General features: G+C 48.4%; 1 protein-coding gene across 1 annotated transcript; it reads right to left on the bottom strand.

Annotated features, from left to right (window-relative positions):
• Positions 1-45,896: 45,896 nt before the first annotated feature.
• LOC147913177 (major allergen Can f 1-like) lies at positions 45,897-50,104 on the bottom strand. Its single transcript, XM_087419617.1, has 7 exons — positions 50,015-50,104; positions 49,540-49,670; positions 48,944-49,014; positions 48,299-48,409; positions 47,350-47,448; positions 46,151-46,514; positions 45,897-45,984 (listed from the first exon to the last, which is right to left on the bottom strand). Exons 1-7 carry the CDS (start codon positions 50,102-50,104, stop codon positions 45,897-45,899), a joined length of 954 nt encoding a protein of 317 aa, XP_087275743.1.
• Between the last annotated feature and the right edge of the window lie 21,014 nt (positions 50,105-71,118).

The raw sequence follows: 71,118 nt of genomic DNA, 5'->3' as shown, positions 1-71,118 counted from the left end.
GGGAAAACTGGACATACACATGCAAAAGAATGAAGTTGGAACTTTATATTACACCATTTACAAACATTAACACAAAATGCCATAAAGACCTAAATGAAAGTCCTAAAACTGTGAAACTCCCAGAATAAAAGACAGGAGAAAAGCTTCATGACATTGGACATGACAATGATTTCTTAGATATGACACAAAAATCACAGACAACAGCAACATAATAGTCAAATGGGACTACCTCAGAGTTAAAAATGATTGTACGTCAAAGGACACAACAGGTGAAAAGACAACCTACAGAATGGGAGAAAATATTTGCAAATCATGTATCTGAGAATGAGTTAATATCCAGAATAAATAAAGAACTCCCACAATGCAGTAACAAACCATCAAGTAACCTGATTAAAAAATGGGCAAAGGACTTGAACTGACATTTCTCCAAAGATGATATACAAATGGCCAACAAGGATTTGAAAATAAGCTCAATATCACTAATCATCAGAGAAATGTAAACCCAAACCACAAAGAGATATAATCTCACACTCATTAGGATGGCTACTTAAAAACAAACAAACAAACAAACAAACCATGAAAATACCAACTGTTGGCAAAGATATGGAGAAATTGGAACTTTTGTGCACTGTTGGTGTGATTGTGAAATGGTGTAAACGTTACGGAAAACAGTTATGGAGGAGTCTCAAAAAATTAAAAATACAACTACTATATGATCCAGCAGTCCCACCACTAGGTATATCTGCAACAGAATTGAAAGTAAGGTGTGGAGGTGATATGCATACCCAGGTTCACAGCAGTCCTGCTCACAATAGCCAAGAGTTGGAAAAAACCCAAATGTCCACCCATGGATGAATGGATAAACAAAATTTATCCATTCTATTCTATCCATACAATGGAATATTATTCAACCTTAAAAAGAAAGGAAATCCTGACATATGCTACATCATAGATAAGCCTTGAGGACATTATGCTAGGTGAAATAAGCCAGTCACAAAAAGACAAATACCGTGTGGATCTGCTTCTACGAGGTATCTAAAGTAGTCTTATTCATGGAAATAGAAACTAGAATGGTGGTTACCAGGAGACTGGGGGTAGGGGATAGGGGAGCTGCTGTTTAATGGGTATAGAATTTTAGATTTGCAAAACGAAATGTTCTGGAGGTTTGTTTCACAATAGTGTAAATACACTTAATACTGCTGAACTGTAGACTTAAAATGGTTAAGATGGTAAATTAAATTTTACGATTTTTTTTACCACAATAAAAAAAGAGTACATTCTGTGTGATTCCATTTAAATAAAGACTAACACAGATTCACCCATAGAGACATTTGGTTAATGGCAAAGAGGTTCTGCAGAGCAGTGGGAGAGGCCCTGGGTCAACAGGTTATCCATATGGAAAAAAATTCATCTTTACTCTGACCTCACATCATAAACAAACATCAGTACCAGGTATATTTTAGATAGAATATGCAAGTTTCAAACAATAATCTTTCTGGGAGATACCTTAGGGAATATTTTCAAGATCTTGGAATAGGCAAAGATAAATTAGAGCACAAAGTGTACTAACCATAAATAAAAAATGGGTAAACTGGAAAGTATTAAAATCAATAACTTCTTTTTATCAAAAGGCACCTTTAAGAGAGTAAAAAAGGCAGGCACTAAGGGGATAAACATTTGCCATTTATTTATCTGACAGCAGACTCTTCTCTAGGATGCGTAACTAACTCCCATAAATTTATAAAAATACAGAAAACCCACCAGAAAAAAATGGGCAAAAGATTTGATTAGGCACTTCACAGAAAAGGTAACCAAATGGGAATAAGTATATGAAAAGGTGCTCTGCATCATTACTTATTAGGAAAATGCAAATGAAAACCACCAAATGTGCAAATGAGATACCACTGCACATACACCACAATGGTTAAAATAAAAAACTCTGACAACACCAAGTGTTGGTGAGGATGTGGAGCAAATGGAGCTCTCAGACACGGCTGTGAGGGGGAACTTTGAAAACTCTTTGGTGGTGTCTCTTAAAGATAGACATACACAGACTCTACGACCCAACAATTCCACTCTTAGGGAGACATCCACAGAGATGCGTACACGTGTTCGGACAAGAATGTCTAGAGCGGTGTTATTTGGCCTGTCACCAAGTTGGAAACAACCCAACGTGCATCAGTAATGGAATGGATAAATAAAATGGGTCATATTTTTTATAATGGAACACTATACAGAAATAAAAATCAACTACATACATTCAAGAATATGCATGACTTACAAGCATAATTAAAGAAGCCAGACATAAAAGAAGACACTGTATGATTCCATTTAAATAGAGTTCAAAAACAAGAAAAGCTAATTTAGAAGTCAGAATATTGGTTCCCCTTGGGAGAGAGAGGGCAGTGACCCTGGATGGGCGCATCAGAGGAGTTGGTAGTGTTCTATTTCTTGTGGGTCCTGGTTACCAGCTGTGTTTCCTTTGGATAATTTATTGAGCGATACACATATGATTTCCATGTATGCTATGCTCCAAGTTGCAAATCCAATCACATGATTATAAACTTTTTTTTCATTAGTCCCAAGGCCAGATCGCATAGGGGTTGGTACAAGACTCTGGAATCCCAGGGTCTAGATTCACATCCTGGATCTAGTCTCTTCCTCTCTCAGAGACCCTTGCCAAGCGATTAACTCTCTGGGCTGCAGTTTCTTTATCTGTAAAATGGGTCGATGATGTAACCTCTCTCTTAGTGAGAGGATTAGCTCCTTGCTGGCACACAGCAAGAACTCCATAAATAACGGCTCCTGTGGCTGTTCCTGCCATTCTTCCCTCTACTAGGGGCTAGGGAGCTGGTGGACGATGGCAGCAGAGGGTGGAGCAGGATGGGGATGCGTCCAGACGCGTTCTCCAGTTGTGGGTGAGGGGACAGAGCAGAGCTGATGCTGAGGTGCAGGGGGGAGTCCAGGCCTGGGGCTCCTCTTTCCTTCCCCGTCTCAGCTCCCGCCCATCTGTACACACGGGAGGTGAACTAACCAGGTGATCTCTAGCTGATTAGTTCTTCCAGCTACAACATTGGAGAGTCGGGAAGGCAATGGAGACGCCATGCAAAAGCCACACACACAATTCGCAGTTTGATCCCCCCTCAGACACAAAGGACCAGACCTGGAAGTTTGGGGAGGTGGATGTCAGTGGTGGGATTATGGGTCGTTTCTATATCCTTCATTGTACTTTCTTCTATTTTCTAATATCCTGCAGTAAATACGCTGGTAAATACCCTGGTTAATCAGAACAAAATACCACACATGAGCTCATCATAACAACATGTTCATAAATTTTTCTAAAACAATTAAGAAACCTGAAAATTAAAATTAAAATGAGAGATGTGCCAGGAAATAGAGCTGGAAAGCACGCTGGCAGGAAACCACTGTTTCTGATGTGTGGGGACCGGGCAGCAGGCCCTCTTGGGGGCGGGCAAGGACATCGTGATGGCAAACAAGTCCTGGACCCTTGCTAGTTTTATTGTTTCTCTCTCCTCATTATCCACATTTTCGTTTTTCCATCTGAAACTGGTGCGATGTTCTGTCCAAGCGTTTCACGTTGCTAATAACACTTGAAACAGAAGGATGAGACTGAAAGGTGTTCCTCCTCGCTGGTTCTATGTTTCTGAAACTGGACCAGACAGATGGTCCCTTGTCAAGGAGTCTGGCCTTGGAAGTGCTGTTGGGAGCTCAGCTAACAGGCTGGGACGGGGTCTCCCATCTTGCTGCTTTTCCCAGGGGCAGGAAGGCAAAGTACATATTCCCACCGGAAGTTGTGAGGGACTCCAGGTCCCCACGGGGACTCCCTCAGACTCTCTTCCCTGGATTCACCTGAGAGGGTAACAAGCCTACAGACTTGATATCGACACGAGGACATGGGGATCCCAAACACAGGACCCCGGACATCAGAGGTTGTAAATCTGTGGGTCGAATTACCTACAAAGTTTTTCTTACTCATTACTTTTAAAATTGGAAGATTACACATAAAAATCTGGAATTCTGCTTTCTCTTTTAAAATCGACCCTGGCCATTTCGAGCCGGCATGCCCATGGGGCACCATTGGCTGGAGCCGAGTAAGGAGTACATCTCCCTCCTCCTCACCACTTTCGCTTGGTCTCCAGCCTCTTTTTTAGTACACACTGTGGGCGTTGGAATTTGGGGTCCCGCTCAGAAAGAATTCTCCTGTGCCAGTGCCCCCCAAACAATATGGGGACTGTGTCTCTGCCATTCCTTAACCATGGAATTGCAGCCATGGTTCTGTGCGCTTGAACGTGTGATGAGGGGAGTGCTTATTAACATGAGGGTCACTGCCCTGCTCTCTAAGAAGACTTCTGTCTGGAGCTTGGCTCTGGGTCCTGTGTTACGCCAGAGAACGGGGAGACAGAAGGAGTGGAGAGGCTGGGGAAGCAGGTGCCCTCACCCAGGGAGACTCCGTTGGTCTGTACAGTAAAGTGCCATCAGCTCTCCTGGGCCCCGGGGGCAAAGGAGCAGGACCTGCATGCTCCAGGGGTGATGCAAGGGACCTCCCAAGAGTAGCTGGTCATCAGTGGAGAACCTGACTCAACACACTCTTCTCTGAGCTGTGCAAGACTTGGGGTCACCCACTCAAAGCACCCCAATTTATGGAGAAGAAACCAAGGCCTTCTCCTTGGGCTGCCCACACACTGTGGGGGGCTCATCCTAGTTTTAGATGTCCAGAGTGATGGACGCAGGACCCCAGACTCTTGTCCTCAGCAGGGGGCCCTAGGGATGGCCCCAACCCAGGCAGCCAGGGACCCCCTGCCCATCAGCCTGACAACTCTCCCCCTCCCCATGCTATGGGCCTGGGCGTGTGGCTAGGGGACTGGATAACCCTGCCCCATGGCAGAGCTGTCTCCAATCTCTTTCTTCTTTCCGCTGTCACCTCCCCAGTGTGCACTCCCCTTCTGACCCCTGGCTGAGTAGTCAGAGTGTGTGTGAGTGTGCCCACATGGCGATGCCTGTGAAAAGGGCCCCACATGGGAGGGGTGGACAGGGCTCCCCCAGGATCTTAGGGGCTCTCATTCTCAAAGCAAACCCTATGAGAAGGTTGAGGCTGGCCTAGGTGGCTGGAACCCTCCCTTCTCCTTGACTCTGCCCACCTCGAGGGCCCTGAGGCCAGTCTCTGCCTCTCTCCTGGCCTCAGTTTCCCAGTTGTCCCCTGAGTGGCTGGAAAGGAAACTGCACAAGCCCTGCTCAGTGTGGATGCGGCCTGGGTTCCATCCCCCGATGGTGTGTGCTGTGGACGGACTTGGGGTTGCTCACAGGCCTGCCTTCCTCAAGTGGATGCCAGCAGACCCTGCCCAGGGCAGCCGAGCCTCATGTACACAGCCTGGCACTCACATGGGGCCCACATACCCCGCACGCATGTGACCCTGCCCCATGGTGCCCACGTGCAACACATCAAAGGGTCGTCGTGTGGCCAATCCCACGTGTCCCCTGTACCCTGCAGCCAGGAAGTGGTGTCAGCCCCACTTGACCAGGTGGACTGAGGGTTGGGGAGGAGTAGTTCCCCAAACAGAAACCGAGGCCCTGTTAGCAGTAGAGCAGAACATGGACGTGTGTCAGAAAAAGCCCTGATGTTCAGAATCATACAAACTCATACAGGTTCACTTCTTTAAGAGAACTCTGGATATGGGCAGTCCATGCTGACCCCGGATGACCCACCATGGCAGTTAGCCATCATCTGTCTTTTTGCTGCAGCATCTTAGTAGGTGTTTCCATCCTCAAGGCCGTCTCATGGCCCAGAATGGCTACAGGAGCGCCAGCTTGGACCTGCCACTCTGGCTGCATTTCAGAGGGCAGGAAGGAAAAAAGCAGGAAAGGCAAAAGGCCCGCACTGCTGCATCTGCTCCATCTGAGCGGCCTCCCCAAAGTCCCACACGACACTTTTGCTCATGTCTAATTGGCCTGAACTGGGTCTGCTCACTCCTAACCGTGAGGCAGATCAGGAACTATAGCCTTTTGGGTGGTGAATTGCTCCCCTGAGTAAAATGGAGACTCTGTTCTTAAGAAAAAGGGAAGAAGGAAAATTGTGTGGCCATGGCCAGTGCTCTTTCCCTGCAGGAGACTCCAGATGAAGGGGAGGAGAGGGAGGTATTCCCGGGTCAGGTGGGCACTGGTTTATGGACCAGCACTTCTCTTTCTCTTGCTTATTCATTCCTGCAGGAGAAGAAAGTTTTGGTTCTGCAAAGACTCCTCCCTTGAGCAAATTTTAAGTCAGGCTCCTCCTAGCCCTCTGTGCGACTGGGCCTTGACCTTGGCTGCTGCCCTGCCCTTGACCTCCTGAAACCTGTTTCACAAAGAATCCTGCTGAGCTCCTGTATGGAGAGCAGCCCCGCTTGGTGTCTGACCCAGTTCCTCATCCCCACCCTGATGTCTGAGTCTTTGGCTGGCCTTTAGGGAGAATCCTGCGGCCAGGTTAGCAGAATCCCCCACTGATACCTCCTCAAGCTCCTCTTAGTGATTTCTGTCCACTGACACCTCCTGCTGCCCGTGGCTGTGAGCCCCCGCCACCCTTGTTGTGCTCGGAGTGGAGTTCAGCCTCCCACCCACCTCAGCAGCACTGGCCGGTCTTCCCTGTCATCTCTAGCAGGTGTCAGGATGACGTCTTGTTCTATCCAGCTCCACTCCAGGTTGTGCAAGGGGCACACCTGCGTCCAGTGCCTATGGAGATCGGAACCACCGCTTAGCCTCCGTCTGCCTGTCCCTTATAAGTAGCTCTGAGGAGACCCTCTTCTGTTTCATAAATGGATAAGTGGGGTGGTGGTTACAGAGCCTTTCACATAGGCCGGGTGTCCCTAAAGCTGGGTCAAAATGGGACCTCTGTCCATCAAATGAGTAGAGGGCTTTGACCCCACCATTTTGACCCCAAGGACACTTCAACCCCCACGATGAAAATTATGAGTAAAAATATTCCACACAAAATAGACTCATAATAGTTAAATTTGCACAGTTTATCATAGACTAAAAGTTGATGGAAAAAAAGTATGTTTGAAAACGTTTTGATATCCATAAACTGACCCAGGAATGGTCTCTAGGTGGAAGTTTTTTGTTAGTGCTGTCGAGTTGATTCTGACTCCTAGTGACCCTGTGTACAGCAGAGCGGAACCCTGCCCGGTCTTTTTGCACCATCCTCTCACCTTCCGGCGCTGTATCAATGCTGACAATGTAGACAATGTTCCACTGCTATCCATAGCGTTTTCATGGCCCACTTTTCCGGAAGTGGGTGGCCAGGTCCTTCTTCCTAGTCTGTCTTAGTCTGGAAGCCCCGGTGAAACCTGTCCACCACAGGTGACCCCGCTGGTGGCATAGCTTTCAGCATCACAGCAACACGCAGCTGCCAGTGTGTGACAATCGACAGACAGTGGTGTGGTTCCCTGACTGGAACGGAACCCAGGCCGTGGCAGGGAGGGCACCGCATCATAACCACTAGACCACCAGGACTGGTTAGGTATAAATGATGGTCCCTAAGCAAAACTTACACTAGCAGACTCTGTAGTCAGAAAACTATGATTTGGACAAAAAAAAAATCAAAGAAATCCTTGCAAATATCTTTTTGTTGGGTGTCAGCCAGGACAACCAGTGAATTCCCCCAACGTGTTGAATCTTTCGTTTTCTCCCAAGGGTCTCCAAAGGTACACCTATTGTGTGCTCTCCAAAGGTGACTCAAAACCAGTCAGCCTTCCTATCGATCAGCCACGAATAAAAAGATGTCACTAAAGAGGGTGCAAAAGGTGCAGCCCTGTGACCCAGAGTCACCCCCAAACCGAGCCAAAGGAAATAAGACTTAGACGAACCCCAAGACTGGCAGCCCCAGTAGGGAGGACTTCTGCCTCCAGTGGGGTGCAGTTCATATTTCTCACCAGCCAAGCACAAGTTCTCAGGGCCCCGACCTGCCAGTGGGCTGTGCGCAGACACAGGCCCCACACCTGGTGCCCCCGGCGGGCGGAAAGCCAGAGAGAGAGAACACTCCCACGGGATCCAAGCCAAGCTCCCAGTACACCGCATGGGACAGAGAAAAAAGCACGGCTGTACCTGGAGGAAGAGGACACTGAGAGCGCTCAGAGCAGAGAGTCACACAAGACACAGTGCCCAAAGACGTTCCCTGCGGTGTTTCCTCCCGACAATCTAAATCTGGAAAGGAAAAGAGGAGAGACCATGACTGCCCTCATTTGACCAGACTCAGAGCAAAAGTCTGGGAGGCTGGGTGGTCAGAATTTTTACTTTTTGTGGGTTCTTTCAGATGTCCTGAGATCCCATGCATAACCTCCTGAGCGAGTGGGGCGTCCCAGCCTTCCCTTTGTGGTTGTGAAACTGTAGGGGAGGAAACTTTTTCCTCTACCCTCATAGGATTAGTGGCTGGGGCCTGCAAATTTAACTGACAAAAGTCAGATTTACAGGAGAAAAAGGTTTACAGGGGAAAGGGAGTGGGGAGAAATGGCTTCAATGGGAAGAACAGAGAGGTTTCTTTAGGAAAGACAAATGGGTTCTGAGGAAACAACGGAATATAAAATGTTTGTGATCATGTTTGTCTATACAGGTAGGAGGGGTCTTTCCACCTTCTTCAGGGCCATAAAACAGCCCGCAGACGGTTATGGTAGGTTTACGCTGGGTCTCTCTCCCGGGATAGAAGCCGCCCTGAAGAGGGAATTTACAGCAGTTGTCACTTCTCAGAAGTTTCTGCTTTTATAAGCTCCAATAAGGCTTTTTTTTGCTTCTGTTGAATCTCAAATGTCCTCAGCTTAAAATACCCTAATACCAACTCTGGGGTTCTACATGGATCCCCAAACCTCCAACTTTTGTTCTTATTTTTGAGATTCCTTTGTCTATTCTGAGTCCCTAGTGTTTTGCACAGGAATTTTAGGATTGGGTGTCAATTTCTGCAAAATACCAGCTAAGACTTTGGGAGGATTGCATTAACTCTTTAGATCTATTTGTGGAGCATTGCCATCTTAACAGAATCTTTTGATCCATGAATATGAGATTATTTTCCATGAATTTAGGTCTTCCTTAATTTCGTTCAACAATTTATTGTAGTTTTCAGTGTACAAGGCTTGTGCTTCTTCCTCACCCCACACTAGATGCTGATTCAGAACACACACAACTGCCTGGAGAGCCTTGCCCCAACCGTGCAAGGTATTGCCACCTAGCTGGCCCTATAACTGAGTCATCAAAAGGCCATTCCACCTTTCTAATAGCCCCACTTCAGGATAGTAGAGAACATGGTAAAACCTTTGAATTCCATGAGCATGCACCCACTGCCACACTTATTTGCTGTGAAGTGAAGTTCTTGTTCAGAAGCAATGCTGGGGCACACCATGGTGTCGATAAGGCATCCTGTAAGTCTGTGGATGGAAGTTTTGGCAGAAGCATGGCCTATAGGGAAGGCAAATCCACATCCGGAGTGTCTGTTCCTGTGAGAGCTAAACGCTATACCACCCGTGATGGAAGCAGTCCAATGTAATCACCTGTCAGCAGGTGACTGGCTGATCACCCCCGGGACAGGTGCTCTGTCAGGGCCTCAATGTGGTTCTTGCTGTTGGTAGCTCAGACTCGCAGCAGTGGCTGTGGCTGGGTCAGCCTTGGAGAGTGGAAGTCCACGTTGCTGAGCCTCCACATCACCTCCCTCCCTGCCACCATGGCCATTTGGTTCATGAGCCCATGGGGTGAGACAGGGGTGGCTGGGAAAGAGGCTGACGGGTATCCACACACATGGAGAGGGGACGTAGGGCTGCCCAGGTGGAATCAGAGTGGTGGCCTGGCCTGGATTGGCCTGCCCTGGGTCCCTATGTATTACCTTGGGGTCCCTCTGGGCAAATGCCCAGAGGCGTCCGGGGTGAGAGACCAGACCTAACTTCTGGGCTGTCGGAAGATGCTCTCACTGCGGGCTTTCCTGAGACTATGGCCTCGGGACATGGGCGTGCGGCACAGAAACATGTAGGTCATTCAACCATCTCTAGCTAAGTGAGCTGGGTAGGGGGCTGTCTCTGGGATGTGGGTGCCTGGTTACCAGGGTTCCATGTTCTGTTGGGCTCTGTGACGTCACTGCTGGGGGTCCCCCTACCGATGCTTCCTCCTCACACAAGACCTGCCCACAGCCCCCTGAGCTGCTGACTGCTCACCTTCCACCCCACGCCCTGTCCATTCACAGTCACCCCAACACAGCCCACACCACAGCCCCCAGGGAGGCCCAGGTGCAGCAAGGCCCAGCTTTGAGGACACAGAGCCGGGTTCAGACCAGGCTCCTCCTTCTTACCAGTGGTGTCACCCTGGGCAAGCCAGTGCCTCTCAGGGCCTCTCCAGTCTCCCCAGCTGCACAGTGGGGGTCATTCTAGTATTCTCTTCCTAAGGATGTCATCAGGTCTGTCAACACCTATAGTGCCTGTCAACCCCAGGGTCTGGTGTCATGTGTGGCTCGTGCACAGACTCAGCAGTGGAAGGATGACATGAGGGCTGGGTGTGCAGAGAACACAGCTCACACAGGCCTGGGTCTGCTCTGGGGTCTGTCACTTCCCCTCCTGCCTGTTCCTGGGCCCCTGGGGAGGGTTGAAATGCAATGACACTCAGACGTCGTCCCCCTCTGGCATACAACCTTCCAGGTCATCATACTCTGTTTAGACTCAGGTCCAAGTGCCTCATCTCGGCCTAGGTGGTGGGCAGCCCCACAGTGGCGCCCAGCATTCCCACCTCCTGGTCACGCATCCTATGTCACCCCTCCCCTTGAGGGGAGTGGACTTTGTGCCAGGGTTCTAACCAATAGAAGAGGGCAAGTGAGGGGATGTCACGTCCAAGACTGAGTGAATGAGAAGTCTGCGACTTCTGCCTAGTTCCCTCCCTCTGTTCATTCTCTGTCTCTCTGTCTGTCTGTCTGTCTTGCTGTGTCTCTCTCTTTCTGACTCTCTCTCTCTCTCTGTCCCTTTGTCTCTGTTTCTCTCTCTCTCTCTCTGTGTCTCTGTTCCTCCTCTCTGTTATGTTTGTCTGTATGTCTTTCTGTCTTTCTCTCCCTGTTTCTCTGTCTCTCTTTCTCTCCTCTCTGTCTCTGTCTCTCCTCTCATCTGTCTCTCTAGTCTCTCTGTCTCTGTCTGATTCTTTGTGTCTCTCTCTTTCTGAAACTCTCTCTGTCTCTCTCTCTCTCTGTTCCTCCTCTCTGGTCTGTCTGTCTGTCTCTCTGTCTCTGTATCTCTCTGTCTGTCGTTCTCTGTATCTCCTCTCTTTCTCTGTCTCTCTGTCTCTCTCTGTCTCTGTGATCCATTGTTCTGGAGAAGCAAGATCAGATATTATGAGCTGCCCTATGAGGCCCCAGCACAAAGAACTGACAGAGTGTCGCCATCCACAGACAAAAACACCTGTCTGTGGTCTTTTCTGAGACACCCCTTCCCCAATCAAACTGAATCCTGCCAATACCCTGTGAATGATCTCAGAGACAGACCCTGCCCCAGTCGAGCCTCAGATGAGACCGCAGCCCCAGCCTCCTGGGAGACCTTGAGCAGAGGCTCCCAGCTGAGCTAAGCCTGGATCCTGGTACAGAAGCTGTGAGATGGTCAAGGTCTGTTCTTGTCAGTGCTAGGTTAGGGTAATGCTGTCACACAGTGTTGACAACCAGGACCTCCTTCCAGGCCAGGGTCTGGCCCTGCCCCCTCCTCCCTCCCTCCTCTCCTCCCCAGCTCTCTCCAGCCACACTGGCTCAGTGCTCACCTCCCCTCTGGCCAAGTTCTCTCCTGCCCCTGAGTCTGCGCACCTTTGAGTTCCCCCTCCCCGGCACACTGCTCGCAGACGTACGGGGCTGGGGCCTCTTGTCCTTCTGGTCACAGCACAAGTGTCCCCATGGGGGCCTTTTAGACCCACCTGGGAGCTCCCGGCCCCCACTCCAGCACCTGCTCCATTCCCCATAGCCCCTGCTCTTCTCTTTCACGTGGATTTGCTTTCGTGCTTTTGTCCCTCCCCCTCCAGGCTGTGAGCTCCTGGAGCGCGGGAACCATGTGGGTGCTGTCAGCACCGCCCCCAGGTCAACAGGGCCCTGCTCGGGGTGAGTGCTGGGGGCACAGAGGCTGAAAGAATAATGAGAGGGTCTCAGAGCCCCTCCCGCCTCTGAGCAGCTCACGCTGTGGACACGGATGCCCACGATAAAAGGTGCCTGTTGGGTCAGAGGCAGGGGGAGGCCACATTGACCCCTGGGTGTCCCTTCCCTGCTCCAGCTGCTCCATGAGCACAGTGGGCACAGCCCGCCCCCTGGTGGTTAGCCCCAGCACTGCAGCCCCAGACTGCAAACCAGAAAACACAACACACTTTTGTTTGGGGTCCTCAAGGCAGTGGTTCCACCATGGCCCAGGGGGCAAAGAATCAGGACCTATAGGCTCCAGGGACAACATGAGGGACCACAGATACCTCCCTTGTCCCCTCCTTCCCGCCATTGGCCCTGGTATGTCCAGTTCACTCATGAGGCCTCCTCACCCCAGCCAGGGCAATGACTCTGTCCTACAAATGAGGACCCCGAGGCTCCAACAAGGATGGCCTTGTTTCTGGTCCCTGGACTAGTGGCCCAGTGCTCTGTCACGTTCTGCATGACCGAGGGCCCAAGACCTCCAGGCCGCCCCCTGCTCAGAAGAACCTCAAGGGAGTAGAAAGCATTTTCCAAGGACTCGGAGCACAGTGGGTCATGGACGGAGGACTAAGGTCAACAGAGTCTTCTAGGAGCCTGTTGGACCCCTGGGGTCACCCCATCTGTGCACCCCAATTTACAGAGGAGTAGCTGAGGCCTTCTCTCCTGTAGGCCCTTCCACACTAAAGGCTCATATCCTGGTTCCAGGTGCCCAGAGTGGTGGACACAGGACCCCAGACCTTGTCCTCTGCAGGCTGCTCTAGGGATGGCCCAGCCTAGGCAGCATCCTGGGCACCTTGGGAACCCCCTGCCCATCAGCCTGGCATCTCTCCCCCTCCCCGTGCTGTGGGCCCCGGGCATGTGGTTAGGGGACTGGATGCCCCTGCCCCAGGGCAGAGCTGCCTCCAACCTCTTTTGTCTTCGCCCTGTCACCTCCCCAGTGTGAACTCCCCTCTGACTCCTGCTGGTAAGTCAGTGTGTGTGTGTGCGTGTGTGTGCCTGCGTGGGGTGCCCAGAGGAAAGGACCCCACGCGGACGGGATGGGCAGGGCTCCTCCAGGATCTTACAGGCTCTCATTCTCAAAGCAAACCCCATGGGAAGGTGGAGGCTGGCCTAGGAGGCTGGAACCCTCTCTTCTCCTCTGGACTCTGCCCACCTCGTGGACCCTGGGCCAGTTCCAGCCTCTCCTGGCCTCAGTTTCCCAACTGTCCCCAGACGGGCTGGTCTAGGAACTGCATCAGCCCCGTTCCGCATGGGCACGACCAGTTCTCTGTCCCCGCGTGGGTGTGGCGGGGACGCACTCGGGGCGCACGGTCCTCCCTCCAAGGGGCGGACGCGGGTGGACGCCGCCCGCGGGGCAGCCGGGCGCACGCGGAGCCCACCGACAGCGCGTGCACGTGACCCTGCCCCGCCACGCGCACGCGCTGCACCTACGGCTCCCCCTGGGACTGGTCCCAAGTCCCTGTCCCCATCCAAGTGCTCTGTGACCCCATGGTCGGGTGGAAGAGCTCCTGGATCCCTGTGGGGTCTGGTCGTGCGGGCTGTGGGGTGGAGAACCGAGCTGGCGGGACTCCTGTCTCCAGAGCGCTCACAGCCCCGCATCTCGGTGCAGCCGGCGCCCAGAGGCAGTTCCAGAAGTTTCCAGTGCCAGGAAGGACTGGCCTCTGAGCCCGAGAGAGACCCACCTTTGCTTCACCCTCTGGCTGGACTCGGGACACTGTGACCTCTTTGCTCTGTGTCCCGGTCCCTTGTCAGGAGTTCTGCTTGTTCGTGCATGGAGGGGCGAGCTGGAGACCTCCGTCGCCTGGTGAAGGAGACGGGCCTGCCCCCAGTCAGCCTGCAGGTGAGAGGGCTGACCCCTGTCCCCAAAGGCAGGACTTTCCCACCGCCACTGTGCCCGCCGCTGCCCGGGCACCTGGAGGGACGTGAACCTGGTGGCAGGAGCACACCTGGCGCTGAGGGTGATGCTGCCTGGCCGAGGAGACGGATGGGTTTCGGCTCCTTCATGCCTCGTTTGTTATGAGCTGATGCGCTTATTGCGGGTGGACTACAGGGAGGAAGCGCTCAGGACTCTAGTCATTTTGTTCAGATCTATGTGGGGCTGCAGTGAAAATGGCAACTTGCCCTGGAGTCTTCTCTTGTTCGGTAGCCTGTTTTGTTTCTGTGTCTGGGAAAGAATGAAAATGATCCTGTGTTTTACCCTTTGGAAAAAATGAAACACCCAACCTTGGATTTTCTTTAAGATACGTGAAAAGTTATCGATAGCGTTCAGGTTTTGCTTGAGGGTCACTTCATGGTAAAAAGGCAGCTTTCTTTGAAAATGTCATATTCTAATGATCAGCCCATTTCTAGCAGAGGGAAGAGAGGTTTCCGTGGGTCCTCCATGAGAAAGGGCCCTGGGCCAGATGTCAGAGACACTCGCAGTGTGTCCTTGGACCGGTCGGGTTCCCTGTCGGGGCCTCAGTTTCCTCATCTGTAAAATGGGGCTAGGAGGGTGGGGCTAAGTGTTTTCAAGAAGTTCTTGCAGCTCTGACAGCTGATGCCTTAAGTTACCGGATGTTCCTGAAGCCATGAAACAGGTGATGCAAGTAGTTTTTTTCCCCTTAAGAGTCATAAGCCAGTAAATATAAAACCCAGAGGGGACCCGCTCTAAGATGAATGATTCGAGTGCAGCTCTTTCATGCCTCGTGTGTCATGGAAAGCTCCCTTTAGGTGCTCACTGTGCGGGTCCTGCTCCATCGGTGTCACCAGAGTTCATCATTGATCTTGGGCACTGTCACTGGTCCTTCGGGAGGATTTGTGTTCAACCAGATGAGTCCCTGAATGTGGTCCCCAGGAGTCACTCTCACTAATGCTCGCTAATTCCAAGTCCGATTTTTGAAAATTCCATTTCCAGCCCTGTTCTGGCAGGTTTCTAAGCCAACCTCAGTGTCCTGGTCTGATTGAATTGTAGTGAAAATATCCCCATATACACTCAGGTTTTCTCCCCTTGACGTATTTCCCACATGGAATGGCTGCTTTGAAAATCAAAAGATAAAATTTCCACTCTGTTCTCTGCCAGCTTCCCTCTTGCCAAGAGAGACACTTTCAGCTGCACGTTTACCTTGGGAAGATCAAGGCATTAAATTAAAGGTAAAATTCAATTAGTGTGAAGGTTAGGGTTAGGGCTGCTTGAGCCCATGCTGCTGGCTGGGGCAAGTCCGCACCCCCTCTTCTGGGCCAGTGTCCCCCACCTTTCCTTCCCAGGACATCTCCGCCGTTTCCCTGGGGTGATTTGTGGGGCTGTGACCCACATCTTTGGGTTGGTCGGGATTTGTGTCTACAGCGAGTGCCTAGTCCTGCTTCTCCTGGGACAAAGACACATCTCAAGATTGAAAGGAAAGAAAACTACCTTTCTTTTTATTTATTTATTTTTTTTTTATTTTTTGAGGAAGATTGGCCCTGAGCTAACATCTCTTGCCAATCTTCCTCCTTTTTTCCTTTTCTCTCCCCAAAGCCCCACTAGATAGTTGCGTGTCATAGTTGTACATCATTCTAGTTGCTCTATGTGGGATGCGCCTCTGCATGGCTTGATGGGTGGTGTGTAGGTCCGTGCCCAGGATCCGAACCGGAGAACCCAGGGCCGCGGAAGCAGAGCGCATGAACTTAACCGCTACACCACTGGGCCGGCCCCTCTTTTTATTTTTTAAACAGCTTTATTGAGATATAACTCACGTGCCATGTAATCCACCTGTTTAAAGTGTCCAATTCAATGCTCTATAGTGTCTTCACAGAGCTTTGCAACCATCACAATAGTAGAACATTTTCATCACCTGAACAGGAACCTCTTTACCCCACAGCAGTCACTCCCCGTGTCCCCTGTCCCCACAGCCCCGGACAACCACTCATCTACTTTATTTATTTTTTTAATTGATGTCATAATAGTTTATAACACTGTGAAATTTCAGTTGTACATTATTGTTTGTCAGTCACCATATAAATGTGTCCCTTCACCCCTTGTGCCCACCCCTTGAACCCCTTCCCCTTGGTAACCACCAAACTGTTCTGTCTGTCCACGTGTTAGTTTATCTTCCACGTATGAGTGAAATCATGCGGTGTTTGTCTTTCTCTGTCTGGCTTATTTTGCTTAACATAATACCCTCCAGTCCATCCATGTTGTGGCAAATGGGACGATTTTGTCTTTCTTTATGGCTGAGCAGTATTCCATGGTGTATATATATACCACATCTTCTTTATCCAATCATCAGTCGAGGGACACTTGGGTTGCTTCCATGTCTTGACTATAGTGAATAATGCTGCAATGAACATAGGGGTGCATAAGCCTCTTTGGATTGTTGATTTCAGGTTTGTTGGGTAGATACCCAGTAGTGGGATAGCTGGATCATAAGGTGTTTCTATTTTTAATTTTTTGAGGAATCTCCATACTGTTTTCCATAGAGGCTGCACCAGTTTGCATTCCCACCAGCAGTGGATTAGGGTTCCCCTTTCTCCACAGCCTCTCCAGCATTTGTCGCTTTTTGTCTTGGTGATTATAGCCATTCTAACGGGTGTAAGGTGATATCTTAGTGTGGTTTTGATTTGCATTTCCCTGATGATTAATGATGTTGAGCATCTTTTCATGTGCCTATTGGCCATCTGTATACCTTCTTTGGAGAAGTGTCTGTTCATTTCCTCTGCCCATTTTTTGATTGGATTGTTTGTTTTTTTTTGTTATTCAGTTGTGTGAGTTCTTTATATGTTATGGAGATTAATCCCTTGTGAGATATATGGTTTGCACATATTTTTTCCCAGCTGGTGGGTTCCCTATTCATTTTGATCCTGGTTTCATTTGCCTTGTAGAAGCTCTTTAATCTGGTGAAGTCCCACTTGTTTATTTTTTCTTTTGTTTCCTTTGTCCAAGTAGATATGGAATTCGAAAAGATCTCTTTATGATCGATGACGAACAGTGTACTGCCTATATTTTCTTCCAGAAGTTTTATAATTTCAGGTCTTACCTTCAAGTCTTTGATCCATTTTGAGTTAATTTTTACGTATGGTGAAAGAAAATCGTCTACTTTCATGCTTTTGCATGTGGTTGTCCTGTTTTCCCAGAACCATTTATTGAAGAGACTTCTCTTTCTCCATTGTATGTTCTTAGCTCCTTTGTCGAAGATTAGCTGTCCCTAGATGTGTGGTTTTATATCTGGGCTTTCAATTCTGTTCCATTGATCTGTGTGTCTGTATTTGTACCAGTACCATGCTGTTTTAATTATTATAGCTTTGTAGTATATTTTGAAGTCAGGGATTGCGATGCCTCCAGCTTTGTTAGTTTTTCTCAGGATTGCTTTAGCTATTCAGGGTCTTTTGTTGCCCTGTATGAATTTTAGTATTCTTTGTTCTGTTTCCATGAAGAATGTCATTAGGATTCTGATTGGGATTGGAATCTGTAGATCGCTTTAGGTGGTATGGACATTTTAACTATGTTTATTTTTCCAATCCATGTGCATGGGATATCTTTCCATTTCTTTATGTCATAATTGATTTCTTTCAATAATGTCTTATAGTTTTCAGTGTATAGGTCTTTCATCTCCTTGGTTAAATTTATTCCTAGATATGTTTGTTCTGATTGTAAATGGGATTGTCTTCTTGAGTTCTCTTTCTGTTAGTTCATTATTAGAGTATAGAAATGCAACTGATTTTTGTAAGTCGATTTTGTACCCTGAAACTTTGCTGTAGTTGTTGATTATTTCTAATAGTTTTCCAATGGACTCTTTAGGATTTTCTCTTTATATAATTATGTCATCTGCGAACAGCGAGAGTTTCACTTCTTCATTGCCTATTTGGATTCCCTTTTCTTGCCTAATTGCTGTGGCCAAAACCTCCAGGACTATGTTGAATAAGAGTGGCGAGATGGCACACTTGTCTTGTTCCTGTTCTCAGAGGAATGGCATTCAGTTTTCCCCCTTGAGTATGATGTTGGCTGTGAGTTTGTCATATATGGCCTTTATTATTTTGAGGTACTTTCCTTCTATATCCATTTTGTTGAGAGTTTTTATCATAAATGGATGTTGGATCTTGTCAAATGCTTTCTCTGCATATTGAGATAATCATGTGGTTTTTATTCCCCGTTCTGTTAATGTGGTGTATTACATTGATTGATTTGCGGATGTTGAACCATCCCCCTGTCCCTGGTATAAATCCCACTTGATCGTGGTGTATGAGCTTTTCAATGTATTGCTGTATTCACTTTGCCAGTATTTCGTTGAGGATTTTTGCATCTATGTTCATCAGCGATATTGGCCTGTAATTTTCCTTCTTTGTATTGTCCTTGTCTGGCTTTGGTATCAGGGTGATGTTAGCCTCATAGAATGGTTAGGAAGTGTTAAATCTTCCTCTATTTTTTGAAATAGTTTAAGAAGGATAGGTATTAAATCTTCCTTGAATGTTTGGTAAAATTCTCCAGAGAAGCCATCTGGTCCTGGACTTTTATTTTTTGGGAGGTTTTTGATTACTGTTTCAATCTCTTTACTTGTGATTGGTCTGTTCAGATGCTCTATTTCTTCCTGAATCAGTTTTGGAAAGCTGTATGACTCTAAGAATTTATCTGTTTCTTCTAGATTGTCCAATTTGTTGGCATAGTTTTTCATAGTATTCCTTTATAATCCTTTGTATGGATCTGTGGTATCCATTGTAATTTCTCCTCTTTCATTTCTAATTTTATTTGTTTGAGCCTTCTCTCTTTTTTTCTTGGTGAGTCTGGCTAAGGGTTTGTCAATTTTGTTTATTTTCTCAAAGAACCACCTCTTTGTTTCATTGATCCTTTCTGCTGTTTTTTGGTTTCAATTTCATTTATTTCTGCTCTCATTTTTATTATTTCTCTCCTTCTGCTGACTTTGGGCTTTGTTTGTTCTTCTTTTTCTAATTCTGTTAGGTGTAGTTTAAGGTTGCCTATTTGGGCTTTTTCCTGTTTGTTAAGGTGGGCCTATATTGCTATGAGTTTCCCTCTCAGGACCGCTTTTGCTGCATCCCATGTGAGTTGGTATGGTGTATTTTCATTTTCATTTGTCTGCAGATATGTTTTGATTTCTCCTTTAATTTCTTCAATGCTCCATTGGTTGTTCAGTAGCTTGTTGTTTAATCTCCACATCTTTGTCACTTTCCCAGTTTTTGTCTTGTAGTTGATTTCTAGTTTCATAGCATTATGGTCAGAAAAGATGCTTGTTATGATTTCAGTCTTCTTAAATGTATAGAGACTTACCTTGTTTCCCAACATATGGTCTATCTTTGAGAATGTTCCATGTGTGCTTGAGAAGAATGTGTAATCTGCTGTGTTTGGATGGAGTGCTCTCTATATATATCTATTAAGTCTATCTCGTCTAGTTTTTCATTTAAGTCCACTATTTCCTTATTGACTTTCTGTCTGGATGATCTATCCATTGATGTTAGTGGGATCTTAAGATCCCTTACTATTATTGTGTTGTTGTTAATATCTCCTTTTAGATTTGTTAATAGTTGCTTTATGTACTTTGGTGCTCCTGTATTGGGTGCATATATATTTATAAGTGATGTGTGTTCTTGGTGGTGTCCTTTTTGTCATTATATAATGCCTCTCTTTGTCTCTCACCACTTGTTTTATCTTGAAGTCTACTTTGTCTGATATGAGTATGGCAACACCTGCTTTCTTTTGTTTGCCATTAGCTTGGAGTATTGTCTTCCATCCTTTCACTCTGAGCCTGTGTTTGTCTTTAGAGCTGAGATGTGTTTCCTGGAGGCAGCATATTGTTGGATCTTGTTTTTTAATCCATCCTGCTACTCTGTGTCTTTTGATTGGAGAATTCAATTCACTTACATTTAGAGTGATTATTGATATATAAGGGCTTAATATTGCTATTTTATCACTCATTTTCTGGTTCTTTTGCATTTCTTTTGTTTCTTGTCCTGTGTGTTTCAAACTACCAATTCAGCTTGGGAGTTCTGTATGATGGTTTTCTTAGTTTTCTCTTTATTTATTGCATGTGTCTCTGTTCTGATTATTTTTTTAGTGGTTACCATGAGGTTTGTATTAAAAATCTCGTAGATGAGATAGTCCATTTTCTGTGTTCTTTTTTTTTTGTGAGGAAGATCAGCACTGAGCTAACATCTGATGCCAGTCCTCCTCTTTTTGCTGAGGAAGATTGGCCCTGAGCTAACATCCGTGCCCATCTTCCTCTACTTTTTATATGGGATGCCGCCACAGCATGTCTCTACAAGCAGTGTGTTGGTGCGCGCCTGGGATCCGAACTGGCGAACCCTAGGCCTCCGCAGTGGAGCACACGCACTTAACCGCTTGTGCCACCGGGCTGGCCCTGAGATAGTCCATTTTCTGGTGGCCTCATATTTCCTTAGGCTAAGTTGATTCCATCCCTTTCCTCTTCCCCTTCTAAGTTATTATTGTCACAGCTTATTCCATCTTGTGTTGTGAGTTTGTGTTTAAAGTGATGAGGTTATATTTATTTTTGGTGTTTTCCTTCCATTAATCTTTGCTGTTATAATTAAGTGTTTGCTAACCTATTCTGATAGAGAGCTGCAATTTTTCTGATTTTGTCTACCTATTTTTCTCCTTGCTCTAAGCTTTGTATCCTCTTTCTCTTTTTTTTTTCAGACATGAGGGCCTTCTTGAGGATTTCTTGTAGTGGGGGTCTTGTGGCAATGAACTCCCTTAGCTTTTGTTTATCTGGGATAGTTATTATTTCTGCATCATATCTGAAGGATATTTTTGCTGGATAGAGTATTCTTGGCTGAACGTTTTTGTCTTTCAGAATGTTGAATATATCATTCCACTCTCTCCTAGCTTGTAAAGTTTCTCCTGAGAAATTGGCTGAGAGCCTAATAGGAATTCCTTTGTACATTATTTTTTTTGTTTTGTTGCCCTTAATATTTTTTCTTTATCATTGACTTTTGTCAGCTTTACTACTATATGCCTTGGAGGGGGTCTTTTCATATGGATACATTTAGGAGATCTATTGATTTCACTCACTTGTATTTCCAGCTACGTCCCCAGGTTTGGGAAGTTCTCAGCTATTATTTCTTTTAACAAGCTCTCTGCTCCTTTTTCCCTCTCTTCTCCCTCTGGAATATCTATAATCTTTATGTTGGATTTCCTAATTGAGTCGGATATTTCTTGGAGAGTTTCTTCATTTCTTTTTAGTCTTAGTTCTCTCTCCTCCTCTATCTGGAGCATTTCTGCATTGCTGTCCTCAATACTGCTAATTCTTTCCTCCATATTGTCAGCTCTGTTCTTTAAAGATCCAGATTTTTGTTTATCTCCTCCACTGCTTTTTTCATCTCCAATATTTCTTTTTTTTTTTTTTGTGAGGAAGATCATCGCTGAGCTAACACCCATGCTAATCTTCCTTTGCTGAGGAAGACTGGCTCTGAGCTAACATCTATTGCCCATCCTCCTCCTTTTTTTTTCCCAAAGCCCCAGTAGATAGTTGTATGTCATAGTTGCACGTCCTTCTAGTTGCTGTATGTGGGACGCCGCCTCATCATGGCCGGACAAGTGGTGCGTCGATGCGCACCCAGGATCTGAACCCGGGCCGCCAGTAGCGGAGTGCATGCACTTAACCACTAAGCCACGGGGCTGGCCCTCCAACATTTCTAATTGATTTTTCTTTATAGTTTCAATCTCTTTCGTAAAAAAGTTCCTGATTTCATTGAATTGTCTATATGTGTTTTCTTATAGTTTGTTGAGCTTTTTTATGATAGCTATTTTGAATTCTCTGTCATTTAGGTTATAAATTTCTGAGCCTTCAGGATTGATTTCTGGGTGCTTGTCGTTTTCCTTTTGGTCTGGAGAGTTAATATATTTTTGCATACTGCTTGAGGGCGTGGGCTTATTTTTCCACATTCTAAAGATATCTGACTGATGCTTCCACCTGCCACCACTGGGTGGGGCTCAAGAGCTGTGTACTCTGAGCCTGCGGCAATCTGCAGGCACTCTGGCTGACAAGCGGTGCTGGTGCTCCAGGTGGGGGGAGGGGTCTTTCTTTTGCCTACCTGATCCCAGGGACTTCTCGTCCTTCCCTCGCTATCTGCTCTCCTGGGGTGCTAGCTGGATGAAGGCATCCCCACAACAGTTCAGTCCCCTCCATATGGGAATTTCCCACAGGCTGTGAGAGAACTTGGAGAGGGACGGTTTTCCCACAGAGGACCACCCCTCCCCCCTCTCTCTCAGAGAGCCATACAGTCCTGGTCCCAGGGTCACTGTCATTGGGGATGGAGAGGAGTTCTCCTTACCTCCTTCCACTTCCTCCAGGGGTACCAGCACCTCCACCTTCAGATGTAAGGCTATGTGGGTCTCTCAGATGTCTTTTGTGTTGTGTGAATGTCCTCTGTTGGTATTTGAATGTCCTTTTTGTTATATCTTGTGGAGGGAGAGTCTAAGGGAGAAAGCTCACTCCACCATGATGCTGATGTCACTCCCCCTTCAGCTACTTTTTATCTCTGTTTCTCTATTGTGGACCTTTCACATACACAGAATGATATAATATGTGGTCTTTTCTGATGGCTCCTTTAATATAGCATGTTTTCAAGGTCCATCCTTGTTTGTAGCACGTATCAGTAATTCATTCTGTTTTATGCCAAATAATTTTCCATCGTATAGATATACCATATTTTGGTTATCTGTTCACCAGTTGTGGGACATTTGGGTTGTTTCCATCTTTTGGCTATTATGAATAATGATGCTATGAGCATTTGTGTACAAGCTTTTCATATGTTTTCATTTCTCTTGGATACATACCTAGGAATGGAATTGCTAGAACAAATGGAAACTCCGTTTAAATTTTGAAGAATTGCCAGACTCTTTTCCAAAGGGCTGCACTATTTTTTATTTCTGCCAGCAGTGTATGAGGATTCCAATTTCTACCTATCCTTGCCAACACTTCTTAACATCTCTTTTTAATTACAACCATCCTAGTGGATGGGAAGTCGTATCTCATTGATTGTGGTTTTGATTTGCTTTTCCCTCCTGAATAATGATGTTGAGCATTTTTCATGTGCTTATTGGTCACTCATATATCTTCTTTAGAGAAATGTCTGCTTAGCTCCTTTCTCCATTTGTTAATTGGGTTATTAGTTTCTTTATTATTGAGTTGTAAGTGTTCAATATATATTCTACTTGCAAGTCTCTTATGAGATATACGATTAGCTGGCATTTTGTCCCTTTCAGCAGTTGTCTTCTCACTTTCTTTCTTTCTTTTTTTTTTTTGTGAGGAAGATTGGCCCTGAGCTAACATCTGCCAATCTGCCAATCTTCCTCTTTTTTTTTTTTTTTTTTGCTGAGGAAGACTGGCCGTGGGCTGACATCCATGCCCATCTTACTCCACTTTATATGGGATGCTGCCACAGCATGGCTTGCCAAGCGGTGTGTCGGTGTGCGCCCGGGATCCGAACCGGTGAACCCCGGGCTGCCGCAGCAGAGCGAGCGCACTTAACCACTTGCGCCACCAGGCCAGCCCCAATCTTCTCACTTTCTTGATACAGTCTTCTGCTACACACATTTTTAATTTTGATGAAGTCCAATTTATTTTGTATACTTCTGCTCTTGGTGTCATATCTAAGAAACCATTGCCTAACTCAAGGTCAAAAAGTTATTCCCATATATTTTCTTTTAAGAGTTTATAGTTTTATCTCATATTTAGCTGTTGGATCTCTTTTGAGTTCATTTTGGAAAGTGGTTTGAGGAAGGAGTCCAACTTCTTTCTTTGTCTGTGAATATCCCATTGTCCCAATACCATTCATTGAAAAAACTGTTCTTTCTCCATTGAATTGTCTCGTCACACATGAAAAATCAATTGACTGTAAATGCGAAGGTTTATTTCTGGACTCTCAGTTCTATTCCATGGCTCTGTATGTCTGTTTTTATGCCAGTACCACAATGGCTTCATTAGTGTAGCTTTGTAATGAGTTTTGAAATCGGGAAGTGTGAGTCCTCCATCTTTGTTCTTCTTTTTCAAGGTTGTTTTGGCTCTTCTGGCTGCTTTTGCATTTCATGTGAATTTTAGCATTGGCTTGTGAATTTCTGCAAAAAAGGCAGCTGAGATTTTGCTTGGGATTGCACGGAATCTGTAGTTCCATTTGTGGAGTGTTGCCATCTTAATAGTATAAAGTCTTCTGATCCATGAAGATGGGATGTCTTTCCATTTATTTTGGTCTTCTTTAATTGCTTTCAATAATGTTTTTGTAGCTTTCATTGTACAAGTCTTGTACTTATGCTCAATTTATTTCTAAGTATTTTATTGTTTTGGATGGTATTGTAAGTTAACTTGTTTTCTTACTTCATTATCAGATTTTTTCATTACTAGTATATAGAAATACAATTGAATTTTTAAATTGATATGTAATATTGTGTTAGTTGCAGGTGTATAACATAATGATTTGATATATGTGTATAGTGCCAAATGATCACCACAATAAGTCTAGTTAATATCCATCACCTTACATAGTTACACATTTTTTTTCTTATGATGAGAACTTTTAAGATCTACTCTCTTAGCAACTTGCAAATTGTATTGTATGCAATACAGTATTGCTAACTGTAGTCACCATGTTGTACATTACATCTTCAGGACTTAGGTATTTTATAACTGGAAGTTTGTACCTTTTGACCCCCTTCACCCATTCTGCCCACTCCCTACCCTCAACCTCTGACAACCACCAATCTGTTCTCTGTATCTAAGAGCTTATTTTTCTTTTTTATTTTTCAGATCTCACATATAAGTGAGATCATACAGTATTTTCCTTTCTCTATCTGACTTATTTCACTTAACATTATGCCCTCAGGGTCCACCCATGTTGTTGCAAATGGAAGGATCCCTTTCTTTATTTGGCTGAATAATATTCCATTGTATATGTACCACATTTTGTTTTACCCATTCATTTGTCGATGGACATTTAGGTTGCTTCCATGTCTTGGCTATTGTAAATAATGTTGCAATGAAAATGGGGGTGCAGATATCTTTTTGAGTTAGTGCTTTCATTTCCTTTGGATAAATACCCAGAAGTGGAATAGCTGGATCATATGGTAGTTCTATTTTTTTTTTAATTTTTTGTTTATTGCAGTAACATTGGTTTATAACATTGTATAAATTTCAGGTGTACATCATTATACTTCTGTTTCTGCATGGACTACATCATGTTCACCACCCAAATACTAATTACAACCCATCACCACACACATGTGCCTAATCATCCCTTTCGCCCTCCTCCCCTCCGGCTTCCCCTCTGGTAACCACCAATCCAATCTCTGTCTCTATGTGTTTGTTTATTATTGTTATTATCTACTACTTAATGAAGGAAATCATACGGTATTTGACCTTCTCCCTCTGACTTATTTCACTTTGCATAATATCCTCAATGTCCATCCATGTTGTCACAAATGGCTGGATTTCATCATTTCTTATGGCTGAGTAGTATTCCATTGTGTATATATACCACATCTTCTTTATCCATTCATCCCTCGATGGGCACTTAGGTTGCTTCCAAGTCTTGGCTATTGTGAATAATGCTGCAATGAACACAGGGGTGCATGTATCTGTATGCATTGGTGTTTTCACGTTCTTTGGATAAATACCCAGCAGTGGAATAGCTGGATCATATGGTATTTCTATCCTTGATTTTTTGAGGAATCTCCGTACTGTTTTCCATAGTGGCTGCACCAGTTTGCACTCCCACCAGCAGTGTATGAGAGTTCCCTTCTCTCCACATCCTATCCAACACATGTTGTTTCCTGTCTTGTTAATTATAGCCATTCTGACGGGTGTGAGGTGATATCTCATTGTAGTTTTGATTTGCATTTCCCTGATAGTTAATGATGTTGAACATCTTTTCATGTGTCTGTTGGCCATCTGTATATCTTCTTTGGAGAAATGTCTGTTCAGGTCTTTTGCCCATTTTTTAATTGGGTTGTTAGTTTTTTTGTTGTTGAGATGCATGAGTTCTTTATATATTTTGGAGATTAAGCCCTTATCAGATGTATGGTTTGCAGCTATCTTCTCCCAATTGTTAGGTTGTCTTTTCGTTTTGTTGATGGTTTCCTTTGCTGTGCAGAAGCCTTTTAGTTTGATGTAGTCCCATTTGTTTATTTTTTCTATTGTTTCTCTTGCCCGGTCAGACATGGTGCTTGAACATATGTTGCTAAGACCAATGTCAAAGAGCGTACTGCCTATGTTTTCTTCTAGAAGTTTCATAGTTTGAGGTCTTACATTCAAGTCTTTAATCCATTTGGAGTTAATTTTTGTGTATGGTGTAAGGTAAGGGTCTACTTTCATCTGTTTGCATATGGCTATCCAGTTTTCCCAACACCATTTGTTGAAGAGACTTTCTTTTCTCCATTGTATGTTCTTGGCTCCTTTGTCAAAGATTAGCTGTCCATAGATGTGTGGGTTTATTTCTGGGCTTTCGATTCTATTCCGTTGATCTGTGTGTCTGTTTTTGTGCCAGTACCATGCTGTTTTGGTTACTAGAGCTTTGTAGTATATTTTGAAATCAGGGAGTGTGATACCTCCAGCTTTGTTCTTTTTTCTCAGGATTCCTTTAGCTATTCGGGGTCTTTTGTTGTTCCATATAAATTTTAGGATTCTTTGTTCTATTTCTGTGAAAAATGTTGTTGGAACTTTGATAGGGATTGCACTGAATCTATAGATGGCTTTAGGAAGTATGGACATCTTAACTATGTTAATTCTTCCAATCCAAGAGCGCGGAATATCTTTCCATTTCTTTGTGTCTTCTTCAATTTCTTTCAGCAATTTTTTATAGTTTTCAGTGTACAGATCTTTCACCTCTTTGGTTAAGTTTATTCCTAGGTATTTTATTCTTTTTGTTGCAGTTGTAAATGGGATTGTATTCTTAATTTCTCTTTCTGCTACTTCGTTGTTAGTGTATAGAAATGCAACTGATTTTTGTATGTTGATTTTGTATCCCGCAACTTTACCGTATTCGTTTATTACTTCTAAAAGTTTTCTGGTGGATTCTTTAGGGTTTTCTATATATAAAATCATGTTCCCTGCAAATAGTGACAGTTTCACTTCTTCCTTTGCAATTTGGATCCCTTTTATTTCTTTCTCTTGCCTGATTGCTCTGGCTAGGACTTCCAGTACTATGTTTAAATAGGAGTGGTGACAGTGGGCATCCTTGTCTGGTTCCTGTTCTTAGAGGGATAGCTTTCAGTTTTTCAACATTGAGGATGATATTAGCTGTGGGTTTGTCATATATGGTCTTTATGATGTTGAGGTACTTTCCTTCTATACCCATTTTATTCAGAGTTTTTATCATAAATGGATGCTGTATCTTGTCAAATGCTTTCTCCGCATCTGTTGAGATGATCATGTGATTTTTATTCTTCATTTTATTAATGTGGTGTATTACGTTGATTGATTTGCGAATGTTGAACCATCCCTGCATACCTGGAATAAATCCCACTTGATCATGGTGTATAATCTTTTTAACATATTGTTGTATGCGATTTGCTAGTATTTTGTTGAGGATTTTTGCATCGATGTTCATCAGTGATATTGGCCTGTAATTTTCTTTTTTTCTGTTGTCCTTGTCTGGTTTTGGTATCAGGGCAACGTCGGCTTCGTAGAATGAGTTAGGGAGCTTCCCTCCCTCCTCAATTTTTTGGAAGAGTTTGAGAAGGATAGGTATTAAGTCTTCTTTGAATGTTTGGTAGAATTCACCAGGGAAGCCGTCTGGTCCTGGACTTTTATTTTTGGGGAGGTTTTCGATTACTTGTTTCGATCTCCTTACTGCTGATTGGTCTATTCAAATTCTCTACTTCTTCTTGATCCAGTTTTGGAAGGTTGTATGATTCTAAGAATTTATCCATTTCTTCCACATTGTCGAATTGGTTGACATTATAGCTTTTCTTAGTATTCTCTTATAATCTTTTGTATTTCTGAGGTGTCTGTTGTAATTTCTCCTCTTTCATTTCTGATTTTACTTATTCGTACCTTCTCTCTTTTTTTCTTGGTGAGTCTAGCTAAAGGTTTGTTAATTTTGTTGATCTTTTCAAAGAACCAGCTCTTGGTTTTATTAATTTTTTCTATTTTTTTTTTAGTCTCTATTTCATTTATTTCTACTCTGATTTTTATTATTTCCCTTCTTCTACTGATTTTGGGCTTTGTTTGTTCTTCTTTTTCCAGTTCCTTTAGTTGCATTGTTAGACTGTTTATTTGAGATTTTTCTTGTTTGTTGAGATAGGCCTGTATTGCTATAAACTTCCCTCTTAGAACCGCTTTTGCTGTATCCCATAAATTCTGGCATGTCGTATTTTCATTTTCATTTGTCTCCAGGTATTTTTGGATTTCTGCTTTGATTTCTTCGTTGACCCAGTTGTTGTTCAGTAGCATTTTGTTTAATCTCCATGTATTTGCGGCTTTTCTGATTTTCTTCCTATAGTTGATTTCCAGTTTCATACTGTTGTGGTCAGAAAAGATGCTTGGTATTATTTCAATCTTCTTAAATTTATGGAGACTCGTTTTGTGGCCTAATATGTGATGAATCCTGGAGAATGTTCCATGTGAATTTGAAAAGAATGTGTATTCTTCTGTTTTTGGATGGAATGCTCTGTATATATCTACTAGGTCCATCTGTTCTAGTGTATCATTTAAGGCCAATGTTTCCTTATTGATCTTCTGTTTGGATGATCTATCCATTGGTGTAAGTGGAGTGTTAAAGTCCCCTACTATTATTGTGTTACTGTCTATTTCTCTGTTTATGTCTGTTAATAATTGCTTTATATATTTAGGTCCACCTACATTGGGTGCATAGATATTTACAAGTGTTATATCCTCTTGTTGGATTGTTCCCTTGATCATTACGTAATGCCCTTGTCTCTTTTTACAGTTTTTGTTTTAAAGTCTATTTTGTCTGATATGAGTACTGCTACCCCAGCTCTCTTTTCATTGCCATTTGCGTGGAGTATCTTTTTCCATCCCTTCACTTTCAGTTTGTGAGTGTCTTTAGGTCTGAAGTGTGTCTCTTGTATGCAGCATATATATGGGTCTTGGTGTTTTATCCAGTCAGCGACCCTATGCCTTTTAATTGGGGCATTTAGTCCATTGATGTTTAAAGTAGCTATTGATAAGTATGTACTTACTGCCATTTTTAAACTTTTTTTCTCTGTGTTTTAGTAGTCCTTCTCTGTTCCTTTCTCCTTCTATACAGAATTGATGGTCTCTTTAGTTTGACCTCTGTCTGAAAGCTCTACTCTTTAACTCCCCTCCTCCCTCATTTTATGTTTTTGATATCATATCTAACCTCTTTTTTGTGCATTTGTATCCACTGCCCTCTTATCATGGAAATAGATAATTTTTTCCTATTTGTGGTCTTCTCTTTTCCCCTCAAATCAGTCCCTTTAACATTTCTTGTAGCACTGGTTTCTTGGTGACAAACTCCTTTAATTTTTGCTTGTCTGGGAAATTTTTGATCTCTCCTTCCATTTTGAATGATAATCTTGCTGGGTAGAGTATTCTTGGATGTAAGTTTTTTCCTTTTAGCACTTTAAATATATCATGCCACTCTCTTCTAGCCTGTAAGGTTTCTACTGAGAAGTCAGCTGATAGCCTTATGGGGTTTCCTTTGTATGTAACTTGTCTTTCTCTGGCGGCTTTTAGGATTCTCTCTTTACCTTTAATTCTAGACATTTTGATTATGATGTGTCTTGGTGTGGGCCTCTTTGGGTTTATCTTGTTTGGGGCTCTCTGTGCTTCCTGTACCTGGATATCTGCTTCCTTCCTTAGGTTAGGGAAGTTTTCATCTATTATTTCTTGAAATAGATTCTCTGCCGCTTTGTCTCACTCTTCTCCTTTCTGGACACCTATAACACGGATGTTAGTGCGTTTGATGTTGTCCCAGAGGTCCCTTAGACTGTCCTCACTCTTTTTAATTCTTTTCTCTTTTACCTGTTCAGCTTGGGTAATTTCTTCTAGTCTTTCGTCCAGCTCACAGATCCGTTCTTCTGTATCCTCTACTCTGCTTTTGAGTCCCTCTAGTGAATTTTTCATTTCCAGTATTGTATTCTTCATTTCTTTCTTTCTTTTTTTTTTTTGTGAGGAGATCAGCCCTGTGCTAACATCTGCCAATCCTCCTCTTTTTTTGCTGAGGAAGACGGCCCTGGGCTAACATCTGTGCCCATCTTCCTCCACTTTACATGGGACGCCACCACAGCACGGCTTGCCAAGCAGTGCGTCGGTGCACGCCCGGGATCCGAACCAGCGAACCCCGGGCCGCCGCAGCGGAGCGCGCACACCCAACCACTTGCGCCACCGGGCCGGCCCCATATTCTTCATTTCTGATTGGTTCTTTTTTATATCTTCCATTTCTTTGTTGACATTCTCACTGAGTTCATCTATTCTTCTCCCCACATCAGTGAGCATCCTTAACACTCTTAGTTTGAACTCTCTGTCAGGTAGGTTGCTCATTTCTGTTTCACTTAGTTCCTTTTCTGGGGTTTTGTCCTGTTCCCTTACTTGGAATGCATTCCTTTGCCTCCTCATTTTGCCTCTTTCCCTGTGCTTGTGTCTATGTATTAGGTAGGTCAGCTACGTCTCCTGTTCTTGGATAGGTGATCTTATACAAGTGATGCCTTAGGAGGCCTGCAGTGTGCTTCCCTCAGTTCTCAATGTTCCAGGGGTGACCCCTACGTTGGCTACATGTGTCCTTCTATTGTGGCCTGTTTGCTCTCCCTGTATGCACCCAGGTAGGCCAAGTTATGCTCCTGGTCAGCTGTTGTAATGCTAAGCTGTTTGTAATTGTTGTGGGCCCTTCAGTCTCTTTATCAGGTGTAGGGAGTCCCAGCACAGTTGGCTGCAAGTTCTAATACCACATTTATGTTGCAGTATTTCTTTTAAGTGAGTAGGCCCCCAGTGTGGCAGGTTGTTAGGCTCAGGGGCTTGCAATTGCTATAAGCCTCCAGCCTTTAGGTCTCTTGTCAGCTCTCTGAGGATTGCAGCTGGGTAGGGCTGGCCTCAGGCACAGGAGCACCCAATTGTTTCAGACTTTGGAAGATGGGGTCAACCCCCTATGTGGGTCTTTGAGAAGCACAAGTCTTCTGCAGCTGACAAGCCCTGCTGCCCACAGGTCCACACACACAGTCAACACCATCCTGCCCTGTGTGCGCGCCCCGACCTCTCGAAGTGGACCCAGTCTCTCCACGGCAGGAGACCCACACACTCCACCACTGCCCCACACTCTCCACCCACTCCTTGTGCACGCCCTGCCCCACTGAAGTCAGCTCAGTTGCCAGGCTGCAGAGAATCCAGTCACCAATCTATGCAGGCCCACAAGTGGCCTGAGGGCTAGTTGTTGGGTGGGGCCAGTCTCTAGGGTGGGCTACCCACCCTGGCTGAGCTGGATTAAATCGGTGCTCTAGCGGGTGGGGCAGAGCCTGGGCTAGCAGTCCTCAGGGAGAACTCCAATGGCATCTGTGTCAGCACGCCCACACCAGGCCACAACAATGGCCACTGCCAATGTCCCAGTCCCTGGAGAGGTCTCACCTCTCACTGAGATGCACTCAGGGCCTATCAGGTGAGTCTCTTTTCACCAAAGCACTATGCACCTTTCTTTCTGGTGATTTTAGGATGCTTTCTGAAATGGGTGAGTTTGCGCGTGGGCCCTTTAAGAACCAGTTTAGTTTCTTTGTGAACCAGGTTTTCCGGGGGTACTCCCCAATGTTTTAGTAGCAAGCAAAGTCAGATATTATGCTGCTGGTCTCGATTGTGCTGGGTCCACAAAATGCCCACAGTGGGGGCGTTCCCCGGTTCAGGGCCCTGCGCCTCCAGAGAGGCTGCATACCTTTGGGCTGCTCCCGGGCGGCTGCGAAGCTAGCAGCTTGTGAAGGCGGCGTTCCCTCTCTCCAGAAGGGAGTTTCTGTCTCGTCCATCTCAATGAGGATTGTCCCTTGTTGCAGGAGTTCCTCTTATCCAGTTTTCAGTTCTGTCTCAGGGGCAATTTTTCAACAAATAGTTGTAAATTGGCTGTGTCTGCCGGAGGAGGTGAGTTCAGAGTCTGCCTACGCCACCATCTTGACTTCTCCCTCTACCGGTAGTTCTATTTTTAATTTTTTTTTTTTCTGTGAGGAGGACCAGCCCTGAGCTAACATCCAATGCCAATCCCCCTCTTTTTTGCTGAGGAAGACTGGCCCTGGGCTAACATCCGTGCCCATCTTCCTCTACTTTATATGGGACGCTGCCACAACATGGCTTAACACGTGGTGCGTCGGTACACGCCCGGGATCCAAACTGTTGAACCCCGGGCCGCAGCAGCAGAGCATGTGCACTTAACCGCTTGCACCACTGGGCTGGCCCCTATTTTTAATTTTTTGAGGAACCTCCATCCTGTTTTCCACAGTGGCTGCACCAGTTCACATTCCATACAATTGATCCTTTTTGTGTTGATCTTGTATTCTGCAGCCTTGCTGGCCTTGTGTATTGGCTCCAGTTGTTTTCCCGGGTATTCTCTATGACTTCCTGTGTACGTGGTCATGTCATTTTCAAACAGAGGTGGTTTTACTTCATCCCCTCCGTATAGATGCCATTTCTTTCATTTTCTTGCCTAATTGATATAGCAAAAACCTCCAGAAAAATGTAGAATAGAATTGGTGAGAGTGGCCATTCCTCACCTTGTTCCTGACTTCAGGAGTGAGGCTTCCAGTCTTACCCCATTAAGTATGACGTATGTGAGCTGTGGCTTGCTCACAGATGCCCTTTACCAGCACAAGGAGTTCCCTTCTGTTTCTAGCTTCTTCATTGTTTTTATCATGAAAGGGTGTGGATTTTGTCAAATGTTTTTTTCTGCACTTAGTGGGAATCAGCTTTTACAGCAGCTTTTAAACCATGAAATCATCTTCCTTTCCCCTCCCTCTGTCTTTCTCCCTCACACAAACACGTAGAACCTCTCTGGAAGCAAATCAGAATGCACATATTAAATTTTTTTTAATTTTTCCCTCAAAGCCCCAGTAGAGAGTTGTATGTCATAGTTGCACATCCTCCTAGTTGTTGTATGTGGGACACGGCCTCAGCATAGCCAGAGAAGCGGTGCGTCGGTGCGCACCCGGGATCCGAACCCCGGGCCGCCAACAGCGGAGCAAGTGCACCTAACTGCTAAGCCACGGGGCCAGCCCAGAATGCACATATTAAATACTTGCTGAAAGATGCTTGAATGCTTGCTAAAAGATGCCTAAGCAAATTTGCCTGTTATTTTATCTCAAAATGAGTATTGCAATTCAGGATGTGCATGCTATGGCAAACCATAGGCAAATCCACCAAAGGAAAAGAGCCACTTTTATAGAGAAAATGGGGGGGTAGTGAGGGGCTGTTCTAAAGGAAAATCCACTGGGGGAAAGTAGCAGTTCAGGGCAGCAACAGCTTCTCATTGGCTGAGCTGTGGTGTTTCTGATTGGCTGAGCTGCGGCGTTCCTGATTGGCTGGGCTGTTGCTGGGCAGGGAGAGAAGTCTTCCCTCAGTAGTAAAGTAGTTGTACTTCCTGTCTGAGATGCAAGCACCCTCTCTTCCTGTTTGGAGTAATTGATGATGGGTGATGGGGTGAGAGCTCCCCCTGCAGGCCCTCCTGACTCTAATTTCCTTAAAGTTTCTTTTATTAATTTACACAAATGAACAGTCTAGGCCTCTTGATCCCAGTTGTCCTTGCCCTGGCGGCTGTGTAGCTGGGGGAGGGCCCCACTCCGAACTAGTGATGACTAGAAATGCACATGTTAGTGATGATTCCAAGGGCAGCTGCTCCCTCTGGCATACATACTCCACCGTCTTCTCTTCTCTCTACTGCTGTACAGTGAAAACATTTAGTGTTAAGGAGAGGATTGTGCAGGAAATAGCCTATGTCAGGTGTGTGTGCTGAAAGGTAACAATAAGTAGGCAAAAAATGTGACTTACCTCAGAAATATATTAAAGAGAATATAGCACATTCTGTGCAGACCTTCCTGGCGTGGAAGTCCACGTTCTGAAAATACTGTTTTTGATTTATTCTCTGAGGCCTCACATATCACTTTTCTCTTCCAGGAGTCTTGGTGCTGACCATGTTGTTGGCTGGCCTCACGAGTGTGAGCCTCCTGTTCCACATTTTGGCCTGTTACAGGTAAGAGGCCTTTGGGGTCATTTGCGTGTCTTCAGCCAGGCTTTCTCAGAATTCCCGGGCAGTGCCGGCAGAGCCCAACATGCAATACAGGGTCTAGGCTGGACAAACACTTCGTCTGCAAACTTCCTATGGCACTGAGTTTCTAAAGCCCTTAAATAGCAGTGATCTAAAGTAGAAAAGGGAAGGGCAGAGGGATTTCAGCATTATGTTCGTCAGGGTTCTCCCGAGAAAGCACCAACAGGATACATATGTGCATGCACACACACACACAGATGTGTGTCTATGTGTGTGTGTGTGTGTGTGTTTATATATATGTATAAAGAGAGAGGAGGAAGGGAGAGACAGGTTGATTTTAATATCTTGGCTCATGTGACCATGTGGGCTGGCAGGTCCAAAATCTGTAGGCCAGGCTTGCAGACTAGAAACTCAGGTGTTTTCTAGTCTGAAAGGTGTGTAGATGCTGTAGTCTTGAGGCAGATTTTCTTCTCTGGGAAACCTCAGTTTTTGCTCTGAAGGCCTTCGGCTGATGTGGTCCACCCACACTATTGACAATAATCTCTTTTTCTTAAAGTCAACTAATTGTTAACCACATCTACAAAATGCCTTCACAGCAATACGTAGATTAAATACCCAGTTTGATTAAATAACTGCGTGCTGCGGCCTGGTGAGGTGGATGTGTAAGACTCACGACCACAGCCGCGCTCTCTCCACTTGGCACCACCCACATCTCCTTTAGCCGTATTTAATCTCCAAGTAAGACAGGAAGAAAGTCATTCTTCCTCCTAACATGGTACAGCTCTCCTGTGTACATCTCAAAACACACAAATACTCTCTCCAAGGAGGACGCAAAGTTCTTGGGTGATGTTCACTCTTTTCCTTGATATCCTGCAATTTAAATACTATTATGTGAAGTTAACTATTATTGACACATCCTGTGTTATATGTTATGTTATATGATAAGAAGATAAGGAAGAGAAGAAAAGAAATCTATCTGATACACTCACACAGTCCACAGTCTGGGAAGACTTCCTGGAGTGGGATTCTTGGGTGGGGGTTTCTCTGCAAGGCAGTTTTCTGTTTTCTGTTTTTGGAAAGGCAGTCATGTTGGTGAACTTTTGTCCTCTTGCAGCATCAGTGCTAGCCCTAAAACAAGCTCCAGACCTAGTGCCAGCTCCAGCACCAGCTCTTGCAACAGTTCCAGCTCCATTGCCACTTCCAGATTTAGAGCCAGTGCCAGCTGCAGAATTAGAGCCTGCTCTGTCACTAGATCTAGTATCAACTCCAGAGCTAGAACTAGTTCCAACATCACCTCAAGTAAAAGCCCAAGAACTACAGCCAGCTCCAGAACTAGCTATAGCAGCTCCAGGGCTAGAACCAGCTTCAACACCAGCTCTATCACCAACTGCAGAGACAGAGATAGCTCTAACATCAACTTATTTGCCAGCTCCAGCACCAGTGCTAGCACCAGCTCTAGAGTTTGAATCAGACCCAACACAAATCCCAGAGTAACAGATAATGACAGGAACTGAACTAAAGCCTGCTCCAGCACCAGCTCTGGCAACACTCTAGAGCTACAGGCAGCTCTAGATTTGAAGCCATCTCTAGAGCTAGCATCAGTGCCAGAACTAGCTCTAACATGAGCTCCCAAGCTAGAAAAAGCTTCAGTGCCAGCTCCAGAGCTAGAACCAACTCGAGCACAAGGCCAAAAGCTAGAGCCAGCTCCAGGACCAGCTCCAGCACCAGCTCAAGAGCTTGAGTGATCTCTGGAGCCGTTCCAGTCAAAGCTCCAGACTCAGAGCCAATTCCAGCACCAGCTTTAGCACCCAGTCCAATGCTAGATCCAGTTCCATTACCAGCTCCAGAGCTAGAGCTACCACTGGCTCTACAGCCAGAGCCAGCTCCCACACCAGCTCTACCAACAGCTCCAGCACCAGAATTTGAATGAGCTCCATAATTAGAGCCAAATCCAGCTCCACCACTTGCATCAACTCCTGAGATAGAGCCAGCTCCAGTGCCAGTTCCAGTTCAGGGCTGGTGTTCTCCTATGAGTGAGAGGTGGCTTCAACACTAGCTGTAGCACCAACTCCAGAGATAGAGGCAGCTCTGTCACCAACTCCTTTGCCAGTCCTAGCGATAGTTCTAGTGCTCAATTTAGAGTGAGAACCAGCTTTAAGCCAGTTTAGAGCCAGGGCCAGGTTCCAAGGAAGAGTCAGCTCCAGGACCAGCTCTAGCATTGGCTCCAGAGTTAGAGCCATTCCTGGCATCAGCTCCAGAACTAGAGTCAGCACCAAGTTCAGAGCTAGAGCCTGTTCCAGCAACATATCTAGTACCAGCTTCAGAGCTAGAGCCCCCACAAGTGCGGGCTCCTGCACCAGCTCCAGAGCAAGAGCTGGGTTGAATACCAGTTGCAGACATAGAGCCAATGCCAGCTCAAGAGAAGGAAGCAGCTCCAGCAACAGCTCTAGCACCAACATCAGAGCTACATCATGCTCTGGTACCAGCTCTCCCACCAATATCAGAGACAGAGGCAGCTCTATCACCAACTCCTGTGCCAGAGCCTGTGCCTGCTCCAGTGCCGCAATCTGCCCCAACACCAATTCCAGAGGTGGAGCCAGCACCAGAGCTACAAACAGCTCCATCACCAGTTTTAGCACCAGCTACAGAGCTGGAGCCAGGACTCGCTACACAACTAGAGCCACAAGAACCAGATCTAGCACCAGAACCAGAATTAGAGCCAACTCCCAAGCCAGAGCCAGCCCCACCACCAGCTTAAAAGATATAAAGCCAGCTCTGGTGCCAGCTTCGGAACTAGAGCCAGCACAAGCTCTGCAGCCAGAGCCAGCTCCAACACCAGCTCTCACCCTGGGGCCAGCTCCTGCACAGTTCCACAGCTAGCTCCATCACTAACTCTAGCACCAGCCGTAACACTAGCTCTGTAGCTATGGCCAGCTCCAGTAGCAGATCCACAGCTGAAGCCACTCCAGCACCCACTCAGGAGTCAGAGCCAGCTTCAGTGTCACCTTCAGAACTGGAGCCAGCACCAGCTCCAGCACCAGCTCCAGAGCCAACTACAGCAATAGCTCTAACACCAGCTCCAGTGCCAGAGTAGAGCCAGCTCAAGGAGCTATATTAAACTGCAGAGCCAGGTCCAGACTATCTCTGGAGGTAGATCCAGCTCCAGCACCTTTCCCAGAGCTAGAGCTAGTGCCCACTATAGAGCCGGAGCCAACTCCAGCCCCGGCTTTCGCATCAGCTCCAGAGATTGAGCATCTCCTGCTTCAGCTCCAGTGCCAGTTCTAGGGTCAGAGCCATCTTATAGCTAGAGCCAGCTCCAGCACCAGCTCCAGCACCAGCTCCAGCACCAGCTCGAGAACTAGCCCAGGACATGACCATCATGGGCGGGACCTGGTGTGGGACTGAGAGGCAGGACATTCCCTGCCAGGCAGGTCACTCCCGGGTACCTTGATCTTCTCCACTCCCGCCTCCTCCTCCTCCCTCCCTTCATGAGGTCTCAGCCCCAGGGGCTCTGCACCCCTGCTTTCCCAAACAAAGTTCAAAGTGGACAAAGAGATCTCAGATGTTGGAAACTGTGGCCAATACCTTAAAAATTGTATACATTTTGACCCAGAAACTCCACTCCATGGATTCTGTCCTAAATAGAGATTTATGGATGCAGATGTTCCCTTCAGCACGATTCAGAGTGAAAAATTGGAAATGGCCCACGTTCCACAGCAGAGGCTCTTTGTGAATTCTGATACAGGGACGCAGAAAATACAGAGAGGAAGAGGATTGACTGGCATGCCCCCGTGGGCAAATCAGGCTCTGGGAGAGCACACACCCCGGAATCCGCCCTGCCTGACACCCACCAGTGCACACACACACATGCACACACGTGGACACACTGTACAAGAATTCCTGGGGGATAAACTCCTGGGATCTGCACTGCCTGACACCCACAAGTGCACACACACAAATGCACACACGTGCACACGCTGTACAAGAATTCCTGGGGGATAAACTCCTGGGATCTGCACTGCCAGCAAAGGCTGCCCCTGGGGACTCTGAGGGTCCTGCACGTATTCTCCAGAGAGGAGGGTCCTCTCGCACTTGTCTCCAGGGGATCTGCTGGGGCCTCTGCTTCATCACGTGTCACTGGGGCTGGTCACCACCAGACTAGAAACCTGCCACTCTGCTGGTGACTAGTGCCGTCTCCACAGTGTTGACGTGCGCGTGGCCTCACCGTGAGGTCGAGTGTCTCTGACACGTGAGCCCATCTGCTTCCCGTTCCTTGGAACTGCCCATGTTTGCTCTCTGTCCCTTTTGAAAACATTGACTTTCCAGAGTTTTTGGGCCACAGGGATGTGAAAGCTTTCTCTGGCCTTGGGTTGTAAGGAATGCTTTTCAGTTTGTGGCTCATCTTTCCAGCTTTCTACATTTTTCTTGTTTTTGTTTTGGCCACAGGAAGAGCCAGGCTTTTCCCGTCTGGATTCTGGCTCTGGTGTCACACTTAGAACAGTGGTCTGTACCCCGAGATTATGCTCATATTTACTAAAAGGGCTTCATTTTATACATCTAGTCTTTTTTTTTTTTTTTAAAGATTTTATTTATTTATTTTTCCCCCAAAGCCCCAGTACATAGTTGTCTGTCATAGCTGCACATCCCTCTAGTTGCTGTATGTGGGACGCGGCCTCAGCATATACATCTAGTCTTTAATCCATCTGGGATTTTCCTTTCGAATGACAAAAATGCTATTTTAAATAAAAAATAAAATTAATCAGTTCCACTCACAGAAAACATCCATAATAGGTAAAGGAACAGAGCCAGAAAGCAGATTAGGGGTTGCCAGGGCCGGGGAAGGGACGAATGGGGAGGGAGTGTTTTGGTGCAGGGCTCCCTTTTGGGGAATGAAATATTCTGCAGCTAGACAGTGGTGGTGGTTGCACAGCACCGTGAATGTACTTAACGTTCATAAATTGTACAATTTAAAATGTTAAAAAAATGTAATTTTATTATATTTAAACTTTTAATCATAAAGTATAAAAAATCATAAAAAAGTAAAAGAAAAAAATTCTTTATTGTTACAGAAACAGTAACAGAAGAGAGAAAAGAAAGTTCTGGTGGGGGAGTAGATGGAAGATGTGGCTCGGGGGCTGGTGAAGAGGGAGGTTCCAGAGCCGGCTCTCCCTGCAGGGACGGTGAGTCCTGAGCTGGCTCTGGCCTCCTCCAGGAGCAGGTGCGGGGCTGGCTCTCCCTGCAGGGATGGTGAGTCCTGAGCTGGCTCTGGCCTCCTCCAGGAGCAGGTGCGGGGCTGGCTCTCCCTGCAGGGATGGTGAGTCCTGAGCTGAATCTGGCCTCCTCCAGGAGCAGGGGCGGGGCTGGCTCTCCCTGCAGGGACGGTGAGTCCTGAGCTGGCTCTGGCCTCCTCCAGGAGCAGGGGCAGGGCTGGCTCTCCCTACAGGGACGGTGAGTCCTGAGCTGGCTCCGGCTCTCCTGCAGGAGCAGTGGCAGGGCTGGCTCTAGCTGCACAGTTGGCGGATCCTGCCCTGGCTCTGGCTCTCCTGGAGCTGCTGCAGAAGCTGGCCCTGGATGCAGAGTTGCTGCTGGAGCTGGTGGTGGTGTTGGCCCCGGCCCTGGTGCTGCTGCTGGAGGTGGCTCTACAGCTACTGACGGAAATGCCTCCAGCTCAGGATCTGGCTTTAGTTCTGTCGCTGCTTCAGCAGCTGAATCTGCATCTTCAGATTGTGCAGGCGCTGGTGCTGGAGCTGCCGCTGGATCCTGAGACGGCAATGAAGCTGCAAGAGGAGACTGACATGTCTGCCTTCCCACTGCGGCTTTCCAAAGGGATAAAACTCCCGCTGCCTTATACAGAAGCTCCCATGCAAGGACGCACTGCAGGACGTCTCCCCCGAATACAGTCCACCAGACGGGTGGTCTGAGGCCGGTCTCTGCTCCTGGCCCAACACCCGCCTCTGGGGGCTCCTCTCTGTAGACCCAGTACTGACCCCTCCCCACGCGCTCACCTCTGGGCTCTGCCTCAGTGGGCTCCAGGTCCTCCAGCTGGGCCAGGAGAAGGTGGGCACGGCGCTCCAAATCAGGGTCGGGCACATGGAGCTGCACGTAGGCCACCAGCGTCTTGAGGCAGGGAAAGCCCAGGGGCTGACAGAAGTCCTCTGGGTACTGGTCCAGCCAGGTGCCCAGGATGGAGGAGATGGCACTAGGGGTAGGAGGGTGGGCAGCAGAGTCAGAGGCCTGGCCTTTCCTTCCACGTGGCCTTCCCACGGCACCCCTGTGGAGGCTGGGCTCCTGGGCCCGCCCCTGCCCATGCAGAGGCCAGTCCACCCCAGCCCACCCTGACTTGGTGGTCCAGGCAGGGGCTGCAGAGAGTCTCCATGGGAGGGAGCCCTCCATCAATGGTGGGACCATCTCCCCCTTCCTCGGGGAAGCCTGACACCCTCCTGTGTGTCCCCCGCCCCTCCCCACGGGAACATCAGCTCCACGAGGACAGGGAGGGCTGTGCCTGCTCTGTTCATCGCACTGGCGGGCTCGCAGTAGGTGCTGCATGAATGTGAGAGGGAGGAGGGAACAGGCAGAGGGTGTCCTCCCGCCCAGCCTTCACGGCCCTCGTGGCACCTCCGCCTGCAGCTCATGCGCCGTCATGCTGTCTTATTCTCTATGAGGCACGTGTGGGTCTGTCTTCCCACTGACACTATCTTGGGAATGGGGACACAGCCGGGCCAGCCCCACGTGCAGCTGGGCTCGGAGCCCTGAGGTGGGAGGCTAATGCGTGAGCAGGTCCCTCCCCACACCTCCTTCTGGGGCCCTCGGATCAGGGAGGGGGCGAGCAGGGCTGGGAGGGGCTGGGGTGGGGATGGATTCTCTCAGGAGCAGGCTCTGAGCCCCCAGCCTCCTCTCTGCTCCCTGAGGGGCCTGGGACCCCATCTGCAGCTGACTCCTTTCTTCCTGCAGGAGAGGCCCCCAGACCTTAGCCTGCTAGCAGCAATCACAAGATGTGTGGGAGCCAGGGGACTGCCCTGCCCCCCCAGCCACAGACCCCAAGTGTCCCCCACTTTGGAGACAGGAGCCTTCCTTCTTGACTCAAAGCCCAGGCATTTCCTAGTTGGTTCTGGGGTCTGCCATCCTCCTCACAATCAGGGTGGAGGAATCCATATCTAGAGGAGGCCAGGAGGGTGTCGCATGGAATGTCCTGTGTCCACTACCTGCTCTGGTGTCTAGTGGGCCTGGCTGACTCCCCGGCTACACTGGAGCCCAGGAGGACAGGGATTTTTGTGTCTGTACCTGGGAGGGTGGTGCTTCATGTACATTTGCTGAATGAATGAAGCCCAACCAGGACCTTCCCAGACATCCGAGTGGGCCTGGGCCCCGACTCAGCCCCCAGGGATCCCTGCTCTGCCTACACCCAGGATGGGACCCCCACAGGGGATCTGAAACCTCCTTTGGAAATGGGAAAACAGCTTTGCCTGAGGCCACAGGATGGTGAGGCTCGAGGCAGGAGCTTCTTCACGGGGAGAGGAAGGTCATAAATAGAGACAACCACAGCCCTCGGCAGCCCTTCCCGCAGGGCCAGGCTCGGGTCAGTGCTGTCCTGGGCTGATCCCAACAGTCCTGACAACAACCCTGTGAGGTTGTCCTCTTAGCTCCGCAGTTTTCACACGAGCAAACTGAGGCTCAGAGAGGTGAAGGGACATTCCCAAGACACACAGCCAGCAGGGGGCAGGGAGCCTCAGAGCTGTGGAGGGGCGGGGCTCACCTTTTGAACAGCAGGTCTGGGGCCTACTGGGTGGCAGTGAAGGCTCGGCAGGTGCACAGGAAGAGGGTGACATAGGAGAGGTCGCTGCCCTGGAAGGCAGGCACAGACCCTCCACCAGCTTCTCCGGGGTGTCCGCGCTGACCGCCCCCACCCTGCGGGTCTCATCCAGGTAGAGGGTTGACTCATTTTCACACTGGGACTCATCTTCGGACAAAGAGGGACAGCTCAAAACACCGACAGTACAAAAATACTCGTGTTTGCTTCCTGAAGTGCAGCAGTTTGTGAAGGATCAGCTCGGACAGTCTTGCCAACGTGAAAAGTAACTTTTCATTTGGCCAAGGCTGGGGCTGGACGGTGCGGGTGGAGGGAGGGAGGAGCCCCGCTCCTGGGGTCGGGACTGCGGCCGGCCGCCAAGGGGCAAAGCCCCGGCTGGGACTCTGCGGATTGGCCTGGGCAGCGTCTGGGCAGGAGGCCTTCCCTCGCCTCTCCGGGCCTGGGTTCTGGAGGCCCCTCCACGGCAGCACTCACTCGGAGCTCCCTGGCCCTCGTTGGCAGCGTGGAGCTCCTGCTCTCACCTGCTCTGGCCCCAAATCCACTGTGAGCCCCGCTCTTCCAGTCCCTTGCTCTGGTGGCTGCCACTAGTCCCCCCAAGACACCAGCTGAACAGGGCGCAGCCCTGCCCGGGCCCAGAGGAGGTCAGGTCTAAGCAGCATGTCAGACACTGGCAGCAGGAGGGGAGGCCTTGGCGGGGCCAGCCCCCTCCTCTCCTGACCCCAGGGCAGGCCCCCTCCTCTCCTGACCCCCGGGCCGGCCACCTCCTCTCCTGACCCCCGGGCCCGGCCCCCTCCTCTCCTGAGCCCCGGGCCGGCCCCCTCCTCTCCTGACCCCCGGGCCGGTCCCCTCCTCTCCAGGCCTCTGGCACACTCACCGTCTCCTTCGGCCGTTTCTGGGCTCTCTTGGGGTTCATCTCCAGGGTGGCAAACTTGGAGGTCCCCTCCTGCCAGGGTCAAGGACGGGGTCAGTGAGGCTATCCCCACCTTTCACCTACGCCTCCCTGGAGCCTGCAGTCGGTTCAGAAGGGCCCCCAGGCTGCTCTCCCTGGAGCAGCCCGCACCCCTGCTCTCTGCCCCGTCAGCCTGCGCCTCCTCTAGGTCCTCACCACCCCTGAGACCGGCTGGCTCATTTTGGGGACTTGTCCGCTGAGTCACCCACTTGGCGGGGACCACCCCTGCCAGCACACCCAGAACCGGGTGCATAGCATGTGACCAGTAAAAACCGTTACCCTCGCAGGTTCCAGGGGGACCCTCGGGACAGAGGATGGCAGGGGCCAGACAGGCCTCAGTGCGGTTCCCACAGGGGTATGGAGTGGGGGCCACTCCAGGGAGCCAGCCAGGGTCTTCTGGCCTGGACACGCAACCCCGTTCTCTCAGGGCTCCTTTATCTTGGCCCTCCCAGGGCTGCTTCCCTCCCCCCAGCCCTTGGACCCCAGCCCCTAAATCAAGGACGAGAAAACAGGGCCAGTCCCACGTCTCATGTGTGTTCCTGCCTCCCTGTTCGTTCCTCTCCCAGGAAGAATCTGAGGGCATCTGAGGTGGTAAGCAAAGGGTGAATTCTAACGCTATGCTTCCCCGTAGTTCCTTTATAACATGTGGGACTGGGTACACGGCCCTAGGGCATTCTGTGTGGCGTTGATAACACACGTGGATATAATGTGTAAGTCGACTATCACATAAAGGAAGTGGAGGGACAAAGGATCTTCACGGCTGTTCTGAGCAGACTGAGAAAAGTTAAAGATGGCATCGTCATGCCCAGAGCAGCCACTTCACAGTGATGCAGAGGGAGAGCTGAGGAGCCAGGAGGTGGATTGAAATGGAATCGAGTGCATGGTGGCCCTGGGGTGGGTGTGGCTCCTCTGATCTTTCATAAGGCCTCTGGCCTGGGTGCTTGTTTTCTTATTTCTTCACCCCCAGTTCCTGGATGGACACCGCCTCTTCCGAAATGCCCCTCCCCACCAGAAGGAGCGCATTCCTGGGGTTGCTGCTTCCCACCCAGCACTTCCCAACCCCCATTTCCAACACCAGCTGTCGGTGCTCTGGGCAATGTGAGGGCTCTCAGGATTTCCCCAGCTGGGGTGGGTGCTCCCCTCTGGGGGAGCCGAGGTGGTAGCATCTGCCTTCTGCCATCACTGACACCCCATCCCTTTCCTCTCTGCACCACCGCCCGACTTGCCCAGGCGGGGTCTGGTGCTGGCCTGGGGTTTGGGATGATGGTCCCCTCGCAGCCCTTTCTAGCGGAGTTGCTTTCATGTGGACTCTGAAAGCGGCATGAAGACTCGAGTTGAGGCGCCACCATTAGCTCGGAACCAGAAAATGCTGCCAATAGTTTTCCTGCGTGTCTGAAATGTCTATGGAGTCAGATAGCTGACCCCTCCCCCAACATCAGTTAAATGTTTACATTCTATTTGTGTGTCTGAACTTGCAGACTTTCACGCTGTGCTGCCCTCGTGGGGTGTGGTGTGAGAGAGACTCACCCGCCTGCTTTTCCCACCCGTTTCCTGACAGGCCACTCAGCACCCCGACCGTCCTCTCGGGGAACTCTCCTTCCCTGTCTCTGGATCGCCCTCTCTGGGGACCACTCCCTCGGGTTGGGCCAGTGGAGAGGACGCGGGAGGAAGGGCTGGGGGTCTGGACAGCGGGTCTCCACAGTGACAGTGACTGAGGCCTGCTGGAGGAAGTCCTGTTCACGAGGGCTCCTCGGGGCCCGCGCTTTGGGGTCACAAGCTCTGGGGTGTATTGGAGCACCACTCTGCTCCTCTTGGTTCCCCCTCTGCGGCCTTCCTCCCCGACAACCCGGGTGCCGTCAAGGCCTGGGCCCAGTCCAGTGTGTGGCGAGTCCCTTCTCCCAGCAGCCCAGCGCCCAGCACCACCGTCCCCGGGACAAAGCTTGGGGGTGCTGGAGAGGCTGTCTCGTGCCGAGGCCGGCTCTGGTCTGACCCCAACAGAGGAAGCTCCCGTGGAGGCGACACTGCTTGCTGCTGCTCCCTCTCCCCGCGAGCAAGCTGTGGGCAGGGCTCCCTAGGCCCAGAGCGTGGGCAGGAGCCCTGACTGGCCCTGGTCAGCCAGGCTGGGGGGCGGCTACTCTGGGTCCGAGGGCACAGGCTTGGGCCCGACCAGCAGGAACCTCGTGTACCTGTCATTCTCCATGTGAATTGGTGTCCCTCCAAGCCGGAGCCTTGACGGCAGGCTGAGGTCAGCAGCACTGCCTCTGTCCTCACTGTGCCTGTCTGGGATGGCCAGTCCACAGGGAGCCCACGAGGCCAGCTCACCCCACCACATGGGCCATGCATGAGCTGCCCCTACGGCCTCAGCTCCTGGTCACCATCGCCGTGCAGCCCCTGTGTGGCCCTGCCTGGCAGCCCTCCCGTGTTCAGAGCTGCGAGTGAGTAGCCAAGAGCTCTCCCTCTCATCTCCGAGTGTCACTGTGATGTGTCTCACCATCAGAGAATCTTTAAATCTTATAAAACACCAGAATCCCCTCAAAGCGTCTGAACAAGTTGACCTGCGGTGGTTCCCCCCCAGGGCTGGTAACTCGCCTTCCCAAACCTGCCCAGACACGGACATGGGAAGCCCTGAGCCAGAACCCGGAGGGAGGGTGGGAGCTCAGAAGAACAGCCTGAGGACTGGGGGCTGGCCTCCTGGGCCTGAGGGCCAGCTCCAGCCCCCGCCACACCCCTGCTCCAAGCTGCTCCCTCCTCCTTCCTTTCCCCCATGTCCAGCCTGCTAGGAAGTAGGACCAGGCCGAGGGTCCAGGGGACCCCACAAACCCTCACCTCGGGCAGAGGCTTCCTTCGTTCAAGCATCACAGGTTGTACTTGTGCAGTCCCATGGACCAGGTCCCTGCTCCCAACCACACGACCACTAGAACCTGGCCTTCGTGGGCCTCAGACCTGCAGAAAGCCCCATAGGACCCTAGGGCAGAGCCACAACACCCACCCCTCCGCCCGACCCTCATGCCCTTTGGACTGCGCCCCCCACCACGGAGAAGCAGGACACTGATGGGTCCTCCGCCCTGCCTGCCCTGGCTTGCCCACCCCCTCCCCATCCCCAGCCCACCCGAGGGACCCCACAGACAAGCAGAACCACCAGGAACTGCTGAAGCTCTTTATTGGAACCAGGAGCGGGGATGCAGGGCTGGGGGGTGGCAGGAGGGGGCGGAGTGGCCCAGGCTTCGGGGCCAGGGGCTCCTTCCACGTCCTGCAGGACAGAGGGTCCTGGTGGTGCCGCTCTGGGGCTGCTGTGGAGCCGCAGTGCCCCTCATCCTGGAAAGGAGGATGAGGGGCATCCCCATCACTGTGGGTCAGTGGGGCCAGGACGGGGGAGGGTGAGGGGGCTGCAGCGTGGGAGGCAGGTGCTGGATTCTCAGGGGCTGCAGTGCAGGGGGCAGGTGCTGGGTTCACGGGGGCTCTGGCCATTGGATCTGAGGAGATGGAAGAGGGACCTTCCCAGAGGCTGCCCACAAGGCTCCACGCTCTCGTGTGGAGGTGTGTCCAGGCGACTTCAGGCCAACAGGAGGGCAAAGGGGGAACAGCGATGCTGTTCTGGATTCTGGCTCTGCCAACCCCTGGGCAGTGACCTTGAGCAAGTCACTGAAACTCCATTTTCAAAAAGGACACGCAGCCAGTGAGGGACCCAGGATATCTGAAGTGTCCCGGGCACGGGTGCCATATTTCTGAATCTTTTAAGCAACTCATGGGGTAGAAAGAGTCATAATGGCTATTCGGAGGTGCAGAGAAATTTCACCCCTGCTGGCAGGCATGCTGGGGGTATCAGGAGGATACCCCCGGCACCCCAACCCATGGAGTGCCCACACAAGAAGAATTTCTTGACTGCCCAGGACTTACTCTGCGAGACCCAATCTGGAGGTGAGGCTCAGGTGCCCGGATGACTCCAGGAGCAGACACTCCACCTGCCTGGCCAGGTGGGGTCTCCTGCCCAGGTGGGAGCAGGGGTGGGGGATGGGCCATATGGCCCCTTGAAGTCCATTGACCCCATGACTGATTTTCTCAAGTGGCCTCTACAGCTGTTCACTTACCCTAATCACTTCCTGCAGAGCAGGTTTCTGTAGAAAAAAGGAAACACACACGATTCAGGAGACCCCAGGGAATCAGTTGCGGCCAACACTTCGTGTGACCCCAGAAAGGACAAAGCCAAAATCAGATGTAGAGTGACCTCTAAAATGTCGCTTTGCTAACTGTCCCAAACTGTCCCACCGTGGGGACCCTGGCAGGACCAGGCAAGGGCGTCCCGCCTACCACTTTGCTTGAGAGTGAAGATCTCCAGGTTGAATCCTCGGTCTCTTGTGAACGTCTTAAAATCCTCCAAGGCCCCCTGGTTGTTCTCTGGGTCTCTTCCTGTTGGTGAAACCAGGAGACATGAGAGTGAGGGGCAGAACCAGGGGGAGGCTGGTGTCTCCATCCCAGCCTGGGGTACAGATGGGTGGGCCACCGCGGAGCTGGGGTGGAAGCACCCACGTGGGGCTGGACCCCAAGGACCCTCGGGCCGGGAGGAGAGCTCGGCTGGAAAGGCGGAACCGGGAGCTGTGAGCATGTAGTGGGTGCCATGTGGCAGGACTGGGAGGAATGGGGGTGCTCTTCGTGAGCACACCAGGGGTCTCCCTGGAGCAAGGACAAACTGCAGGACCTGCCCAGCCACGGAAGAGGGCATGTCCCCTCGGGGCCCCGGACGCCATGCCGTCCCTGCTGGACTGATGTCCACACTGCTCCTGGCCACGGGGAGCACACAGGAGACCCTCTGGGGGCCTCTTTGTCTCTAGGCAGGAATGGTTCTGACCCCCCGATGCCTCCTTGAGCCCCCTCCCCTGGAATTAAGCCCTGGGAGCTGGAATTTCCTTCCCTCCCAGGCTCCGTGCACACACTGCTCTTCTCCCCCGTGGGAGATCCCAAAGGACCGGGGCTGAGGGTGACGCTGCAAGGAGCTGCCCCCGTGAACAGCGTGACCCGCCCGGTGACATCTGTGACATTTGGATCTGTGTGCTCACAGCAGTCCTCTGCCCTTTCTGTGTTCCCACTGCCAACACCTAGACTGGGAAACCCAAATCCTGAACTCCGGGGATGGGACCGAGTGCTTCCTTCAGGAAAACCAGTCCGGAAGGAGCTGCCAGGGGCTTCTCCTAAGAGGGGGAGTCACGGGGAGCAGGGAGGAGGGGAGAGGGACTCAGGCGCTGGGATGCGGGACCCTCACCCACGAGCTTCGCCACTCGGATCTGCTTCCCCTGGAGCTCGCCTTCCCAGTAGAGAATGTAGTGGTCCTTCACGTGGGACGGCAGGATGTACACCACGAACTTGCGCCCGTCTGGGGAAGGACAGCGGCACGAGTCCTCAGTAAGTCACGTGATCCTCCAGAAAGATCTGGAGCTTGCCCAGCACCCAGCCTGGCAGACCTTCCAGCTTCCATGCACTCCCAGCCACCCAGGCTGTGGGATCTCCACCTCTCGAGGACCCAATGTACTGGGAGAGCGCCATATCAGAAAGGAGATCACATCCCCAACCAACGGGTCACAGAGAGGTTTCAGGGTGAGGGGTTTGAGGAGGTTGGAGCATGGAGTCTTCAGCCCCCAACAACCCAATACAACTCTGCTCCTCTCCCTGACATGGGCACAGACATAACCCCGCAGGAGCCCCTGGGCAGTCCTGTCCCTCCTGGGACCAAGGTGTCCCACCTGGCACTTAGTGTCGAGTGTTCATGTCTTTAAGGCAAACTGACTGGTGGGAGGAGAGGGTGGGCATTTAATGGGGTCAGAAGGGAGTGGGGCTTCTCTGGCTAAAAGTCTGCCCCCGGCTCTCCCGGTGTGTGAGGGCGCCGCCTGGCCGAGGCTCCAGGACTCACAGGCCGTGTATTTGCCGGGCTTGTCGGTTTTCTCCAGGACCAGTTTCATCTCCCGGCACTGACCGCTCACCCTGGAACACAGAACCCATGTGGTGATGCTGCCCTGGGGAGTGCCCACTTTGGAACACAGCCAAGCCCCCCACTGCTCCCCCGCCTCGGAGCCGCCACAGGGCAATGCCCAGTAAAGGTGGCCTGGGGTCTGAGGTGGGCCTGGCAAAGGAGTGCGCTTCTCCTCCCTCAAGTCCAGGGGCCAGCCGGGCCTTTGGCGTCCCTCGTGGCAGCTCCCTGGGGCTCCCTCAGGGAGGAGGTGGGGGTGCATCGCCCACCAGCAGCCAGCACTGCCCCTAGCAGCCCAGGAGCCCATCTGCGGCCACCCCTCCTCAGTGCCCTAAGTTTAGGAGTGTCTGCCCTGCATGGTGCCCCGCAGTGAGATACCCTCCATGGCAGTGACCCCTTAAAGCTGCCTAGTGATGAGTGTTGTAGGAGGGGCTGAGAAGGACAGTTGGTGTGGTCTGCCCCCTGCAGACGCTGGCTCTCCTGGCATGGGGAGGGAAAGCCGAGGGATGGCGCAGGCTGCCCAGCCGGCCGACACTCACAGTATGCTCGTTTTGACTTCCAGGTTTCCCCCCTCCAGGGCCGTGAGGGTCATGGGGGTCACCAACTCTGGCTTCTTTCCAGGAATCTCCTGGTCTGTGGTCACGGCCTTCAGATACCATTTCCCTGACACCTGGAGAAAGTTCCCTCCCATCAGGCCTCAGGCCGACCCCCCACGGCCTCCCCCTCCTGCTCTGCAGCCCCAGACTCTATCCCACCCCCAGGGCTGGAGCCCCGGAGCCCTTCCCAGCCCACCACCCCACCCAGCATGTGCCCAGCACCCTCTCCAGATCCACCCAGACGCCAGCTCCCGGCCCCTGCAGATTGGCTGGGACCATGGGTGCCCTCACTCTGGGAGCCCCCTGCACCCTGGGGCCATCGGGCACAGACCCCTTTTGCTCTATCTGAACATTCCCTCAGGAGCAGGGGTTAATGCCTGACCCTAAAATGAGTGTGTCTGCCCCATCTGAGCCTCACATCCGGGGTCTCTTCGCCCAAGGCCAGGGGGTCCTGGGCCTGCAGGGCAGCAAAGAGGCTGAGGCTGATGATCAGGAACAGGGTCTTCATCTCCAGGGGTTTGTGCCCACGGTCACCCAACAGGTCACTGGCTGGGGCTTGGAGAGGCTGTGCTGGGCTCTCACACAGCCGCCCTTTATACCCGTTGGCTGAGGGTCCCCCAGGAACTTGGCACAAACAATTGACCAATCCCTTCCCGGCTTAAACTGTGGCCAATTCTGCAGTGGAGCAGACAAAATGTCATTATTGTTGGATGCTGTTGAATAGCTCCCCTTAACCACCAAGGACCATCGAGGCCACACCGCTGTCTAGAGGGGCGGATTTGCAAATGTTATGGGGCGGGGAGGTGTGAGTCTGAGTGCAGGGAGCGGAGGCCTCCCATGAGGGGGGCCACCGAGGGGACACGAGCAGTGCCAGTGGACACCCTCTGCCCGTCCCCACGGGCTGGGCCGACGTGCTTGCTGCCAGAAAGGGTTCGGGTTGGACCTTAGAGCCACAGGCTTGGGTCTCAGCTGACCTTCCTGGGTCCACAGGCAGGCTCCCTAACCTCAGATTTGGCATAGAAAAAGAGGGACCTACTGTGTGAACATGACAATGTGTGTGTTTAAAGAGGATGTCTACACTCCTGACAAGATGTGCAGTAAGTAGGCACTTTGACACACCCACTCTGCTCCACGTACAGAGCAGTGACGTGAGACATAAAGAGGGCAAACCAAGACAGCTGGATATGTGAACATATGTGTATGTACACACAGACACAGACACGTTCACACACTCACTCAGACACACACACGCATACACACATATACACACAGGCACATTCACACACTCGGTCACACACAGACATACACAATGCATATACTCAGACACACACATGGATACGCACACTCAGACACACACACGCACACACATCAGATCAGGAAGGAACAGCAGCACAGACTGGTGAGTGGGGGCTGCAGCCCTGCCCCAGGCAGGTGAGAGGACGTGATGTCGCCTCCAGAGCAGACTGGGCACGAGCCATCCTCAGATCAGCGACTTCCCTCTGTGACTCCCCCCGTCAGGCAGCAGAGCAGACTCCTGGGGCCGGGGGTGGGAGGCCGAGGCTATGACAAAACTGCCGGACAGAGCACGACAACGACAAGGTGACAGAGAGAGGCAAGCATGTGTGGATTCAACATCCTCATCTGAGAGGGAGCCGCTTCCCCAACGCTCCCAATCACCCGCAAAAACACCAGGTGAAGGAAAACAGGTTAAAGATGAGCCATCAGGATAGGAACTTATTCCAGAAAATGAAAAGTGTGACAAACACTCTAGAAGTGCAGTAGTGTGATGAAGATGCCTGAAGATTAAACAGAACAAGAATTTATAAAATTAGAACTGGCCAGAGCGTAAACAATGAGTAGACATGAAATAGGAATAATTATGAACATTAAAGGTGAACACTGTAGTAAATAAAAAGCTCAAAAACCAATAAAAATAAACTGTAAACGTGAAACTGGCTCTTTGGGGAAAATGCAGTAAATAGATCAACTCCTAGTGAGACTGCTGGGAACATCGGAAAAGGACAACTGACGAGCATCGGGAGTGACGAGGTGATGTGAACTAAGACAGATGAGAGAGAGGCCGGGCGACTGTGCAGGTGCGCGGATGGCAGGCGGGCCCGCAGGGGTCAGCGTCTTAGAGCCGGGTGGGGGTGAGGTGCAGATGCAGGGGGACACTGACAGCTCACGAGAGAAGAGATGCCCAGAAACAGCCCGGGAACCGGGAAAGCAGATGCATAGCACAGCTGGCAAGAACTTCTGTGGGGAAAACTTTGAATAAATGGAGCTGGGTATCCATATGGAAAAGATATATAAACTTACCTCCCTACCTCACACCGCACACAATTAATCCAGTTAGATTTAAAGGCTTAAGTATGAACAGCAAACCTTTAAAACCTGTAAGAGGAAATAAGGGCTGATACCTTTGTGGCCTAGAGGCAGGTCCTACAGTTATGAGGGAAATGTTGGAGACACCACAGAGGTCAAAGGGCAGACTGGAGGCAGATGTCTGCAATGGGTGTGACTGCAAAGCTTCCAGATGCAGAGTACACGAACGAACGAATTAGGAAGCGACAAAGAGCTGGAGAGAAAACAGGAAGGACAATCACAGAAGAGGAAGCGGGGGCAGTGAGGATGCTAAGGGATGCTCAGCGTCACTGCCAATTGACGTATCTCAGAGCCCCTTCTGATGATGGGTGTCGCTCGGATGTGGCTCACGGGAATTCTCACCCCCTGCAGCTGGGTGTGGACTGGCGCCCCAGGTGAGAACGATGGCGATTACCAGAAACATTGCAGACACACATGCCCCAGGACCCCGCAGTTCTGCTGCCTCCTACAGACCCTAGAACGTTCCTGCGTGGGCCCCTTCCATGCACGAGCAAGGTGCTTCTATGGTCATAAGATTTGTAAATTTTCGAAGCCGTCTCTCTCCATGGTGTTGGAGGGGCCGGGGGTGGTCTGGGTTTAGTGGGATGTGTTGAAGGTAACAGTCACTTAAGTGTACAGCTGGCTTCCTGGGGTTGTCTTGGTTTTCAGGAATATTCCTACTGCTGCTCTGGGCAGACAGGCCTGGCGTCCTGACCCAATGATGTCGGCTTCAGGTCACAACATTGAAGGCACTTGAGTGGGCGGTGAAAGAGACGCCAGCTTCATTCCGAGTGAAGCCTGAGGTGAGTCTGCGGTCAATTCTTCCATGCCCCCAACCTGGACAATTGTGAGCGGGTTTCTGTTCTCATCCAAGTCTGGTCTAAATGGGAGCCCTCTTGGTCCCAAACTGCTTGATGATGCAACGTGTGTAAAGGCACCACACACTTTTAAGCTGTCTAGATGGTAACCACACAAAGCAGAATTGATCAGAATTCTTGTTTACGGACCAAAAACCTACAGCAGAACCACATTAAGCAGACACATCTATGTCGGAAGTGACGTGTCTTATGCGTCCCAACCATCAATAATAAAAAATGGATTTTGATCCCCATGCTGGGCAAAGTCTGAATTATCTCTACAGGAAAGAGTAGAAGGTCAGTCTCACGGGAAGCGGTAATCAGGAGCAGCGGCTGACACAGGAGCACGAGGTTTACAGAGGTGGGCCGGGTGGTCACGAATCAGAGCCCCTGGTGGTTCCTGGATTTGGTGGAGTTTATGGTGCTTCTCAGCTTTTTTTAATATGTGAGTTTTGTGGGTTTTTTTCCTCACTCCAAATAAATACTTATTTTCATATCTAATTTGGATTCATGATTTTTATCATTTTTGCTGTAAACCAGTCTGCGCCGGTCTGTCCCCGTGGAGCCTCCTTGTCTCCTGACTGGCCCCAGAGGCTCCACGAGTTGACTCCGCGACCCCCGCCTGCCTGAGTGGGGCGTGTTCTTCCATCTCCCTCCCCTGCCTCCGTCCAGCCTCTGCTGTCGTCCTGCAAAGCCCAGAACAGCCGCCACCTCCTGGGAAGAAGGGCCTGACTGCCCGGCCTACAGGGGCCAGCTGCACCGTCCCTGCCTGTCCCGTGTCACAGTCAATGGTGCGTGTCCTGAAGGACCCTCGTCACACGACGGTTCAGATCCTGGCCTCTCCCCACCAGCTGGCCTCACTCGCTCCCTCAGGGCTGGGCTCCTGGAGGCTCCTTGAGCTTACCCCAGCTGAGCCGAATCCAGTTACCATGAGCTGATCTGCACTTGACCACGGAGCCCCCGGGTGCGGCCGGGAAGCCAGCGCCCTATGTGTGCCGGGGGGGGGCTGTTTTCAGGAAAGGCCGTGCTGTGTTTGTGTTCCGGCTCTTTCTTCTCCTTGAGCTCCTACAAGGCCCCTGTCTTATCTGAACACAGGACCCCTTTGTACCGTGAGTTTGCTCCGTGTCACACAAACAGGAACATGCCTGGAGGCCACCCAGACCCGTGTCCTCCCGCCTCGGCTGCCAGGCTGATGCCAGTAGATGTGGCCTCCGGGGGAGGCTCTGCCAACCTTCCCCTTCTGCCCCCCCAGCACAGAGAGCTCCTCACGCTCTCATCGCAGAAGGTGATCCCGGGAGTGGGACTTCCGAAGGCAGGCCTCCCCACTGGTTGCTGCTGGGAGCCACATCGGGGTCCTGGCAGGACGGCCTTGGCCAGCATGGGCTCCATCAGCCAGCGGGGGTGGAGGGGCCTCACCATGAACACGCTAAGCTCTTAGCCGGGCTCATTCCTGGGGGACTGGACCCCTCACACTGCAGGTGGGATAGGGCCTGAGTGGACCCCTCAGTCTGCTGCTGGGAGCTTGAGGGTCAGACCAGTAACTGCCCCCAAACTGTACTACAGGGTGACAGTCTGTGCACTTCCCCTGATCACCCAAGAGTCAGGACAAAGAGAAGCAGCAGAGAGGGAGGAGTCACAGCCAGAGCCCCGGAGAAGGCGCAGCGTGAAACTGCCCAGCTCGCCTCCTGGAAGCTCGGCCCAGCCAGGCCAACCAGGCCCAGACCTCCTGCCAGGAAGCCCCTCTCTGGGGCGGGCTCGACACAAACGTTTTGTGATTCGGAAAGTCCTTTTTGGTGAAAGGCTCAGAGATATAGATAAAGATTTATGAATAAAACCATTTATGCCGATCTTATAATCATGAAATTTAAAAACGACCTAAATGCCCGAGATATGGGCATGGATAAGTAATTAGGTAGCCATAGGGTCCAGGTTTTGCAGCATTCTTTGGAGATCTCTTGCCATAATTTATCAATTTTGAAAAAAAAAATTATTTTCAATATTGAAGATGCATATGAAGATAGATTTAACAGTTTAATTGTATAGTGGTCTGCTCTCATCTGCCATCAGAAGCACTTTCAGAAGCACAAGGAGGAAGATGTGATGTTCTCGTCTCCATCACCCACCACCCAGTGCACATAGCCCCCTCCCCGTGGCTAACCAGGGCTAACACTGTCCAGAATTTTCTACCTCCCGTGTGCATGACGTCATAAAGTAGCCCTCTGTTCTGTCACTAATATGACTTTGATGTATTCCACGTGAAAAACACAACATCTCTCACTGGCAAACATTGAACATCTTTGTACACAGGTTTTGAGCAGAAGCAGGATGAATCTTATCAATTGCTAAAAGTAGAATTTCTGGACCAAATGTTGCACACGTGTTAATTGTCAACAGGTGTTCAAAGCTCTACAAAAGCTCTGCCTCTGCATCCTCCCACTGCTACTAACGGGACCCCCAGCATTCACGGAGGGCTGATAGCCGCCCTGTGGCCTTGACCCTACCAGGAGCTGGAGGAAGGCGGGGCTGGAAGGCGGGGCTGGAAGGCGGGTAAGGGGCAGCTGGCTCAGAGCCCGAGCAGACCCGGCTCACACCCAGTGGCCACGATGCCCTCGGTTTCCCCGGACCCTGCAGCGCCTTCTGCACAAGGAATCCCTGCACCGCCCACGACCAGGGAGGGTCCAGCACTTTGAAGAGGCATCTAGAGCAGAGAAGGACTGAGGGGCCACCTCCCATCTCAGGCTCACCCCAGCGCATGCCCAGGGCTGGACGGGTCTGAATCACCACATCCTTGAAAATTCTGTCTTGTTTCTTTCCTTTTTTGGTTTTGTGAGCCCCTAGTTGTAACTGCCCATGGGATGACCCCACCATATACCAGATACTAATAGAAAGGCTGCCCTCTGGGTGGGAGCTGAACCAGAGAGGATTTTTAACTCTTACTTTTGAATTTTCAGCATTTTCTGATTTTTGTATAGTCGGAATCAAAAAAGGTTATTTGCATTAAATAGAAGGCAATATATTTGTATTGTAATTTTACATTTTTAAGAAAAAAATGTAAGTTGCCTATGACCTCACCCCCCCAAAAAAAACAAATTCCCTGGGGAGTGTAACTGGGGTGCTGTTTTGTGCTGCTGTCAGCCTGTCAATAACCAGCGATGTGCTTGGACCAGCCTGTGTGGTTCTGGTTTTGATTGCAAGATGCCCTTCAGCAATAACCACGAGGAAACTTTGAGAAATAAAGATTTATTATTTTAGGGCGTGGAATTACACAGCACACCTGGGGCCACCCAGCAAGGTTGCAGGTAGAGGGAAAGAGAGCTCGAGCGGGCCTGGGGTTCGGCTTTTATTGGGGTCGAGGGTGGGGCCTGGAGTTTCATGGTCTCACTCTTTATTGGTGCATTTAAGACATAAGAGTGGGAATTTAACTCGAGAGAAGAGAAATTGAAATTAACCAAGATCTCTGAAACACAGGAGCCTAGGGAGTGGGCGAGGGGCAGCCTGGTCCTTATCTAGTCTGTGGCTGGCTAGCTTATCCGAGAACGACCTCTGACGTGGACGCCTCTCTGAAACGGATGCCTCGGCAATCAAAGCTTAAATCAGCCACTTTCATTACAGAAAGAAAACAACAACAACTGTCAGGGCTTACACTACAGTTGCCATTAGGTACGTGATTAATTTGGGGACAATCAAGTCGTTGCCGTGGTTTCTCCTCGTCGCGCTCACTCTCCATTTAATCTGTGCCCACCGCATCCCTGGGGCAGTTGGTCGTTTCCTTGTAGGCATTGAACACGTTTTTGGGTTTTCCTGGGCGTCTTAGGGACCAGCGAGTGAGCCAGGCTGACGGTGCCCTTGGGCTGCTGCATGTCGGGACGATGTCAGTGTAGGAGGTCAGGGGCCCGGTTAAGCCGTTGGTGGCACTGTTGGTGGCTGACCCCGCATCCATTCCTCCTCCCTCCATCCTCCCACACAGACCAGTGTTCTCGGTGTCCTCACCCTCCCAGCTCCAGAGTGAGTCTGATCGATCTAACGTGACCCCATCCCTCTGGTCCGTGATTGTTTCAGAATGAGCCAGGGAGACATGAGAGGAAACAAGGAGAGGGCACCTGAGAACCACAACATGAACCCCTGCCAGGATGAGCCAACCCTGCGGACCCTCCAGTAGAGACGTGGAAAGCTCCCAGGTCCTCAGTGACATCATGGAAGCTTGCCCAAAGCTTAGACTCCAGCCATGTGAGCCGATGCACGGCCAGGTTGATTCAGCAGTGTGAGGCAAAGCACAATGGCTTTGGATGCGCGATCTGGCATGAATGCCGTGAGTGTTTGGGACAGCTGTGCTGTGGACGGTGGACAGTGAAGGTGGTGTGGGTGTGAGGGGGCGTGTGGGTAATGATGGGTGTGAGCATCAATGGAGAGGTAGGTGCAGGGCAGCGAGTGGTCTGGAGTGGTGAGCTGGGGGGCTCTGCACGGGCCACCATCAAAGGCAGCTGATTTCCAGCCACAAAGAAAGAGGCCCCTGGACAGAGCAACAGGATGTGTCCCTAAAACTGTAGCAACTGACCTTTACAACTCCAGAGGCGAAGCATGTCTATCTCAGAATGTCAAAGTCCTCAGTCTCAGACAATTATATTTCACCGGACCCATGGAAAGCCAACATTAGTATCCGTGTGCACGCTGGCTTTCACTGGCTTGGCTGTTCTACGGGGAAATGAGTATCAACAACAGTTATGCAGCTCCCTGGCCCCTGGAGAGCCAACGTCAATATCCATGTGCACGCTGGCTTTACCTGACTGGGCCGTTCCATGGGGAAGTGAAGCTGGTTGCTGGCTTGAAGCCCCCAGCGTTGACCACCAGACAGCAGGGCCAGGCAGACCCAGTAACTCCCAAGGGTCAGTTCAACCACCACCACCTTTCTGGAGGCTGAAGAAAGCAGGAGCTTTCTCTTTATCACAATCTCCAGGGTTCCATCTGTTCTCTTTGTTTTGTTTTGGGGAAGGAGGGATGGTGTAGGTTACGGTAGAAATATCACAGAACTAGATGGGTCACCGAGCTGTAACTCCTCAGTGACACGCTCACCTTGAACTCTGCTTCAGCCGCCAACGTGGGAACAGTCTTATAAAAACTGCTGGTTCGGTTCTGGGAATATTTTTAAGTTTTCTCTTCTTCCTTTGCCTCAGTTAAGGCAGAGAACTGCTTCCAGGTCTCCTCTGATTACCTTCTTTTAACAACTTTGCTGACGTGTACTTTACATTCCATAACATTCGTCAGTACTAATTGTACAATTCAATGAGTGTTAGTACGTTTGCAGGGTTGTGCAATCTTCAGCAAAATCTAGTTTTAGAATATTCTTGCCATCCCAAAAAGTCCCTCATGCCCACCAAATATCAATCCCCAATCCCACTCCAGCCCCCAGAAACCACATATCTACTTTCCAGCACTATAGATTTTTCTGTTTAGGACATTTCGTATAAAGGGAATCATGTAGTATGTGGCCTTTTGCGTCTGGCTTCTTTCATTCAGCATCGTGTTTTTGAGTTTCATCCATGTCGTAGTGGGTGTCTGTGCTTCATCTCTTTTTATGGCTGAATGATATTCTATTCTACGGATGGACCACATTGTGTTTATCCATCCTTCAGTTGATGGGCATTTGGGTTGTTCCCATTTTTTGGCTATGATGAAATGATGCTGCTAGGAACATTCATGTACAAATTTTTGTGTGGACACGTGTTTTCAATTCTCTTGGGTATATGCCTAGGAGTGGAATTGCTGGATCACACAGTAACTCTGGTTAACCCATTTGGAAAACTGCCAGATTGTTTTCCATGATGGAGCAACATTTCACATTCCCACCAGCAATGTATGGTGGTCTCAATTTCTCCACATCCTCGACAACACTTGTTATCATCTACTTTCTTGACTGATGCCATTCTAGTGGGTGTGAGGTGGTATCTCATTGTCGTTGTGATTTGCATTTTCCTAATGACTAACGATGTGGAGTCACTTTTCATGTCCTTTTGGCCATTCATATGTCTTCTTGGGTGCATGCATATTCAAATCTTTTACACACTTTTTAGCTGAGTTGTTCATTTTTGTGGCTTATTATTATTGCTTATTATTGAGTTTTAAGAGCTCTTCATATATATTGGATACAAGTTCTTTATCAGATATGTGATTTAAACATATTTTCTTCCAATCTGTGGCTTCTCTTTTCATTTTCATAATGGTATTTTTTGAATCACAAAAGTTTTTAATTTTGATGAAGTCCAATTTATCTTTTTTTAAAATGGATCATGCTTTTGGTGATGTATCTAAGAATTCTGGCTAACCCAAAGTCATGAAGATTTTCTCCCATGTTTTCTTCTAGCAGTTTTATAGTTTTAGCTCTTCCATTTAGATGTATGATCTATCTCGAGTTCATTTTTCAGTATGCTATGAGGTGCAGGCCTAAATTAGTCTTTTTTGCAAGTGGATATACAATTATCCCAGCAGAATTAGTAGAAAATATTTCTCTTTCACTATTGAGTTGCCTTGGCACCTTGTCAAAATCAATTAACCATAAAGATAAGGGATTATCACTGGACTCTAATTTTATTCTGTTAATCCGTGTTTCTATCCTCATGGCAATATCACACCATCTTGATTGCTGTGGCTTCATAGGAACTTTGAAAAGAGAAATGTAAGACTCCCAACTTTGTTCTTCTTTTTCAAGATTCTTTTGGCTATCTGGGTCCCTTGCAATCCTAGATGAATTTTAAGATCAGCTTGTAAATTTCTGCAAAAAAAAAAAAACCCACAAAAAATCCTACTGGGATTTTGACAGTGATTGAATTGAATCTATAGCTCGATTTGGGGAGATTTGCCATCTTGACAATATTGAGTCTTCCAACCCAGGAGCATGGAATATCTCTCCATTTATTTATAGCATCTGCATTTCCCTCCTCAATGTTTTATAGTTCAGTGCACAAATATTTCACTTCTTTTGTTAAATTTTTTCCTAAGTATGTTATTCTTTTGTGGGATATTGTGCTTGGAATTTTTCTTGCTTTCATTTACAGTTTGTTGCTAGCATATAGAAATACAATTGATTTGTGTATATTCATCTCATGTCCTGAGACTATGTGAACTCATTTATTAGTTTTCATAGTTTCTGGTTATTGTTGATTCCCAGGATTTTCTACATAGAGAACTGTGTTGAATGTGAATAAAGACCATTTCATATCTTCCTTTCCAACTGGGAGCTTTAATCTCTTTCTTTCTTTTCTTGGTTTTCATTTTGGCTTTGGTGCTTGTTTGTTTTTTGGCTGTAGTGCACTGGCTAGAACCTTCATGTATTTGAGGGACCTTGTTGTTAAATGCATAAACATTTATAATTATTTTATCTTCCTGAAGAATTGAGCCTTCATTCATTATGAAATGTCCCTATTTCTCTCTAGTAATAGTTCTTTAGTCTTAAAGTCTATTTTGTCTGGTATGAATAGAACTCCTCCAGCTCTCAAGGTTACTGTTTGCATAGTGTCTCTTTTTCCATCATTTTATTTCAACCTACTTATGCCTTGAATCTGAAGCATTTCTCTTGTAGATAGTACAGAGTTGGTTGGTGGTTTTCCGTGCAGTCTGACAGTATCTGCCTTTTGATTGAAGTGTTTGATCCATTTACATTTAATGGAATTACTGATATGGTTGGATTTATGTCTGCCCTTTTGCTATTTGTTTTCTGTATGTCTCCTGTCTTTTTGTTCTTCTGTTCTTCCTTTACTGCCTTCTTTTGTATTAAGGTAGACACTTAGTTAAATATTTTCTGTCCCACCCCCTCCTCTAGGATTCCCATGTGAATATTGAATTGTCTGATTGTGTTCCACAGCTTTAAGGCTTTGCTCCTTTTTCTTCATTTTGTTCTGTTCTTCAGCATGGATGATTTCTATTGATCTACCTTCAAAGTTTGCATATTCTTTCCTTTGCCATCTCCAGCTGCATGTTGAGCCCTTGGAGGGAATTTTTCACTTTAGGTATGGTACTTTTCAACTCCAAAATTTCCATTAGCTTCTTTTTTATAATTTCTATCTCTTTATTTATTTTCTCTATTTCATGAGTCATTGTCAACATACTTTCCTTTAAATATTTAAACATGGTTTACTTTAATTCTGTCTTTACTTTGAATTCTGGCTTCCTAGGGATCAGCCAGTGCTTGGTCAGAGGCTGTGCTCCAACACCTTCAGCCAGTGAGACTCCTCCTCGTTGCCAATGGATCTGGGTGTGGGCTGGGGAACACATTCAAGTTCTGGCTGTTTACAAGTCTGCCCTGAATGTAGCTCTTTCCCAACCTCCTCTTGTCCCCTCTGCACATGTGCAAGGCCTCACACTGAGCCAGGGGTGAGTAGATAGCTACGGCCCTCTCTGGTCTTTCCTGAGTGGGCACAGGCCTGCACGTGCACACAACCTTCTAGACCCCCACGGACATGTGGGAGCCCCTCCAGGCCCCTATGTCTGTCTTGTTGCCTGGTTCTCCCTCTCACATCTCTGGCTAGTGCACTGCTCTGTTGCTCGATCCAACTTCAGGAAGCTGCAAAGCTGACCTTCTACAACAGCTTGCCACTGACTTGTTTCCAGAGATTCTTAGGGGCTGGGCTTTTCCCACCTGTGCAGAAATCAAGTGGGCAACCTCTGCCAGTGAAGCCACCCACACTTCAGGCTTGTCCCCTCTCCATAGAGCCATCATACTGAGGGTGTGGGGGACGGGAGCTGCCCTGGGCAAAACCACCACAGACTCTCACTGTTCTTCCCTGGGCTTCAGATGCTCCTCAGTTGGTTGTGTGCCTTTGGTCTCTTCCCAGCATCCTGAATTGGTTGTTTTCTGACAGCTTGTCATTGTTTTCTGGGAAGAGCATTTGCTGAATTCCTCATGCCACCATCAGGATGTCTTGCCACCCCACCCTGGTAACTTTTTGAAGGCACATCATTTCAGCAATCTGAGGACCCAAGACTGTGAGCCTGTGACCTGGAGTGATTTTGAGAAGAGTCTGTTGGATGGCAGTATTGCAAAGTACAAAGTCTTGCTTCCAGAAAGCTGTCTGGGATCCTCAGCATCTGGCTATTTTTGAATCAAAGCCCTGAGATCTTTAAAATGCCAGCACTGTTAGAACGTGGGCCAGAAAAACAAATGTCTCTGGGCATCTAACAACAATTAAAATATTCTGAATTTCTTGTAACCTGAGATGAGTGGAAGGGAATTGGGAGTGTGGGGTTGAGGTGGTGGTCTTGGGCCAGACTTTGTGTTTAGGGGGAGAAAGCCCTGCAGACTAGCCTTTCTCTGGGCTAAGGGTGGGACATGTGTGATGACCCCAGTTGGGGAGAGGGAAAGGCCCTTCACTGTGCTGGGGTCTCCTACTTACAAAGCCCCCAGTGCGTCCACTCCAGAGCCGCATCAGGGGCAGAGGCTCAGGGCTGGAACCACAGCTGCATCCCTCTCTGATTGAGTGTCTTTGGAGATATCTCTTCATCTTTTTGAGCTTCGGGTTCCCTGTTTACAAGATAGGGACCCACAGTGGTGGCCACCCCCTCCTAGGCAGGACGGAGTGAGATTGCACAGGAGCAGAGGTGGCTGTAAGCAGCAGAGAGTCACGCCAACAGGAGCTGTTGCTTTAAGAAGAGACAGTCGTGTGGCAAAATGCTGCAAAGGGTCTCAGCCTTGGATTTGGGAAACCGAGGATGGCGACACTGCTGATGTCACACTCATGTTCCCTCAGCCACCTGCAGGCTGTCCCCAGCAGGCCAACAGCGTCCCCCTGGAGCACCTGCATCCTTCCTTCCTGGTTGAGGGCTCTCTCCTGCACCATGGGAGCTTCGTCTCCTGTAAGCTGGTGCCAGCCTGCAGTACAGGAACATTAATGGCCTGGGACAACCCTCCACCCGCGGGGACAGAGCCAGTCCGGGTGGGACCTGGTCTCCCAGTGGGACTGACCCCAATGCCCACTGCAGTGCTTGCTCATCAAGGCCCCACACTGGCTTCGCTCCTCCAGGCTCACCTCCTGATGCCCTCCCTCACTTCCTGGGGTCACCTCACCTCCCCACACTCTCCCTCGCCTTCCTGGGGTCATCTCACCTCCCCACACCTTCCCTCACTTCCTGGGCTCATCTCACCTCCCCACGCGCTCCCTCACTTCCTGGGGTCATCTCATGTCCCCATGCGTCCCTTGGCTTCCTGGGATCATTTGCAAACAAACAACCTGCCCCTAAGTCCTCCTCTGCTCCGGGGACCCAAACTCTGCCGAGGCCCCACACTGGCTATGACTCTGAGCAGGTCATACAGCCTTCAGGATGTGAGCTCCTCACCTGTGAGATGGGGACAAAAGCCTGCCTCGTAGTGTCACCATAGGAGACACTGTGGGAGATGATGCAAATCACTGCAAAGAAAGAGGCCAAGTGGTCGCCTCGGGAACACGCTGACCCTGCAAAGAAACCAGAGCTCATGAGGTTGAGAGAGGAACATGGGCAGCCTGTCCAAATGGCATGGAGTGTCCCTGATGAAGGTGGCCCTGGCAGGGTAGGCCCCCACAGTCGAGGAGGAGACATTAGACAGGGAACGTGATGGGACAGAGGCTTCCAAGGAGAAGAAGTGTTGGAGGGTCAAAGAGGCCATAGGATAATTGTGAGGCCCTGGAAGATGTGCTGAAATGCTTGTATTGGTCAGAAAATTGTGTCACAAGTACCCAATCCACACTGGATTTCTTCTTTGTTGGTTCTAGGAATCAGTGCATATGTGTGATAATAACCACATTTTGGATATGTATTCAGATATATTTATTTTTCATAACTTTTCATTATTTTAGGTTTCTAGATGAAGTGCCAAGCACATGTTTTCTCCATTCTTTCTTTGCTGTACTGGCCTCTGTCTTTTTTTTTTTCTTTATTGTGAAATTTTTGTTGTACATCATTGTTTGTCAGTCACCATATAAATGAATCCCTTCACCCGTTGTGCCCACCCCCCAACCCCCTTGTCCCTGGTAACCACCAAACTGTTCTCTCTGTCTGTCTGTTAGTTTATCTTCCACTTATGAGTGAAATCACACAGTGTTTCTCTTTCTCTTTCTGGCTTATTTCACTTAACACAGTATCCTCCAGGTCCATCCATGTTGTTGCAAATGGGATGATTTTGTCTTTCTTTATGGCTGAGTAGTATTCCACTGTATATATATACCACATCTTCTTTATCCAATCATCTGTCAATGGACACTTGGGTTGCTTCCACGTCTTGGCTATAGTGAATAATGCTGCAATGAACATAGGGGTGCATAAGCCTCTTTGGATTATTGATTTCAGGTTCGTTGGGTAGATACTCAGTAGCAGGATAGTTGGATCATAAGGTGTTTCTATTTTTAATTTTTTGAGGAATCTCCATACTGTTTTCCATAGAGGCTGTCCCAGTTTGCATTCCCACCAGCAGTGAATTAGTGTTCCTGTCTCTCCACATCCTCTCCAACATTTGTTATTTTTTGTCTTGGTGATTATAGCTATTCTAACAGGTGTAAGATGATATCTTAGTGTAGTTTTGATTTGCATTTCCCTGATGATTAGTGATGTTGAGCATCTTTTCATGTGCCTATTGGCCAAATGTATATCTTCTTTGGAGAAGTGTCTCTTCATTTCCTCTGCCCATTTTTTGATCGGGTTGTTTGATTTTTTGTTGTTCAGTTGTGTGAGCTCTTTATATATTATGAAGATTAATCCCTTGTCGGATATGTGGTTTGCAAATATTTTTTCCCAGCTGGTGGGTTGCCTATTTATTTTGATCCTGGTTTCATTTGCCTAGTAGAAACTCTTTAATCTGATGAAGTCCCACTTGTTTATTTTTTCTTTTGTTTCCCTTGTCCGAGTAGATATGGAATTGGAAAAGATCTCTTTATGATCGATGATGAACACTGTACTGCCTATACTTTCTTCCAGGAGTTTTATAATTTCAGGTGTCACCTTCAGGTCTTTGATCCATTTTGAGTTAATTTTTGTGTATGGCAAAAGAAAATGGTCTACTATCATTCTTTTGCATGTGGCTGTCCAGTTTTCCCAGCACCATTTATTGAAGAGACTTTCCTTTCTCCCTTGTATGTTCTTAGCTCCTTTGTCAAAGATTAGCTGCCCGTAGATGTGAGGTTTTATTTCTGGGCTTTCAATTCTGTTCCACTGATCTGTGTGTCTGTTTTTGTACCAGTACCATGCTGTTTTGATTACTATCACTTTGTAGTATGTTTTTTTTTTTTTTTTTTTTAAGATTTTATTTTTTTTTCCCCCGCAAAGCCCCAGTACATAGTTGTATGTCATAGCTGCACAACCTTCTAGTTGCTGTATGTGGGACGCAGCCTCAGCATGGCCAGAGAAGCGGTGCGTCTGCGTGCGCCCGGGATCCGAACCCGGGCCGCCAGCAGCAGAGCGCACGCACTTAACCGCTAAGCCACGGGGCCAGCCCTGTAGTATGTTTTGAAGTCAGGGATTGTGATGCCTCCAGCTTTGCTCTTTTTTCTCAGGATTGCTTTAGCTATTCGGGGTCTTTTGTTGCCCCATATGAATTTTAGTATTCTTTGTTCTGTTTCCATGAAGAATGTCATTGGGATTCTGATTGGGATTGCATTGAATTTGTAGATTGCTTTAGGTAGTATGGCCATTTTAACTATGTTTATTCTTCCAATCCATGTGCATGGAATATTTTTCCATTTCTTTGTGTCATCATTGATTTCACTCAGTAATGTCCTATAGTTTTAATTGTATAGGTCTTTCACCTCCTGGGTTAAACTTATTCCTAGATATTTTATTGTTTTCATTGCAATTGTAAATGGGATTGTCTTCTTGAGTTCTCTTTCTGTTGGTTCATTATTGGCATATAGAAATGCAACTGATTTCTGTAAGTTAATTTTGTACCCTGCAACTTTGCTGTAGTTGTTGATTATTTCAAATAGTTTTCCAATGGATTCTTTAGGGTTTTCTATATGTAAGATCGTGTCATCTGCAAACAGCGAGAGTTTCACTTCTTCGTAGCCTATTTGGATTCCTTTTTATTCCTTTTTCTTGCCTAATTGCTTTGGCCAGAACCTCCAGTACTATGTTGAATAAGAGTGGTGAGAGTGGGCACCCTTGTCTTGTTCCTCTTTTCAGAGGGATGGCTTTCAGTTTTTCCTCATTGAGTATGTTGGCAGCTGTGGCTTTGTCATATATGGCCTTTATTATGTTAAAGTACTTTCCTTCTATACCCATTTTGTTGAGAGTTTTTATCATAAATGGATGTTGGATCTTGTCAAATGCCTTCTCTGCATCTATTGAGATGATCACGTGGTTTTTATTCCTCGTTTTGTTAATGTGGTGTATCACACTGATTGATTTGTGGATGTTGAACCATCCCTCTGTCCCTGGTATAAATCCCGCTTGATCATGGTGTATGATCTTTTTAATGTATTGCTGTATTTGGTTTGCCAATATTTTGTTGAGGATTTTTGCATCTATATTCATCAGGGATATTGGTCTGTAGTTTTCCTTCTTAGTATTGTCTTTGCCTGGCTTTGGTATCAGGGTGATGTTGGCCTCATAGAATGTGTTGAGAAGTGTTCCATCTTCCTCTATTTTTTTGAATAGTTTGAGAAGGATGGGTATTAGATCTTCTTTAAATGTTTGGTAAAATTCTCCAGAGAAGCCATGTCGTCCTGGACTTTTATTTTTTGGGAGGTTTTTGATTACTGTTTCAATCTCTTTACTTTTGATTGGTCTATTCAGATTCTCTATTTCTTCTTGATTCAGTTTTGGGAGGTTGTATGAGTCTAAGAATTTATCCATTTCTTCTAGATTGTCAAATTTGTTGGCATATAGTTTTTCATAATATTCTCTTATAATCTTTTGTATTTCTGTGGTATCTGTTGTAATTTATCCTCTTTCATTTCTAATTTTATTTATTTGAGCCTTTTCTCTTTGTTTTTTGGTGACTCTGGCTAAGGGTTTGTCAATTTTGTTTATCTTCTCAAAGAACCAGCTCTTTGTTTCATTGATCCTTTCTACTGTTTTTTTGGTTTCAATTTCATTTATTTCTGCTCTCATTTTTATTATTTCTCTCCTTCTGCTGACTTTGGGCTTCGTTTGTTCTTCTTTTTCTAATTCTGTTAGGCGTAGTTTGAGGTTGCTTATTTGGGCTTTTTCTTGTTTGTTAAGGTGGGCCTATATTGCTATGAGTTTCCCTCTCAGGACCGCTTTTGCTGCATCCCATGTGAGTTGGTGTGGTGTATTTTCATTTTCATTTGTCTCCAGATATGCTTTGATTTCTCCTTTAATTTCTTCAATGATCCATTGGTTGTTCAGTAGCATGTTGTTTAGTCTCCACATCTTTGTCACTTTCCTGGTTTTTTCCTTATGGTTGATTTCTAGCTTCATGGCATTATGGTCAGAAAAGATGCTTGTTAATGATTTCAATCTTCTTAAATTTATAGAGGCATGCCTTGTTTCCCAACATACGGCCTATTCTTGAGAATGTTCCATGTACACTTGAGAAGAATGTGTTATCTGCTGTTTGTGGATGGAGTGCTTTATATATATCTATTAAGTCCATCTCGTCTAGTTTTTCATTTAAGTCCACTATTTCCTTATTGACTTTCTGTCTGGATGATCTATCCATTGACATAAGTGGGGTGTTAAGATCCCTACTGTTACTGTGTTGTTGTTAATATCTCCTTTTAGGTTTGTTAATAGTTGCTTTATGTACTTTGGTGCTCCTGTATTGGGTGCATATACATTTATAAGTGATATGTCTTCTCGGTGGAGTGTCCCTTTTATCATTATACATTGCCCCTCTTTGTCTCTCATTACCTGTTTTATCTTGAAGTCTACTTTGTCTGTGAGAAGTATGGCAACATCTGCTTTCCTTTGTTTGCCATTAGCTTGGAGTATTTTCTTCCATCCTTTCACTCTGAGCCCGCATTTGTCTTTAGAGCTGAGATGTGTTTCCTGGAGGCAGCATATTGTTGGATCTTGTTTGTTTTTTTTTTTTTTGTGAGGAAGATCGGCCCTGAGCTAACATCTGCCAACCCTCCTCTTTTTGCTGAGGAAGACTGGCCCTGGGCTAACATCCGTGCCCATCTTCCTCTACTTTATATGGGACGCTACCACAGCATGGCTCAGCAAGCGGTGCATGGGTGCATGCCCTGGATCCGAACTGGCGAACCCCGGGCCGCCTCAGCGGAGCGCACGCACTTAACCACTTGCGCCACCGGGCCAGCCCCTGGATCTTGTTTTTTAATCCATCCTGCTGCTCTGTGTGTTTTGATTGGAGAATTCAAACTATTTACATTTAGAGTGATTATTTATATATGAGGGCTTAATGTTGCTATTTTATTGCTCATTTTCCAGTTCTTTTGCTTCTCTTTTGTTTCTCATCCCATGTGTTTTGGACTACCAATTCAGTTGGGTAGTTCTGTATGGTGAATCTCTTAGGTTTCTCTTTATTTATTGTGTGTGACTTTGTTCTGATTATTTGGTTACTGGTTACCATGAGGTTTATATAAAAAAATCTCATGGATGTGATACTCCATTTTCTGATGGCCTCTTATTTCCTTAGACTAAGTTGATTTGATCCCTCTCCTCTTCCCCTTCTAAGTTATTGTTGTCACAACTTATTCCATCTTGTGTTGTGAGTTTGTGTTTAAAGTGATGAAGTTATATTTATTTTTGGTATTTTCCTTCCCTTGATCTTTGGTTTTATAATTCAGTGCTTGCTAATCTATTCTGATAGAGAATTGCAATTTTTCTGGTTTTGTCTACTTATTTTTCTCCTTGTTCAAAACTTTGTATCCTCTTTCTCTTTTTTTCCTCAGGTGTGAGGGCCTTCTTGAGCAATTCTTGTAGTGGTGGTCTTATGGCAATGAACTCCCTTAAGTTTTGTTTATCAGGGATAGTTATTATTTCTCTGTCATATCTGAAGGATATTTTTGCTGGATAGAGTGTTCTTGGCTGAAAGTTTTCATCCCTCAGAATTTGGATATATCATTCTACTCTTTCCTAGCCTATAAAGTTTCTGTTGAGAAACTGGCTGAAAGCCTGATAGGAATTCCTTTGTACATTTTCTTTTTTGTCTTGCTGCTCTTAATATTTTTTCTTTGTTGTTGGCTTTTGCCACCTTTACTACTATATGCCTTGGAGAGGGTCTGTTCATGTTGATATATTTAGGAGAGCTATTGATTTCATTCTCTGGTATTTCCACCTCCTTCCCCAGGTTTGAAAAGTTCTCAGCTACTATTTCTTTGAACAACTTCTCTGGTCCTTTTTCCCTCTCTTCTCCCTCTGGAATATCTATAATCCTTATGTTGGATTTCCTAACTGAGTTGGAAATTTCTTGGAGAGTTTCTTCCCTTCTTTTTAGTCTTAGTTCTCTTTCCTCCTCCATCTGGAGCATTTCTGCATTGCTGTCTTCAATATTGCTAATTCTTTCCTCCATATTGTCAGCTGTGATGCTTAAGGGGTCCAGATTTGTCTTTATCTCCTCTATTGTGTTTTTCATCTCTAAGATTTCTGATTGGTTTTTCTTTATAGTTTCAATCTCTTTTGTGGAGAAATTCCTGATTTCATTGAGTTGTCTATCTGTATTTTCTTGTATCTCGTTGAGTTTTTTATGATCACTATTTTGAATTCTCTGTCATTAAGGTTATGCATTTCTGTGCTTTCAGGGTTGATTTCTGGGTGTTTGTCATTTTCCTTCTGGTCTGGAGATTTAATATATTTTTGCACATTGCCTATCAGTGTTGGGTTATTTTTCCTCATACTGAAAATATCTGGTCACGGTTCCCCCTGCCACCACTGGGTGGCGTCAAGAGCTGTGTATTTTGTGCCCACCTCGCTCTGCGGGTGCTCTGGTCTGAAGTGCAGCTGAGCTGAAGCTTAGCTGAGCAGATGCTGCTGGGGCTGGAGTGTGGGAACAGCTGGAGCTGGAGCGCATCTGGGTTGAAGCAGCCGGAGCTGGGGCATGGTTGAGCCAAAGGAGCTGGGGCCAGGGCACGGTTGAGCTGATGCAGCTATAGTGGGGATGCCATCGAGCTGAAGGAGCTGTGGCTGGGGCACAGTCGAGCTTATGCAGCTGGGGCCTGGGCGTGGGCGAGCCGGGGCCAGTGGGGCTGGGGCACCGGGGACTGGCCTCTGTTTTTAAGGAGCAGATTCCTGGTGCTCATCACCTGTGTGAAGCCCAGGGACCGCCCACTTTCATGTCACACAGTGGATGTGACCTCCATGTGGGCAGGGACCACGGCAGGTCATGCTCACTGATGAAGCTACAGTGCTGGGCACATAGCAGGGACCAAGGGATATTGGCTGAATGAGTGAATAAGTGAATGAGTGAATGAATAAATGAGTGAGTGAATGAGTGAAGGAATGAATAAGTGAATGAAACCACAGAAGCCAGAATCCAAGCTGGAGGATCCTTTCTTTGTGGCGGGGTCAGAGGGCAGGGTGCTGTCCTGGATCTTCTTCAACTCCTCCTCAAATGATGCTGAATACTCCAGGGAGCAGGGCTGCAGGAGGGGACCTGAGGAGGGACTTAGACCCTACACCCTGGGGGACCACTGTGACAGCCTGGCAGGGGACTCTTAACATGCTCCAGGCACTGGGGAAGAGATCCACAAGTCATTCCTAAGGTAATCCTCCCAACAACCCGTCAGGAGTCCCAGTTATTTCCCCATTTAACAGATGGGGAAATTGAGGCTCAGGGCCTCGCCTGGGGTCACCAGCTAGAAAGAGGCTGAGCAGGGACTAGAACCCCCATCTCCCTGACTTGGGGTAGTTTCTAACTGCCATTCCGCACCACAGCCTCCTGGAGCTCAGGGGTCCTGGCTTCCCCGGGACCACACCCTCCAGGGCTTCAGGCCTCACTGAACTCAGGGGGTGGAGCTGCTCCCTCTTCCAGGGCTGGGCCTGGTGGCTGGGGAAGGGCGGGCCCTGGGCACCCTGGGGTCTCCCAGGACCAGGAGCAGCCTAACCCCCCACAGATGAGGTCTCCCTGGGCACCATGACCAAGGGTTCTTGGACTCCATAGCCCAGAAGTCCCTCTCACAGTATCAGGCTGTGGCCTCCTTGTCAAGCAGGCCCCATGGGGTCTAAGAGACCTGGGTTCAAATCCTGGCTCTACCACTCTGTGGGGCACAAAGGGGCAAGTCTCTTTAAGCCTCAGGGTCCTCGTCAGGGAAATGAAGACAATACTCCCTCCTCCCCCATGGGTTGTTGGAGGATTCAATGAGATACGTCAGTGGAGAACAGAGGCCATGTAAGTACTGTCACCATGAGGTGTTCCTGCCGATGT

This window comes from Ceratotherium simum, chromosome 29 (genome assembly GCF_057802395.1).
Source record: "Ceratotherium simum simum isolate JZ-2026a chromosome 29, ASM5780239v1, whole genome shotgun sequence".
In the NCBI taxonomy this organism is placed as follows: Eukaryota; Metazoa; Chordata; class Mammalia; order Perissodactyla; family Rhinocerotidae; genus Ceratotherium; species Ceratotherium simum.
The sequence above is the reverse complement of the archived record's forward strand: the minus strand, read 5'-3'. Positions and strand labels throughout refer to the sequence as shown.

Excerpts from the sequence above, each read along its gene's own strand:
- LOC147913177 (XM_087419617.1), bottom strand. The coding sequence starts at position 50,104 with ATGAAGACCCTGTTCCTGATCATCAGCCTCAGCCTCTTTGCTGCCCTG. Across the intron at positions 49,015-49,539 it reads GAAGTCAAAACGAGCATACT|GGTGAGCGGTCAGTGCCGGG; the intron begins GTGAGTGTCGGC and ends TCTGTGTTCCAG. Across the intron at positions 47,449-48,298 it reads CCGAGTGGCGAAGCTCGTGG|GAAGAGACCCAGAGAACAAC; the intron begins GTGAGGGTCCCG and ends TTTCACCAACAG.